The sequence below is a fragment of the Lytechinus pictus genome, chromosome 1 (assembly GCF_037042905.1).
Source record: "Lytechinus pictus isolate F3 Inbred chromosome 1, Lp3.0, whole genome shotgun sequence".
Classification (NCBI taxonomy): Eukaryota; Metazoa; Echinodermata; class Echinoidea; order Temnopleuroida; family Toxopneustidae; genus Lytechinus; species Lytechinus pictus.
The window spans coordinates 5547371-5603551 of NC_087245.1; the positions used below are offsets into that span (position 1 = coordinate 5547371).

The following is a 56181-nucleotide window of genomic DNA, read 5'->3' on the forward strand; positions in this document are numbered from 1 at the left end:
ATTTGACCATAGTCACCGGACTAGGGTGATTTATGGTCTAAATATTTCTCCAAATGAATTGTGAAAACAGAAAGTATACAATTACCACGATTATGTGGATGAAGGTCCAACGAGTGGCAGTTTCCTGAGATCTGGGCACAGACTGGAACCTCAAAAAACCGAAACGTTATCTCCTTCTACCCCCGTTTCGATCGGCCATTTTTGTTAAAAATCGTAACAAAATGGCCGATCGAGACTGGGGTAGAGGAGATAACTTTTCGTTTTTTTGAGGTTCCAGTCTGTGCCCAGATCTCAGAAAACTGCCACTCGTTAGACCTTCATCCATATAATCGTGGTAATTGTATACTTTCTGTTTTCACAATTCATTTGGAGAAATATTTAGACCATAAATCACCCTAGTCCGGTGACTATGGTCAAATACATGGTAAGCCCCTGGGCTCCTGCCCGCTGCGCGGGCGGGAGCTCCCTGGGTTAGCACAACGCATGTCATTTCATAATGAATTTTGACGTTTTCATTCATCACATGAATGTGAGAGAATACCGTATTACTGTCTATGGGTACTAGTATTCAACCCGGCATAATTCAAAGATTTTGACATATTCCCCAAAATATTTAGAAATAGGGAATTTATCTTAATTTCATACCTTTGTTATTTCCAGGGTAATCTGTTGTCGATATTTTCTTTGTCAATCTGTCGACTGTATGCGCGGAGGATCGAATTATGCGGCGATGGCCTTTTGCACTGAATGGTACTAGTATTCAACCTAGTGAGGATTGATAGCAAATCTCAAAAGGGTTTAGATTGCTAAATTAGATCTAGATCTATGTAAGTCTCTGGCTTTGATTAATTCCCTGTTTGGTCCCATCTCAAATGGTCTAGTCCATAGTCGGATGGGACAAGGGCAGATTGAGAAACAGGGCCATCTTTCATCGCCAGGTTGAATACTAGTACCGAAGGGTTCAATACTAGACTACTAGTACCAAAATCCGTCGCCGTATAATTCGATCGCCCGCGCACACAGTTAACTGGTTGAAGAAAAAAATAACGGAAAAAGAATAACCAGCATTTGCTCTTGGAAATAGACGGGTCTGAAATTCAGGTAAATTCTATATTTCTATATATTTGAGGAAACTCACCAAACGGGTTGAATACTAGTGCACTTACGGTAAGTATAGTGAGTGATTGTATTATTACCGACCGGCCTTGTATTACCGAACGCGTGCATCATACGCATCAGAAAATAATTTCATACGCTAAAAATTTTGCGACATCCTTCCAAAGAGAACTTGAATAGAAAGATGATGAAAAATGGTCAAAAACACATTTTCAAAGTCTTAATATTCTAAAAATAATAAAATATGGTCAAAATAGCTCATCATCAGTGATTTTGTAGTTTTCTCAACGTTTCCATAGAAAACACACGTTCGGTAATACGATACCTTTTTCAAGTGACCAAAATATTTCATATGCGGAGAGGGGTCCAATTGGAAGCTTATATTGTAAAAAGGAAAAACGATTTCGGCAAAATTTTCATATATTTATATTTTGTAGGTAATTGTGTATTTATGGTGAAAGTTTGGTGAATTTCATGAGAATAATGTATTTGATATGATTGAATTCATGAAAAGTGTTTGGTATTACGATCCACTACCATATAACACACGCCAAAATCTTCACAATATACTAAATTTATTCATCTAAATCTGTTCATTGAATTAATTTTTAAAATATGCTCCAAAATATTCATAAAAAGGGATTTTAAACGCTTACCTTCAAATCTCAGCCAAGATACTCCATCTGATCCTTAAATTAATACTGCGGTGGAAATTACGCAAACAACAATCAAAATGCGAATTTTTCTTATCGAACAGTCTAGATTCAAGTCGCCGGCGCATAATAGGAAATTGTACCAAAAAAATCAACAGGCATCTCACGTATAATCGCTGATGGCGCTACATCATAAAATAACGCTGAACAGCGAAAAAAATGCGGAGCGCCTAGAACGCAACCAGCAGTACAGCTGATCTGACGTAAACAAGCAAGTTTATTAAATAATATCGCGCGCCCTCTCTGTGCGTATAGAGAAAACCAGCGAATTGGCCGCATGCCTGCTTCGACATCAAGTAAAATCATCGATATAAAGTACCAGAAAGACAGAGAGGAATTGAAATTGGCTTCATATCGTTTGGTAAGTTTCATATCCAAAGCTTACTTCATGTAAAATGTAGATAAATTTCTAATTTTTACAAAAGAATAAAAAAATTATTGCAAGTGCCGTGCCAGCGGTTATCCTGTGCACGGCGACGGTAATGCACCTATGGGTGGGTTCTCGGGGACTTAATTATTTGCATCCATAAGTGAATGCTAACTTCACAAAACATATCCAGACCCTAGACCAAAAGCTTCGGTCTCTGTTATGTTGGCTGTTCCGCTGAACTCCGTTGGCTCCACTCACCAAATACAGAGACCAAAGTTCTAGCTCGATCTGTACAGGGAATCAATGCAGTCTTGAGGACGCAATGATGATGACTTTTAAAATCCTGTCATATACTTCATCAGTGACGTCTTGAACAGGCCTTCATAGACATGTAAGAGAACGAAGTAAACAAAGATGGATTTCCCTAGGAAATCAATCTTTACATAACAGAATCGCGTGAAATATGTTTATTTTATTAATTTCTACACCTTCCTACGCCTAATGCGTAGGAAGGTTTTAAAAAATGTTAGATAAAAATGTAAAAAATAAAGGTTTCTTACCTAACTGATGCTGCGTAGATCCCTCGATCCACATGTAACAACGGAAATACAATAGCGTCGACCCTTGAACCGCTTGTGTAAGACGTACTTCCGGCTAGCAATGCCGTTTTGAAGAACAATTTATAGATGAAAATTATTATTTCACAAATACTAAAATTTATTACGTAATTATAAATAATTGGTATTATAATTACGTAATAAATTTTAGTATTTGTGAAATAATAATATTTATCTATATTTCTTCAAAACAACATTGCTAGCCGGAAGCACGTCATACATAAGCGGTTCAAGGGTCGACGCTATTGTATTTCCGTTGTTTACATGTGGATCGAGGGGTCTACGCAGCATCAGTTAGGTAAGAAACCTTTATTTTTTACATTTTTATCATCTCCCCAGTACCTTATTTCACTTATCAAAAGTTATACCCTTTCAAGATCCTTACGTTCCTCCTTTTCCAATTCTCTTGTTACCCCCAAAATTTCCAAAACCTGGGGTGAAAGATCATTTGTTTACTCATCCTCTAAGCTATGGAATAGCCTCCCTCAAAACATGAAACAGTGCTTGACTTCTGAAACTTTCAAACATTACCTCAAAACATTTCTGTTCAATTCTTCTTAATTTCTTTTATAATTTTCAAAAAGCGCCTTGAGCACTCTACAGAGTGGATTTGGCGCGATATAAGTCTAATTATTATTATTATTATTATCTAACATTTTTTAAAACCTTCCTACGCATTAGGCGTAGGAAGGTGTAGAAATTAAAAATTAAAAATTAAAAAGCGCCTTGAGCACTCTACAGAGTGGATTTGGCGCGATATAAGTCTAATTATTATTATTATTATTATCTAACATTTTTTTAAACCTTCCTACGCATTAGGCGTAGGAAGGTGTAGAAATTAATAAAATAAACGTATTTCACGCGATTCTGTTATGAAAAGATGGATTTCCTAGGGAAATCCATCTTTGTTTACTTCGTTCTCTTACATGTTTATGAAGGCCTGTTCAAGACGTCAATGATGAAGAAGTATATGATATTTTAAAAGTCATCATCATTGCGTCCTCAAGACTAGAATCAATGGCCATATGTTTATGTATTAAGTTCGGATGAAACAGGGAAGTGAAGTTGCGCGACAGCCGAAGTAAGTCACTGTTTTTTCCCCTTTTATTAAAAGTTTTAGTTTATTTTTCCCCGTTCTGGTGCATTTCAGGCCAAAACGGAATAATAATCTTTATTTTGGTACAGTTCTTTTTATATATTTTATGAAATAAAGACAAAAATCGATGAGCCCCGTTGGGGGGATTTTGCATTGTTAACTCCCTAATGGTGGCTGCACGATAGCGAGCCGTCTGTGTACATGTACAAAGAGAAATTTAAAAAAAAATGTTAAAAAAACTCCTCGAAACAGACGGCTGCCAGCTGTCTAATCCAGACCCAAGTCATGCCCATTCACACAGTGGTAAATCGTCCATAGACTGTACAATGGATAGACCATCTCCGCACAGCGATTCGGAGACCGCTGATTGGTCAATCGCGCAGATCACATGACTACGTGGTCGCCAAAATAATTCCTTCGGACTGCGTGTGGAAGTATCGCAGGGCATAAATTAATCGACGGCCAGGCCGTCGATACCCCTAGCCCTATAACTGGCCGTGATGCCCATACAAAAAAATCAATTCACGGCTAAAAAGGCCGTGCCCTTTTTTCAAAACTGGTCATGACCTTACTCAGTGTAAGATTAAGGTTTACAAAGTTCTCCCATATTTCACAAGCAAAAATACAGAAGAGAGAGAGAAAAAAAAAAGTTAACAACTTTCCTCAATTCAAACTGCAAGCCATTTTCCGTGATTTTCTTGGATCTACACAGACACACACACGCAAAGTCAGCATGCAGTGTACATGTACTAGCTGCTGCACATGGCCTGGCCTGCCTGCCTGTGTGGTGTGTGGCAGGCTTGCATTATCGGAGGAGATTTGCAAACTCTGAGCAAAGTGAACAATCTCACATGATTAGCAGTTTTTCCAACAAAATAATCACAAAATCGGCAGGAAATATTTATAATTACATACAATGGATTCTCAGATTAATGATTTGGTGATGTAATCAGAGGAGCAAGTTATTGAGTTTTCATTACTAGAGCGGTCTAGTTCAGCTTTTGTTTTGAGTCTTCTTCGCGCCGATAACAAGAAGACACGGCAATGGGAAGAGAGATGCCTAGCCTGTATAGGGGTGATGCCGCGATGTTTCACCTAATTTTTAAGTTTGACAATGTTTCACTTTGAAATTTTATTCGTTTCTAATACATTTCAGTTTTCTAACAATTTTTAAATAATATATTATAAAAAAAAACAAATATCAGTAAGATTTTTGTTAGATGATTACATTTGTTTTCTTTGCTTGAAGTTTGAATTTTTTTCCCTCTAATTCTTTCTTCATTTCTTTCTTTATTGCTTTCTTTTCATTTTTCTTTCTTTTCTATCCTTTTTTCTTCATCCTTTCTTCTATCCTTCCTGCTTGCTTTTTTTTGGTTCTATCTTATTGCAAATCTTTCCTAGCTTTCTTTCCTGATCCTTTCTGTTCATTTTTTGTTCTTTCCTTCCTTTTTTTACTTTCCTTCTTTTATTTCCTTTCTTCTTTCCCTAATTTTTTTGCTCCCTTCTCCTTTTTTCTTTTCATTCTTTCTTTCACTAGCTCACTCTTTCTTCTTTCCTACTTTCATTCATTTCTTGCTTTCACTCTCTCTTCGCTTCATTCTTTCCTTCCTTTCATTCCTTTTCTTTTCCTTTCCCTTATTCTTTCTTATCTTCCTGATTTTTTCTTTTTCTCTTTCTTTTGTCCATTCCTTCTCTCTTCGTCCTATCTTTTCTGAATTCCCTTTTCCATTCCATCTATCTTTATCATTATTTCCTAGCTTTCCTTCCCTTTTTTCTGTGTTCATTTATTTTCTTCATTCTTTCCTTTACATGTCCCTCATTGTTTTTTTCTTTCTATCTTTCTTTCTTTCTTTCTTCTTTCTTTCTTTACTTTTTTCTCTTTGATACTTTCCTTCTCTTTTTAATTTCATTTTTTATAAATTTCCTTCATTCTTTTAAAATTTTCTTTGCTTCCTTTTCCCTTCCTCTCCCTTTTCTTTTTGTTCTTTCTCTCCTTCCATTCTTTTCTTCTCTTTTCATTCTCTCCTTCCTCTCTTTTATCATTTATTCTTTCTTTATTTTCTTTTTTTTCCTTTTTGCTTTTCCCTTCCTTCCTGTCTTCTTTCTTTTTCTCAAAGAATGAAGGAAACATTTTTCTTTCCTTCCTTCATTCCTTCATTCATCCTCAGTCTTTTTCTTACCTTCTTTTTTTCTTTCTCTTTATTTCTTTCAAACATTCATTCATCATCCCTTCCTTTCTTTTTCTTTTTAAGAATGAAGGAACCTTTTTTTTCCTTTCCTTTATTATTTCTTTCATCCTTCTTTTATTCTAACTTTCTTTTCACTGTTTTTTTTCCCTTCATTTTCTTTACTTCATTATTCCCCTACATTTTTTCTTTCTTCTCCATTCATCTCTTTTCTTTCTCTCCTTCATTCTTTATTTCACCCATTTGTTCACCCTCCCTTCCTTTCCTTTTCTTTCTTTATATTTTTATTTCTCTCTTCATTTCTTTTATAATTAATTTCAGTGATTCCTTTTTTATTTTGTGCCACGGTCACAAAAGTACATGAAAATATATGAGAGAGGAAATCATTCAAATGGCATATCAACACACTAATTTTGGTCATGGCCGGCAAGATAAAATCACTTTGAAAAAAAAAATATAATTTTACAAATACAAGGTACATCAGTTCATGTTAAAAACAGGAAAAAGGCAATGGTACATGTCCATAGAAGAGCAATTCTTTCCTTTAAACGGTAATATCCTGTTTTGAAATATTTTTTGGGGGGCAAGTGAAATATATATTCGGGCAAGTATTGTCCAACTATTTAGAAATAAAAAGATGTTATGTAGCACCCTGTACAAGTTTTAATACATTTGACATCTAAAAAAAAGGATACCGAAAAAAAAAGGCCTTTGATGCCCTTCTTGGAAAAAGATTTTGGCCTTGGTGCCCTTTGAAGTGGCCTTGGTGCCCTAAAAAATATGAGGTATTTCAAGGCCAAACTGGCCTTGCCCTAAAAATGACAAAATTTAAGGCCTGGTATCGATAGCGATAACGATATCCGGTCACATTGTCTACGCGGGAAATGGTCTTGGTTCGTGATCGGATCACTCCAGTATCGATTGAAAATTATCGAAACTCTGCAATTTCATGCATATTCACGCGACGCTCTGAAACCCGGAAATCCATTGACTTTGTGCACGTTGCGATAGACTGTACAGACTCCAACGAACACGATGCCATATCGACGCTGATTCGTAAGATTTTGACGGAAACGCAAGAAGTAATCGAAATTTGCTTACCTGTGCGGTATCGGTGAGAAAATAGATCCTCCGAGAATACCTTTCATAATTCATATAGAATATAGGAAAGTGAAATTCTAGGTCGATTTTGGTACGAAGTGATAGAGAATTGCACACTTGTTTTGGTGGAATACTGTGTGGGGGAATGGAAGGATTGCACTGCGCATGCTTACTATATTTTCATTCATAAATTGTCTCTCGGCAGTGGTTGGATGACGTCATTTTATTAATAAGCAAAATGTACGCGCCCGCTAGCGTTGAACGCTCCGCTATCCGTTTTACACAATTTGCCGATGTGACTCGTTAATGAACAAGGTTATAACTATGGGCTTGGCCTTGAAAAAAAATACTTGCGTCAGCTGATATCATGAGTCGTAAAATACTATGAAGTGATTTCACGATATTTATCGGCCGACGCAAGTATTCTTTTAAATCTAAGTTGGCACTGCTCATGATATTGTCACCCTCTATACGCGTCTAGTATCTTTGGCTACGATAGCAAAGATGGCAAGATGGCGACAATAACATATATGTAAGTAAACGCTCCTCTACTTTTAATATTTTGATGTATTCAAGCGTTATCTTATGACAGGCGCGTAGCCAGGGGGGCAGTGGGGGCGGTCGCCCCCCCAAAAAAAAAAAAAAAGAAGAGGAAAAGGAAAAAAAGAAAAAGCAAAAGGAGAAAAGGGAAGAAAGGTATAGCTTTTGTTGTTTTTTCCTTCTTTTTTGGTCAAAAGAATAACCTAAACGAGACGTTCTCTCTTCATGCTATAAATTTGCTTCCGCGCTCCTCGCGGGAAAAATATCAAAATTGCCATTCCCTTTTGTTTCCCACACCTTTTCTCTACTCCGTTTTCCCCCTTCCCGGCCGTGGAAATCGTATATTATTGCCAGAAATTATAAGTATACATGGGTGTAGAGTATGAAAAGTATTTTTTTTATATATTGCATTGATACAAAATTTTGGCTCTTCTGTTCGGAGCGGGTAAACATTACTGTCACTACCGAGTCCCCAAATGATTTTTTCTTCCGCTTTTCAGCAAGTAATTTTTGGCAAAGTGTCTGCTCCAAGGGAGAGGAAATAAATTCGTGCCGTGCTAGTTGCCATAGTATGAACGATATTAAGCTTTATTCTATATCGCTGCACATCCGTCTCCTGCCTTGTTTTGCGTCATTGAATTGAAATTTTGAATATCACTGAACTTTCTTAATAAAAAAAAGGAGGCGCTTAATACGAGCGAAATTTTTTTCTTCCAAAATAAATCACAGAGGTTTCCGTGCTTCGCGAGCATGGGAAAGGAAATGTCCCTCCTCTAGCTTGCATCATCCCTTTCACATTTTGAGCTCGTTTTTCTTCATAAATGAGCTATATATATAATCTAAGAAATATCAAAATTAGAACAGGTTAAAGTTTCAGATAAATTTCAAAAAATCAAAGCGTTTGCCTTTAGCAGGAAGGAATAGGGCCTATTTTCTTCTGTATATACCCATTTTCTACTCTGTTTTGCGACTTGAGTTAACAAAATTTAATGTTGATAAACCTTTTACACTCAAATCTGATGTGACCAAGATAGGCATATCATTTATGTTCTCTATTTTTATAAAACGTTTTAAGCTTCAAAGAGGAATTATTTCAAATTCTCCAATCTTTCCCCATTTTGGGGGGAGCTCATAATTTCTTTCGAAAACAATTTTTTTTAATCACAGCAACTCTATTTGAGTTGATAAGGGTACTAGAGATGCAAGAGACGCCTTCTTTTGATTTGAATTTGATGAGATATCAAAAACTTCACGCTCCGCGCGGGAGGGGGGAAACTCCCCCTCCCTGCACCCTCCCCCCTAGAGAGCGCACCACTTGGCATGCACTTACCACCCCCTCAAAATTTAAATCCTGGCTACGCGGTTGTCTTATGACAAAAACTGACAATTTTTTGTCAAAAGTTGCCAACCAATATTGTTGCCAATTTACATAAGTTGGGCTCAAACCCCTAAGGATAACTCGTATTTTGGCGCAACATTATTGTTGCCGAATTCGTCGGTGCGTGTAGAGCAATGGCATGCCGTCCCAGGCTTCATGGAGAGTAAGCCTTCGTCAGTAAAATGACTTTTGCTCTCCTGGGGCTCGTTTCTCAACACCGTCATAAGTCTAACTTCTTGACTAAATCGGAGATAGTGAGCTACTTGTCCGCTAACCGTTTCACGAAGCCCTCTTTACCAAGATCGGGTACAACAACCTCACTAAACACCTCCGAACTTGTCTTAACTTCTTTCTCAATGACGTAGTGGCATTACGTGGGTAGACTATGACATGCGAAAGTGCCTGGAAATTTTGAAATTATAATCTTACGTAATCAATCATAGTCATTGAATGCATTAACCCACTTGTTTTGTGATGTTATTTCAACCACTATGATAGTGGTTGAAATAACATCACAAAACAAGTGGGTTAATGCATTCAATGATAATTGTAATACAAAGAAACTATAAAAACTGTTGGTAAACGCCACAAAACCATTCATTTTGAAATAGTAAAACGATTTAATCGATAAAGATTCTACCACGTCAGGCCATCCATAACTGAACTCGTATTTGTTGTTTTCAGACCCCTATTAACAATTGGATGAATTCTATCTCTAATTTATGCATATAATTTGTCCAATTCATCATAATATTTGCAATTTTGTCATAATTTTTCTTTTTGAAAATTATGCTATTTTGTGACTAAGGCTACGTCTCGTCTGCTCTTTTTACCGATAGTATCGATATCAAGGTATTCTAGTTAGAAGCCTTTCGAGAAACAGGTTTAGTAAGATTGGAACTAACTCCGTGGTTGGTGGATAAAGATATGACTAACTTGTCCATGTGTTGAGAAACGGGCCCCAGAAGCCTCCAGGCTACTTACTAGCCACAAAACACGATCTCACCCCCACTTCGCTATAATCATGACAATACAAACTGCATGACTTCACTTGACTTCATTTGATCGAATCAAGAACGCCACTAGCGCAAGCTTTATTTTAGCGAAGTACCAACTAACGTAGAAGGCAGCACACGACTGTGTGTTGCTGCCCTCTACATTCGAAGATGTACAGCACGATATCAAAATGTCGGATAGGCGAAAGATGTTGACTGCTCAAAACGATGTCCAAAAAGCCCAAAACTTATCGATAAAACTTCATCCAACCCTAAAATAATGCAAATAACGTGAAAGGTGAGGATGTATTTATGCTAAATATGTTTGTGTAAAAATGTTATGTAACCATTTACATCCGAAGAATGCGGATTTTAAAGTGTTCTTGGTACAGTGGCAGATACAAATTTTGACCAACGCGAGTATGTGACATCGCTATAATGGATAAAAAATACGTATTGATTATTTTCTTTTGTCGATAGTTATCGATATCGGTAAGATATTTTTAGTGCGATATCGACAGAGAATTTTCCTAATGATAACAGCCCTAATAAGCATATTATATTTGTTTATTGTCTTATTTCAGATAAAGTGACAAGTGAATCTAATACTGCAGAGGACTGGGGACTTATTCTTGACATCTGTGACAGAATTAAGGCAAATTCTAATGCGTAAGTATTATCTAAAATCAAAGTATTAACAAATGTAATGACTGGATTGCTTATAGCACATTAATGAAATTTAAATGTTGAATTTGATATTATAGTGGCTTATTCCACCCAGGTGAAACCAAACAAACGTTATATTTATTCCTTTTCCCAAAGCTCTCCAAAGATGAAAATACCTGCAGCTGAGGTGGAAAATTGTCTTCAATGGTGTAGCGATTAAGTACTCGCGGCACACCTGGTTCAAGACATTTGTAGAAATTGATGTTAAAGGCTGAAAGTAATCCAATTTTGATTGACCTCAATGCCCCTCTTATTGGCCTTAACCCTATCTAGGCCGGGGTATTTTGGGAGTTCATATGGCCGGGGGGGCCTCCCAGGCCCCCCCTTGAGATCTTGGCTGTCGACCGCGCGATCGCACCGAAAATTGGCATGCGGGTTGTCTAGGACATAATCTACAAAATTGTATAGTAATTTATTTCATGCGAATTATTATTAATGCGTAATTAGTATGCAAAATCTTACTTTTCCCTCTAACTCCCCAAATAAAGCTCCAAATGTTCTACTTTTTGGTATAGAAACTCTATGGTGTTCTGAGCAAGTGTACTTGAAAAAAATTGCGATATCAAATCATTTTCTTATGTATTATATTGTTTTTTGCAATTTCTTATGTATTTCTCTGTTTTTTTACCTTTTGTTTTTCATTGTTTTTTCAATGAAATTTGTTGGGGACTCTTCTGAGATCATAAAAGCATAAAATAAATACATTTAGACCAGCAAAACTAATAACAATCATACATTTATGAATTTTGGTTGAAAACACAATTTGCATTGATTTTGTACACAAAACCACGTTTTTGAGCAATTTTTGGTCTGACATGCTCTTACATAATGTTGCGTAATTTCGGAACCACGTACCCGGGTGAAGCAAAATTGGTCTCAAAAGTTGCGCAAGACTTGAAAGTAAAAAGTCAGTGAGCGGCACGTGAAAAAAATATCGCGCGATTCATTGAGGGGGGGGCCTCTGAGGCCCCCCCCCCCGGCCTAGATAGGGTTAAAGATTGTTGTGTCTTTTTTTCCCCTTTTTTTCTTTCTATTGTGCTGATATGTCATACTATACTTAAGTGGCCTTGCCCCCAAAATATTGAAAATTAAGGCCTGTGAGTTCACATATGATATACATGTAAGCCACTTTATTTTTCGTAAACTACATGTAAATGCAGTTATACAGTGGTTTTACATAGACATACATTTAGGCTAGAGATCATGTCTGCAAATCCATAAAGTAGAAAAAGTTTGATAAATTGACAAGAATACAAGAAGACTGACCTTAATTTGTATTGAGCAAAGCAAAAGTCTGTGCTTCATGTGTATTCAGGAGGAACATGCATAGCATCCTGGTTTCACAGTACAGTATTTTGTTTCTGCAGAATGAGGGGAGGGGGGTGGGGGAGATAAGCAAGTGTAGGAGGGAGAGCAGTACTGGTATTTAGACTCCACTAAAGACGTATTTCAGATTGCAATAAAATAAGCATTAAATATCAGTGCATTACATGTATGAAACCATGGAGAGTATTGATTTATGTTCACGTTTATGCTGTTAAAAAGAATTTAAACATAAATCTTTTATTCTCAGGCCAAAAGACGCTTTCAAGTCGATTATGAGGAGATTAAAGACCCCTAATCCACATGTCCAGTTGCAAAGTTTAGTGGTGAGTCAGTGTTCTATTCAGCACCTTTATGATTGAAGTTGAAAATGTCAAAATTAGAAACAAACAAATATCTACTTAACAACTGAATGTGAAAATAATCTTTTGATTATAATTCCACAGGGTGAAAATATGTTCGAAAAATTTATGAAATTCATCATAATTATACATTCATGTAAATTCTTCCTCTTACATCCCCAGTTATGGTAAGCTATTTTGGTATGTGGCTAGGAAGATTCTCTCAGGTCCCCTTAGCAAAATGGGGACACAAAATTAGGCTCCCATTGGTAGAAAATATAAGTTGTTACTTTGAGCGAAAAAATGTGGAAATGGAATACATATTTATTACATAGATTGTTACGTGTTTACACAAAATATATAAAAAGGCATCAAGTTACCAGAAAATGATGGAGTAGAAAAAGAATAAAGATAAAAATAGTAAGATAAAATGAAAATGGAAAACAAACAAAAAGACAGAGAGGGGGGGGGAGGGGTCAAGGGATAAATACTAGAGAGTATAAGAAAGAAAGAATAGAAAAACATAATTATAATTTAGTGTGTATGATACTAGCATGAATACCAGGAAGCCTATTTTGAAGTCAAAATATCAAAGGTCAAGGTCACAGTGACATGTTTTCATCTTACCCTTCTGAAGTCCTTGTAAATGCGATAACTTCATTTGAACTTAACCTAGGCTCATATAATTTAGTGTGTATGATACTAGTATGGATCCCAGGAAGCCTTTTGATTTTGAGATCAAAAGGTCAAGTTCACACTGACATGTTTTCATCTTACCCTTCTGGAGTCCTTGTAAACGCGATAACTTCATTTGAACTTAACCTAGGCTCATATAATTTAGTGTGTATGATACTAGTATGGATCCCAGGAAGCCTTTTGATTTTGAGATCAAAAGGTCAAAGGTCAAGTTCACACTGACATGTTTTCATCTTACCCTTCTGCAGTCCTTGTAAACGCGATAACTTTAGTTGAACTTGACCTAGGCTCATATAATATGGTGTGTATGATACTAGCATAGATCCTCGCAAGTCTAGATTGATTTTGAGATGAGAAGGTCAAAGATGAAGTTGCCATCTTCCACTTCTCTTGCTTGACGAATGACTCCATTTTCCGTGTTACAGACAGGCGTATTATGTGCTCGCCTTAACGACACTCTTGTTTTAAATAAATTCACAACTTTTAATGTATAAGGGCCTATTTCTTGGACGTAATCAAGTATCACTGACCATCTGGTATGAGTTTTGGGTCACATGATTGAGGTCAAGGGCCATTAAGGTCAATAATCTTTGACCATGTTGTGGTATCAGTATAGACAATATAAACAAGGTTAAGATTTGAATTTTCTGGATAATTTTGCAAGTATACCGTAAGTCCCTCTTAAGTGGACATAATTTTAGGTCACTTGACAAAGATCAAAGATCATTCGCGGTGAACAAACTAAGGCTTTCATTATCAAATGAATGTTTGTTTTTTCCCTATCTTTTTAAGAAATTGGTCATCAGAAATGCGTTGTTTTCAATGTCTGCATTGCTGCTATATTTAATTGCGTAATGCAGGCAAGACTTCCTTAGGTGTTCCATTTGTTGAATGTTTATATCCCATTTCCCTTGCAGCTCCTTGGTGCTTGTGTGAGTAATTGTGGCAAGCCATTCCATCAGGAGGTAAGCTCAAGAGACTTCTGTGCCGATGCCAGGAATATTGTCAGTAAGGTGAGTGTGGCAAAAGAAACGGGTATGGGATATACATGAAAAATGGTCTAAGAGACAAATAATACTGTATATACCGGTAATGAGTTGGACATATGAAAGAAGATACATCATTTACCTGCTGATAATGGCTAATTCGGTTGATAGCCTTATCATTTTACTTGTTCAGTGCACCGGTTCTGACAAAATTAAACCCAAATCCTATAAATGGAAACAATTAGAAACTAGGATGTTTTACCAATTCAACACCTACACAAATAAATAGCGTAACAACTAATATGACCTTTCACTAAAAAACAAACAACTTTACCAGCAGAACCTGACCTTTCATAAAGAAAGAAATTGTTTGAAGTGGGCTGATGACTAACTGTACACAGTACGTGTATGGTCCACTATTGTAATTCATAAAATAAAGTAGTACCACATAAGAATATTATTTAGTATTTCATCATAGTAAATTTCTTTCCCTCATTGGTATTATGCTTATATTCCTTGGAAGATTTACCTTTTTGTCTAGCCTGAACGAAGTTTGGTAGAGACCTACATGTACATGTAGTTATCACTTTTCCTGTTGGTCCGTTGGTCTAGTGGTCTGTTACAAAAGTGTTATAGTTTTTGTTCAACATGGTCTCATTTATTTATTTCTGCATCGATTGTTTTCATACTTGGTACAAATGATTCTTGAGTAGGACCACATGTGAGCTTATGAGAATGATGGGGTCAAAGGTGATCTAGGGGTCAAAACTCAAAAGGTCAAATGATATGAGGTAGTGTCCATCTTTTTTTCAAGTTTTTGTGCAACTTGCTCTCATTTTTTATTTCTGCATCAATTATGTTTATGCAATCATTGGGTAGTACATGTACCTTGAGGATGACAAGGTCATCTAGGGGTCAAAAGATCATATTAAATATTTTATTGATAGAAAAATCAGGTGAGGCTCATTGGTCATGGACCACCTTATAATGTCAGTCCTACATGTATAATACATTACATACATTTTGGAAGTTATGTAGTGCCTTTCCATAATCAAATGCTCAAAGCACTTTGCAATAACATACGGTATTAAAGATCTATTCTGCTCTCCTAGTGCTAATAATATTCATAGAGGACTACATTTATCAGAGAAAAATAGTGTTTTGAATATACATTTTTTTATACAAAGGACTCTTTGCAGTCGTGTGGGAATTCCCAAGACTGATACATGTATGACAACATCTATTTACTCACGCGTGATGCCTTTGTAGTATGACTACATGTACGTGTACATGTAGTACCTCAGTGTGGTCTACACAGTAACATGCTGTGTGCCTCTGCAGTGTGTTCATAGTGTGAAATAATACAACATGCATGGCTTTTTTACATTCTGTGTAATGGGAAGACTACAAAGTTCATTAAACGTACAGGTATACATACGTGTACTTGTAATTTTGTATTGAATTGAATATTTTGATTTTTCTTTTCTGCCTCGACACAAATTCCCTGTAACTGGCACAAGTAAAATCTTTAAAAAAAAGATTTTTTTTTTTAATGTGATTGCACATTTTACATGGGTTATGCTGAATCTAAAAGAAGTCAAGGCAGACTTTACCTGCCAGTGTATTTAAACCTGATTAAAATAATTTATCATTCATTTTTAAGATATGCATGAATTTGTCATACTGTACTTTCTGCTAAATAATGTACAATTATGTTAAATGTACCTTGATTATTAGTGCTACTGGTAAGAAATATAAACATTTCTAAAGCCTTCCAAACTTAAATTTTCTCTCTTGCTTCATTGAACAGTTTTAATGTTAATTACCGGTAATCAGAAAAAGCTCTAGATTGATAGAGTATAGAAATTTAAAAAAAATAGCCAATTCACATGCAAATCAGCAACTTACTTACATGTAGATCATGTTTCCAATTCACTACCAAATGAGGGATTTTTTAAATCATTTATATTGTAGCGTGAAAGATTAGGCACTGATCAGATGCAATATAAAAAAAAGTGAGCACAGTACATTACATACATGTATTACACTGTACTATTGATTTTACGAACCAGTCTGAACCTACAGTAATTAAGGTCAAATTTTCAAAACTTTTTTTTACATATTCTAACAGCATGTCTTCAACTGCATTGACTCACCCAATTTCAAATGTTATTATTTAAAGAATAAAAGAAGATTAAAATTTCGTTCGAACTGGACAACCCCAGTATCCCCCTCCTTTGATTTTACAAACCATACTTTGCACACCATAGCAGTCTCCTGAATGGCAAGCAAAGGTCAAAACCATGACCTAAATATTGTGGGTATACATTGAAAAATTCTATGAACTGACATAAACTATCTGCATAATACATGTTTTTTTTTTGTAAACATAAACAATTTCTGAAATGCCTATAAACTGCACTTCATTTCAAATATTGAACAAAATAAATTTGAATTGAGAACAAATCTTGCACATGTATAAAATGATAAAATAGATGCTTTAAACTGGTATGAATAATTGATTTTCTTCAAAACATGAAGTAATGAGCGTCAGACAGAAAAACATCCAAACTATAAACAGATTATTGTAAAGTCGCGTTTTTTAGACCAGCCAAGGTTTAGGCAAACAATAAGTATACCTGTAATGCACCGTGCATTTTAATATGCCCTCTGTACATGTATATATAAAAAAAAAAGTTATTGCCCCTGAGGCCAAACCACAGAATTTGGTCAGTGACTCACTTTGTCCTGAATCATTATTGTATCCTTACTGTAACTAGCTCTTCTGACACTTTGAAACAATATGGTTCAGTGCTCAAGTTCAATTTGCAAAATTTCATCATTCCTATAATTAAAAAATTTTCATACTATATTCTTTTATTCAAATTCACCAAGATGGGTTGGCTTTATTCCGTGAGCTGAATTTATCTTTTAGGTTTTAATTTTGAATATTATGAAATTAGGTTATTTCTATGCCCAGGTACATGTACGTGTATGTTTCCCGAGATTTATTCAGATAACTGGGTTCTCAAAATTTATCAAATAGTATGGATTTTTACCAGTCTTTGGCTCTCTTATAAAAAGTCTGTCCATTCACATGACACAATTGCAACTCCTACTTTCCGGTTCGTAATCACAGATATATCTATGTTGTCTTCTATAAAGGAGGCCAGCATACTTGTATTATACACTCTTTGTTGCTTTAGAGGGTGAGATTCTTGAAAATTCACATCACGATTGAGGATTGACGGCATAGAGATTGCATGCTTGGCAACCGCCTTTCATGGAAGACATCAAATCCAGACGAGAAAATTAAAGATTACTTTATCAATTCCGCTTCCATAATTTTGTTGATTTAAGCTATGATTTTGAATGCCTTGAAAACTATCTAGATTGAAACAACATTGAAAATTACACAATTATTAGTGGGTATTCTTTGTACCTAGAGGAGGTGTTCTTGACTCATCGGCTATAGTGAAAATATATTCATTTTGATATTTTTGTAACAAGAGACATAGAGACTATTCACTGACTATATCAAGTTAAAGGAAAGATACACATTACATTGATAAGTGTACTGCATTTAGCTTGGTTTTGCATAAGATTCGGTTAAATGCTCCATCTGGGTGCTTGATTCTTTGACTCTCTAGACATAATAAATTTGTTCTTTTCAGGGCCATCCTAAGGTTTCTGAGAAGATGAGACTATTACTGAAGGACTGGTCAGAGAAAGAAATGAAGAATGATCCCTCATGCAGGTATGGTCAGGTGACTGTGTGACAAGGTCGCTTGTTTGATAAATCTATTGTTTTTTTAATATATTTATTTATGGTTCCCAAGTTGTAATACATTTTGTGGTGCATTACATGTATGTGTACATGTACATTATTTGGTTTTATAAGAAATATTATCTCCAAACCACTTTACCCTATGATTCTCATTCAAAGTCCTTGTTATATGACAGATTATGCACATCTATATAAAATGACTTTGAGAGCCCCTTCAAAAGCAGAAATGAACCACCAGCATTAACAGCGCCACCTCAAGTCCTAGTTCCTCAGATCTGGCCAACATAGGGCAGCATTCTCGGCTGTGTAGTCTTGTAATATATGCCACTTGAGTAACACAATGATTCACTTCTCAATACATTCAAATCATACTAATTAAATGTATATATCAAGTCGCAAAATAAGAACTATCCTATAAAAAAACATTTTAGTTTCTCTGTATGAAAAGATTATAGGCTAATTAATTCTCTGTATATTATTGATGGTTATCTCAAAATGTACATTTTTAAGACTAGTTATATATAACACACCGTTAGATATTACATTGCATGTTAGTCAGTTCACTCCCCCTTTAAAGGCTTGATGGGGAAGTTACATTATATTGTAAATAATTTATGGCTTTCAACCCAGTAAATGAGATTGCATATTTTGATCTGATACATTGTAAATCTTGGAACCAGCAGGATTTGAACCTCTCATCCACCGGTCAGTGACTCTACCAACATAAAATACATCAATTGAATTTACAATGTAATGTAACTTTACTCAGCAACCCTTTATCATTCAATTTCAGTGATGGCCTGGTGGTAGAGTTGTTGATTGCCAATCAGTAGATGAGAGGTTCAAATCCTGCTGGTTCCAAGAATTGTTCTGACTCATCAGATCGAAAAATATGATCTTATTTACTGGGTTGAAAGCTATGAATTGTATTTACAATATAATATCAGTTTTATCATCATATGGCCTGACTACTGATAAAGTTGTACTTTCACAATTCACTTACTATTTTCAAGTGCCCAGTTTAGTCATACATAGACTAGAACATGTGACAATTATTAATTATCAATCCTCATGTTATCACAATTTATCGTTTTTCTTTTTATTTCTTATATCTAGTCTAATTACACAGCTGTATAACAGTCTTAAAACAGAAGGGTTTGGTTTCTCTTCATCAGATGATACACCTGTGAGTATTCCTCGTGTTATTATACAAATAATGCACTGTTGTATGAAGTGTGTTATAGCAGAAACAGTGTACAATGTTTCATCATTGCAAGTGAAAGGACATGTACCAAAACAGATCAGTGCATGATTTGTTTTGTAAGAAAGATATCAGAAATGCCATCTGAACATATATACAACAATCTTATCTAGACCCAAAGCCTAATGTGCATAAAATGTTTTCAAAATACATGCTTTAAAGAAAAAGTCTGTCAAACATATTATTCCAAATATGAAAAAGATCTTGTAGTGTTGATAGATGTTTGAAAGTCTCTTCTATCAGGTGATGCACACACACACAAAAATAATTCATTCTTGAGCAAACACTTTTTAGTGTGACAAATGACCTTGCACCAAAACGAATGGTATAGGACAGTGGAAGCCACAGTCTGAATTAAGTACTTTTTCCTGCAGCAAGCTATTTTGCAGTATGCAAATATCATTCTGCATTATATAGAATACTAATTTTCTTAATTGTTTTAGGCAGAAATTAGGGGCGATTCAAGAAAATCTGGTTGCCCCAATGCATCTCATTTGGCTAATTTTAGGGGCACTTAGGGCTGTCATACAGGTGAAATAGTTGGATGCCCCCATGTGTTTCCCATGTTGCACTACAGGCACTCAAACACTCTAGAGAAATATAATAGTTTTACAATTGTACTATATGATGAATGGAAGAAACTATGATACTATGATACAAACCCGCTTGCCCGGGGCAAGTGAAGATGAAGTGCAGGCGTCAGGCGAGCATTTCTCAAAGTCAATTGCCCGATCGGGCAAGTGGTTTTTTTGGAAATGAAAAATATCAAATGACAGTAAATTTCAATAAATTTTGGATAGATCACAATTATTGACCAAATATCTCTCATATAATGTCAAACCAGTCACAATAACATGTAATCAGTAATCAGTGCCAATTTACCAAGAAATTATCGTAAGGTAACTTGTTCGAAGAACGGCTATGGGGGCTGCCATCTTACGCTCTAAAAAACACTGCGCATGCGCTACTATCTTGCGCAATTTGCTGCTGACGAAGGCTGAGGAAACCCATTATTTCGCCATGTTCTGCACTACGTTATGAGCGAGCCAGCTGATTCTCGAGCTCGCTGCAAACTTTGTGACTCGGCCTCAAGGTTTGTGATCATTCCCAACCAATTAAAGAATGAGTCATCAGACTAAAATATAGCTCCAAAGGTAGTGTGAGTGAAGCTACTAGCGAAACTTAGTAAGAATTAGCAGATCCATGTCTATGATGGCAATAAGAACTGATGTCATGAATTTGCTGAAAATAAACTTATAGACAGAGGCTACATGTATGTGTGTTTACTACATGATTTTCATTGTGTATTACCGTCATAAAAGAATAATTATATAAAAATTGAGCTAACAGTTTTTTCTATTGGGCAAGGAAATTCGGGCAAGTGATAAAAAAAAAGTTTTGAACATCCATGATCATCTAAATTGTTTGGCTTGGATTAATGCAATTTACAAATTGATGTCTTGGGAAAATTTACTGATTTATGTTTACTGTGTTTTTTGTTTTCTTTATTACAGCAAGAAATTTATTCATACAATGAACACAGTTGCAGGCCTGAAAGTGTTAGATTATTTATTTTTGTTCATTTATATTTTCATTAAGCTGTATACTTGCAATGCTTGTGTCATTATAGCAGCACATTTCATGCTTCCTAGATATATTATTTTACTAAATGCATCTACTTCTTTTCATTATTTTTGTATTTTACAGAAGCCCACACAAACATTCAGCAAAGATCCCAATGTAGTCTCTTCACAACAAGAAGAAGATGATATCGCTAAAGGTAAGAAAGGAAGGGCATTCACGCAAAACTCAAATAATACATGCTGGTGGTGTGATGACATTCTAATGTCTGTCATTCATCACATTGGATGAAGAGAAGTGGATGATCATTTCACTTAAATACAGGTCAAGTTTAAGATATAAAACTCAGTCAAAGGTCACAGCTCATAATGTTTATTTATTGGTTCTATGTGATTAGCTATGGCATTCAGATCATGTGGATACACAGAATGTCTAGATCTATCTTATTTTGATCTAAGGATTTTGTTTACCCTAATAGCTAGGAATGATGAGTTTTAGTTATTAATCCAATAATTAGTTTTTGTTTTGCAATCCAAACTCTAGCCTTTAATGCTTCTCCTTCATGATTTTAATATTCAGGATGTATTCAAAGGCCATGTCAAAGTGAAATGCAATGATTATTTCACAATTGGTTTTATACTACTCTCAAGCTCTAACTAAAGCATGGGAGGTACCATAAAAGTGAAAGTTCTGATGCACTGATTGGAAGGGTGTATACTATTACTGTCCATTATCTTTTTAACGATAAATTTTATTAGTTACACCTTGCTTCCCTTGCAGCCATTGCACTATCATTAGAGAATGATAAGAGTTCCAATCGAAGTTCCAGCGGAGGTGGAGGCAATAGTGGAGGAGGGGGAAGTAGCTACCAGTCATCTAGTAGCTTATATCCCTCTACCAACACCCTTTATGCCTCACCAATCCAGCATCAATCCAGAGAATCAAGAAAGGTCAAAGCACTTTATGATTTTGAAGCTGCAGAGGACAATGAACTTACATTCAAGGCAGGAGAGATAATCAGTGTATTGGATGACAGGTAGGATTTCTATCTTAAAGGCTCCGTTTCACAAACTCTGTACAGTTTTAATTTTGCGTGTATAACATGCATTCGTCATAGGTTGCTAATTCATGTTGTCATGGTTTGATTCCACTTTTTTTTATATTAATCAGGAGTAGTTATTATGGACTCATTAGTTAAAATCTATGGACCCATGAATGACCAAACCATAACAACACTCATAATATAGGGGTAGTTATATTGCGCACATATTCACCTTGTTAGGTGCTCAAGGCGCTCCTATATTACCCGGCTAAGCTAGGCGTTCATAGCACACACAGCTTTTTAAGGAATTACTTCCTACCGGTACCCATTTACCTCACCTGGGTTGAGTGCAGCACACTTTGGATCAGTTTCTTGCTGAAGGAAATTACGCCATGGCTGGGATTCGAACCCACGACCCTCTGTTTCAAAGTCCGAAGACTAATCCACTGGGCCACAACGCTCCACAAATCATGAATTTAGCATTATGTGACCAAACATGCTATCAGTAATGGGCCCTGCTCAAAATATTTGCCAAATTAAGTGTTTTATTTTGTGAAATATGCATAATCTAAAGATCAAACCACTTTTGTGAATTCGAGCAAAAGAGGGAGCCTGATATTTTGTGGAATTGTTTGCTTCTGTTAAGTATAATTATGTTTAAATTGTCAACTGTAGAATCATGAATATAAAAGGTGAAAGGAATGATGATGCTATCAGGATATCTATGACTGAATATTTGGGGAGAAGTTACATAAATTTTTGTCATCTAACATGCTGTCAACTCTGACTCTCCTCCAGATATTGATAACTTGTCAGTGCTGATAACTTTCATGAAACACCAATCTGCTTATATGATTATATTTACATTTTTGAAAAGCACATGATGAATATAAAACAGATTTTGTTTACTTCCTTCTGTTACTATACAGTGATAGCATATATTAGGGAAATGAAAATTTGTATTTGCAAAGTAAGTGAATCTCTTATTTGGACTAGAATTTACTCTCACTGGTAGTATATTTCTTTTGTGATTACACTTTCACTTACCCATAGTCCCTCTTCTTTTTCACCCATTGCATAGGGATGCAAACTGGTGGAAGGGTGAAAACTTCCGAGGTACAGGTCTCTTTCCATCTAACTTTGTAACAGCAGATCTCACAGCAGAAACAGAACCAGGTAATGTATTTACAATGTTTGTGGAAGCGTTTTGATGCAATTTTATTCATTCAATTAGTTTGATTGAAATACCAGAGCAACACATTCTTAGCACGTTGTTAATTGAAAATTCATACACCCCCCTGTTGTATAGAAGTAGTTAAATATTCGATTAACTCTCTCACTATATATTTTTATTCAACAAATTTTCTTTATATGAATAGATTGGTAGATCCATATATTTTTTTTAATTTTACATGTCACCTGTTTGTTTTTATAGTTTGTAGTTCTAGTTTCCCTTCCTTTAAGGTGCAAAGATTGGCGGGAATACCTCAACATAGTATTCAACTTTCAATAATATTATTAGTTTATAATTAGTTTTAATGATATCAGCAGTTCCTTTATAAAAGTAATTTTAAGTCTTAATGCAGTTTCTAGAGCATTTTGAACATTAAACATATATATGAATCAACTTACCTTTGAAGAAGACCTATTTGTTTTGGGTTTCGATGTACCTTGATTGAGAGAGATGTTGACTGTAGATATATTCAATGATCCAATGTCTGTTATTTTAGAAATCAAAGCACGAGAGAAGAAGGTATCATTTGATGAAGAAGTAGAGGTACGGACCATCGAACCACCCTCAGAGATCAAGATTAGTGCAGAGACAATGGACCAATGCTTAGACATGCTTCAGAATACTGATCCCACCATGGAAAGACCTGATAATCCTGACATGCCACTTTTAGAAGGTATTTAGTCTGTGTTGTGCCAAAATGTCTTTGCTCACAGATAATAAACAAATAATGAATGTCTATGAGTGCAATGGACAGAATACTTCATGAGGTGAAAAATGAAATGATCCATTTAACGTGGCATAGCCAAATTGAATGGATCATTCATTTCATTTTTCACCTCATAAAGTGTTCTGTCCATTGAATGAATGAAAAGAACATTATTTGTTTTATATGACACTTAAAAATAAGTCCTTGTCATTTTTTAATGCCAAAGTGCATTCAGTGTGAGTGCAGTCTGTTGTCAATTGTCGAAAAACATACAACACACGCACTACAAACACAAATGGTTTTATGTATAGCACCTGTGGTCTAGGCATGCGTGCAATGGACAAAATTGTATGGACCAAAATGGCACGAGGAATGAATCCCAAATTGCACAGATAATGACTCCATTGTAAAATGGGCAGAATGATCAATATCAAACAACCAATCAAATGACAAGGATCTATCTAGGTGTCATATAATATCCTTTAATTGGTGCTAAATGGAGTTTGGTTTCACCTCATTGGCAATGTGTCAAAGTTAAGTCCTGCACAGGCCAAGACTATAGGATTAAAATTAATTATATGACACCTAGATAGATCCTTGTCATTTGATAGGTTGTTTAATATCGATCATTCAGCCCATTTTACAATGACGTCATCAACTGCAATTTTGGATCCATACGATTTTGTCAATTGCACGCGCGCACCGAGACTGCAGGCACTACAAGTATAACCACTCGTGTTTGCAGCTCGCAAATTTTGCATCGAAATTCATAAAATTCATATGAAAAAGAATTTTTTTTAGTTGTCATATAAACCAAATCCAAATAATGAATGTTATTTCCATTCGTGCAATGGACAGAATACTTCATTTCAAAGATGAAATTAATGATCCATTCAACTCAGCTATGCCACGTTAAATGGATCATTTCATCTTTCACCTCATGAAGTATTTTGTCCATTGCACTCATGAACATTCATTATTTTTATACTAGTCCATGGTCAGGGAACAACCTTACCTTGAGATGTATGAAAGTTCAGTTTCATTTGCTTCAAGTTAAACATTCTGAATCCAATGTGAGGACTATTCCCAGTTGCATTTGTTGAGTGCCTTTCTATGTTACTGCTAGTGCTGAATGATTGGGCATGAAATGTACATGTATGCACGATCAGAGGGAATGTAGTTATTATATTCATACCAGCTTTCAGAAGTCTTCATGCATTGATTACTCAGTATCATTATTTTAATGCTTTTGACCCAATTACAGCAACGTGCAATGGAATGGCTCCTCTCATTGACCAGGAGTTGGAGTCGATTGACCGTGATCATGCAGACCTGACAGCTCTCAACCAACGGCTCATTGATGCCTTTCAGATGTACCATGATCTGATGAAAGAAGCACCCGTCTATGGCTACTCTCTGAAGGGAGTAGTTCCAGGTCAAGGCCCTTTTACAGGGCAGGGGCCTGTGCCTATCCCTGGTGGTTATGCCCCTCAGCAACCCATGCCTCCTCAACAGATGACTCAAGTAAGTCACCCTTGCCTCATTGTTCAAGAGCCTTTTAGTCAAGTGTTGCCTTTTTGATGGGCATCAGGCTTTCTGGTTACTATTCATTGTATTATGGACACAGACATTCACAGATGCTTTATGCCTTAGGGCCAGTCATCACTTATTTATCATAGGTGTGATGTGTATGTTTTTCTTGTATGATTCATGCAAAACTGGACTTATTTGGTGATCTAGATATTTTTTTTTCATTAACACCAATCTAGTATCATCTCCATGGTCCTCATTGCAGAATTGTCAACTGATAGAAAATATGACAGGAATATGAACGTATGAAAGGGTATTAAAAAAGATTTGGTGTTTAAGAGTGGCAAAGAAAAAAAGGGGATGAAATAGCACCGCATGACACCTTGTAGTTGAAAATACTTATACCTCCAAGATGCATCAGAACAGAAAAAATAGTAGTGATTTGAGAAAATAAAGCTTGATTGAACAATATACAAATGTTGATGGGAAAATACTTATTTTGAAGCTACAGAATATTAATTTACTCTTCCAAAGGTTGGCAGCTCTGTCATCACTCACTAGCCTATATCGGTCTCTGTCACTTAGATATTCATGACCTAGGTTCGCAAATGATTCATAGATTCTCTATCAACCAGATAATGTAAATTAAACAAAAATAATATCTGCATTTCCAGTGATGACAGCAGCTAAAGTTTAAATCCTTAGCCATGATTGTCCATCTTTATAACACAATGAGATGACAATCACTAGCAAGCCCAAATGCTTATCAGATATGATAACAGTGTAGCTTGAATGATGCCAAAGGAATGATCATATTATAAATAAAAAATCTTCATAGTGATATTGACCGTCTGGGGATGAGCTTATTCAATTCAAAACCATCTGTGACTTTTGCTCATACATCTACACCAATTCCTTGGGCAGAGTACCCATGTTTAATTCCCATGCAATTCCTGCCATTGGCTTTGATTACATTCATGCTCCAGAAATTAAAATACCTTAATTGAACAGTGTCATTAGAATCACAATAAATGTTGCCAAAGACATTTTGTCTTGAGTAAATGTACAGTTTTGGAGAGAGATCATCTTGAGAGATATCTGCCAGAGAGATTAACCTTAGTGTTATTTTTCATGTTGATCCTGCCTTCTTCCTTCATATATAATATATCCACTATTTAGAAAGAAAAAAAAAGTGAATTTACAAAGTTCAAGCATCATTTCAAAATAATTGTGATATCAAATTACATGAATGTGCTTAGCCGTAGTATAGTAAAATTTATGATGAAACTCCTTTGAGTATAAAAGAGGTATAATATTATAAATCATTTATTTTGGTGTTCTTCAGTACAATGCCGGAGCACCCCCTCAGCAGCAATACATGGGTATTGGTCAACCTATAATGAATCAAAGTATGAACATGCCCCCTTCCTCTCAATCTGTACCTGTATCAACTATGTCTATGAGTCAGCCAATCCCCTCTCAGTCAGCAGTAGGGCCAGCTTCACAACAAACTTATTCATCAAGGTAAGGACATGTTCACACTTATTATCCATATTTATAACAAGATAATTTGGGCGACGCGCTATTTAAAATTTGATCAGTTTTATTGACTGATATTGTCAATGTACTTTTACAAATTTGAATGTACCTCAAATATCAAATTACACACCATAATTTACTTTGCTTGTACATGTAGCCGTTTGAGCCATATTATACATGTAATTACATTGGCAGTGTTCATCCTGCTGCTCATCTGACTGGTTCTCTTCATCTTCCTTGCATTTCATTTGAAAAAAAATAATAAATAGCATTAATTTTTTTTTCATGCTGTACTTACTATTCTTCTGCCTAGAGTAACTTATCTGCAATAATTTAATAAGGATGAATTAACATAGTCGACCAGTTTACCTCGTAGACTCACAGTTTGCTGTGAACAAGCAATTGCATAAATCTTTGTTTTTATTTGTGATGAATGTTGGCTAATCTGGCCTACTGACAGTGATATTGGTCATTCCTTATATATCTAGTAGATATTGTCCTCTGGTTACTTGCTTACAAGCATTCATGCTTTCTTAGCAATCAGGTAAAAAATCCCCACCAATCAATGACAGCTGCTCTCTTGTATACTATTTTCTACCAGTTCCATAAACTGCTGTTTTCTCCAGAAATTAATGGTTATCAATTTTATACTTTATTTTGACTTAATAACAAAATATTTCATACACCCTGGTATGATAAAATATTCCTGATGATCCTGTTAAAAGACAGTTTATGGAATGCAAAGTACACAACAAAACAGAGTGCAGCACTGATTGTATGATGAGCCACAATACTGTTGAAAGAATACCTATGTTATGTGGATTTACATCAAACTCTCCTTTAAAAAGGTTTCATTTTATATCTGGAGTGATTAGAAACAAAGTTGACAGCAAGGAAGAATTCCCTCTACAACCTTATTATTTGATTGAATTATTTAGACATAACTTGATAGAAATCTTGACATGAAATGCACTTTTGCTGAAAAAAGGCATTTTTTTGCTAAATGACACAATAGAATTGTGCACTACCTATTTACTTCAACATTTAGATATTGCCCCATGCTCCCAAACAAATTACTTGTATATCAGTTTGTTTTGATTAATAGTCAAGGACCTGTCATATCGTTCCATGCAAGCGTTATGTGTGACTGGTGGGTAACTATTTTTGCTACCTACAGGTCACCCGCATTGACAGTATCTCTCACGCATCTCACATGCAGTTACCCGCAGAAGTGCATGCAACTCTGATTTGCACGCAGAAAAGTTTTGAACATGATCAAAACATTTTTTGAAGGTGAGTTGTGGGCAATCACCCGCAAAGCTTGCACGGAACGTTTTGACAGAGCCTTTAGTAACATATCTATTTACTTTACATTTTATTTTTACATAAAATTTTGCTTGTTCTCTTTTTCTACCTTTATGACCTACAGTCCAGCATCATCTACCATGTACAATAACATCCCCCAGAATTCCTTGCCAGCCGCTAGTCAGTCAAGCCCCGGATCCACTCCCTTCCAATACAACTCTGCACCCGTTGGTACCGTGGCACCCACCAACACCTCCTACAGCCAGCCAGCCCCCATGGGTAGCATGCAGCCCCAAGGGGGAGTGCCCTCTACAGGTATGGAACAGGGGTATAGCATGGCACCCCCTACAGGTGACCAGGGGGTCATGATGGGACAGGGGATTCCCCCTCAGCAACAGCTTCTTTTATAGTGTCTGCTGTCGTCAGCATCTGAGGACAATGATCTCAACATATTTATCATTTCAATCATGGATGAAGGAAGAAAAAGAATATGAAGAATAAACTTCCTGTGATACATCGGCAATTGGTGCTGCAATGGGTAACATTTCCCCCCTCTATCACCTCCGTTGATTCTGGGCTACTTTCTGGTGTTTCAAGAGGAGCTGCCATACAGATATGTATAATGTCTTAGTGAGAATGTTTACTTCTTGTTGGATCATTCTTGTGTCAGGTAAGGGAATAAAAATATTGATGGAACTCATAGTTCATGATGGACCATCATCACACGCTTCATCCGTTCTATGCTTTGTAAGAAATATATTTAGTCCTTTGTACATCATTAATTATTAATTAGTTGGCAACACAGTCGTAAGATGTTTTTTTAGAGTTTCCCCATTATTTAGAATTGTCTATTAAGTTCATTTTAGAGCTTAACTAATATTCATATATCTAGATTGTCAAATGTTCAGGTTGAAATGAACATAGTAATACAGATATAACTGCATAATAAATTGCTTGTTGAAACATTTTCTATCAATGATTTTTTCCTTACAAAATGGAATCTGAATATGCTCTAATTGCTCCATATATGCACATGGTCAGTGGGAATAATCCATAGAGGCCAAGATAAATCCGCTTTCACTCTTCAAATTGGCAAGAAATGTACATACATTCTCATTCTGTGAAGAAATTAAATATGGATATAACATGAGTCAAATGAGTAGTGTTAAAAAAAAAGTTGCCAATTTGGATTTTATACAGTGATTATGTTTTTCCCATTTTTTATATTGCCAATTTAATGTGTGCAATGCTTATCTTAATTTAAAGAACTTTTATTCCGGAATGGTGTTGCATACTGGACTGAAAATGGTATCAAGTTCCCAGTACATTATTCTCTTTCCAGTCATAATTCATGTGTGATTGCTAGGATAGAGTTTAACTTTGAACATGAGTGTCTTCTTGAAACACATCTCTATGGGTTCAAAGGGACCCTCAAATAAATGATCTTAGACACTGGAGGCATTTTTGTTTACTGATATGAAAAGAATTGTAGACCAATCAAATTCTAGAAAAATTGTGAAAAAATGAGATTGTCGCACAACTGTGGAAAAAATTTATTTGAGGTAGGATGCATATAATCGGTGTAATCTAACACTCAAGTTGTGAACACTTAACGATATTTTATGAACAATGCTTTAAGTTTATACCTTGTGAGCTTATACCCTGTATCCACAGAATACAATTTCCTTTCTAAACTAGGAGATGAAGTTCAAGAGATAATATACCACATAATAGCATTGGTTAGTTTGACACAAGCTGGGTATCAGTAATTGCTTTGGGTACCTCTTGATAAAAATTGTTATGAGAGCAAACTTTTAACTGTTTGTGGCTTTTAGATTGACCAATATTTTATCCAGATTCGAACTTGAGTTATTGTCAGTTGTCTCAATTTTATTCGTCTTTAGTTTTGTCATGGTCTAGGCATAGTCTTCAGTTTCACAAACTTCAGAGTCATATTCAGTATAAATAGTGAGACACTTAAAATGAAAAATAAAAGTAAGAGCATGAAAATCCATATTAAAAATATCACAAACTTACACAAAGCAGGCATTGGCTTTGTTCCATTACACTTCTTTTGACATTTAAATCTCAACTGCTCATATATGAGCCCATTCATGGAAAGTGACTTTGTGGAACTTATATATATACAATGTAATGTGTGAAACTGCATTTACATGTAGTTTGCACGCTGTCATTTCATAGATTCTTTATTCGAAACATTACCGCAAATAGAAACCTAGTGTTACGTTGTTAATATAAGCGCACCTAGAAAGGTGGATATGTGCGCTATACAAATCCTGTATTTATTTTTTAAATTTTCAAACTTTGATTTGTGATGTTTATATATCAGAGGTGACAGTTTATCCTTGGTTTTACCTGAATCATGCATATTATCTTCTTAAACATTTGGCAATGATTGAACAGTTTGAATTAAGATGAAATCTTTCATTTTTATTTGAAAAGTGATTTAGCGCATCTGCATAATTTACATGTACTTCCTCATGAAATCAGCAGTTTTTCATAAGATATTGCATTTGTTTTTTGTGCAATGAAATAAGACACAAGAACCCCTTAATGTCTAAGCAGAGTTCTGTTTTGACTTCATACTTATTATTGGTAGACATAGAGATGTGGATATAGTTAACCAAAACAAACACTGCTTACAGTTTAAACATGCAAAGGTTTTATGATTAATACCAATTTGCTTGATAAGCATTTTTGTTCAAAGCATATTAACTGATAAATAGATATTATTTACGAGTATTTGTGTGACATGTTACAGGTGTATGGTTTATATATAAACATTGAATGATTTGAAGCAAGTTCTGTAAAGGGATTCTTGGATTTGTCAAATAAATATCTATTATGCTTTTGTAAACTTGTATTTTGTTTATCAAACAAACCTGCTTTATATAATTCATAATATGTTGGACAATATTTGTATTTTTATCTATCAAATGGTTATCAATTTCTTTGTATCAAGCCAGCTTAATATTTTCTTTCTATTGCATAATTGCAAAATTTCATTTACTTACTTAGTACAATGTCAAGTCAAATGTTTCACTTTTATAGAGGTGTTGTGAATATATTAGACCCTTTTCGCTCCATTACGGAAACAGACTTTTACGACGCTAGTTGACTTTGGAAGAGCCTTTTAGCCCCGTCGTAAAAAACTGTCCTACAACTCAATTTGCATGACATGTAAAAATTTTGACTTTCGCAATTGCAGCGGGGGACATTAGATCTGCGGTTCGTGTGCAAAATTCTAATTGCTATTATGGTAACAAAAGACATCTCCGAATTGGGACAAGTTTTTAGAGCCACATGATAGAGAGTGCCTCTGTAATATGGAAGCAACAGTCAATTAGCGCGCCTCTAGATAAATTCTTATATTATTGCACTCTGTATAGGTAACCTATGGCCTAAAATAAATTCTTGATTTCCCCATCAAAACAAGGTTTTCATTGAAATAAAGGTCTGATGTGGATTCAGCTTTTAAAATCTCATAATCATCACCACCTCAGAATAATTTCTTCACAATGTAAAAATAATTTGAAACCTAATCCCTCATTTCGGGGGATAGTAAAACATAATGCACACTTGGCATATGTCATTAACTTTGTGCAAGATGGGGGGGGGGGGTGTTGTCGTTTGTGTAGGAGGAGCCAGCAAAAGAAAAAAAAATCCAGATGGATTTTGAGACAAATTTTGCTGTGTAGATATCAACGTTTGACTCATGGATTTACTTGCCAGCGATCCACTAATAATACACGTTAGATGCATTTAATGATATATATCCAAGCCTTAATTCAGTAAGTTTTTTTCTCCCTTAATATGTACTTGATTTATTTGAAGAACCACTTCTTATCAATGCCATGATACACCACTTCTCATGACATGTCTAGCCCAGTGGAGTGGCGGGATTGCTATGCTGATCAGTCCTACGTGAAAGCACAGGATTTTCTCATGTCACAACTTGCAAAAATGGTGTCGCATGCCGTGATCTAGACATGTCGCTGTTACCATACATATAGTATTAACAAGAATTTTGCACACGATCTATAAATGTTGTGTTGTTGATGTGAAAACACCAGATTATGTCCATTTCAGAGGCTCATACAGAAGATTGTGCAATGTTCAAACAAGTGGATCTGACTCACACATTTGAAATTGAGGGTAGTCGGTTCATATCCCAGCCATGATTAAATTTCCGTCAGCAAGAAATTGATCCACAATTTGCTGCACTCAACCCAGGTTAGGTAATTGGGTATTGGCAGGAAGTAATTCCTCTAGAAGCTTCGAGCACTGGGAACGGCAGCTAGCTAGCTGGGGTAATACAGGAGTGCCTTGAGCACCTAAAAAGGTAGATGTGTGCCCAATGTGAATATTCTATTATTGATTCTTTTGAAATTTAGTAAAAATATATTATTTATGTGAAGTAGTACTTTCTGAAGCTGCAAATGTATCAAAATTTTCAAACAAAGTGACAGCAGTCATTTCATTTGTCATTCTTATTCAGATTTTATAATTTGACATACCCTATTCTGGCATATAAAAGCAATGCCACTACATAATCAATCTTCCTTAAATCATATACAGGTGAGTCTTTTTAATTTAAGTCTCTTAAGACAATGGAAATCTGTTTGACAGGCAAATTTGACAGCTTTGCATAATCAGGGAGGTGTCTCAAAAAGATTTAAGGGTTACTGGAAGTTGCACTTATACTCCCAGCTGCATAGTATAAATCTCACTGCATTGGTCGTATCATGTGATGATACCGCATGGAGCCTTCCTCAGTGTTGTGACCTGATTTCACCTCAGTGATCAATAATTGGGCCAGAGATATAATTAGATATAATGACCATATGAGGCACTTAGACTCGTAAGTCACACTGTACTCAATGTGAAACATCCCTTGTCTGAATACTTGGTCATTAGACTTCAAGAATATCAACTTTAGGAAGACTTGACAGTTTATTTCTTCTTTTTTTAGAAGTATATTTTTTATTGTTATATCATACTTTGTGAAATATCATTAAAATTTATGTTCTTATTGAAATAGTGATACCATGTGAAAAAGTATGTGGCAACGAATTTGAGGAGGAAAATGGGTGGTGGGGGGGGGGGGTGATCAGTTCATGTGTGTTCAGTTGGTACATCTTCAGTGAAATAAATACATAATTGCAGCAATGATGTGAAAGCTATTATATTGGAATCGTTCTGACTGGGGTTATTAAAGGTTAAGACAATTTAAATTTGTAATGGAGTCTTGTAATCTATCTTGTACATAGTGAATAACAAAGAAAGTGTATCATAAGGTAGTAACTCCAGATTTTTTGTACATTGTGAAATTAAAGTATCATCTAGTGTATTTATTCAAATTTATTTTTAAAGGGTTAACATTTGTTTGGTATCCTCTCTCCTTGTCAAGAGGTGAAGGACGGCAGCCAGTTAACTAATTTGTGTATTCTGAAAACATGTGCAAAAGTTTACTCTTGAAAATCTGGCTTTGTCTTATTTTACCGAGAACAATGAATCTGAATTCCAAAGCACAAGTACATGCAGATGTAGTTTTGATGCAATGTATGCCTATATAGTTAAAAAAGATATGTCAGTTGGATTGTAATTTAATTCATATATGGAATAAATCTATAAAATGTTAAAACAAACATTTTCTCCCATTTGTGTTAATGATGCCTGCTATTTTCCATGCTATTTATACATACATACATACAAACCCTTGGGAGTGTTTTTTTTTAGGAGAAGGAGGAGGAGAGGGGGGGGGGGGGGAGAGGATCGAGGAAAAATAGAAAGATGAAGGAGAAAGGGAGGAGTATCCATTTCCTATTAATATCACCGTATCTTCTCCCATTTTGCCACCTCATCAAAGAAATTAATTGGGAACAAATATTTCACCACATCCATGTACATTTATTGCCTTTTCTTACTTTTTTGCTAATCTTTCATAAAATTCACATATATATCAACTACTCATCTTTCACCAAATATACACATAAAACGACATAAATATGTAATCAGACTGTATTTATTGCACAAAATAATGCATGCCCTCGTCTTCTTGAGAATAGTACAAGGAAATAAAAGGATTTGACCGTGTGATTTGGCACTCTTAATTTCGCGAAAACAGTTATTTATGCACAACGCGGTAATATGCATATGAAAGAGACAATGATGTCATTCACTATATCTTTTTGTATTCTATTACATGAAATGTATTTTTTATTAAACATCTTGCAGATTTGATAACACTGAAGCATCTTCATTTATATTGAATCATGTTTGTTGTAACAATGGCATACAAAAGAAATAGTGACATCACAGTCTCTCTCATTGGTATGTGTTGTACACAGTCATGTAATGAGCCAAAAATTCGGGTGGCGGGCAGGCATGGCGTATGTGGGAAAAATTTCAATTTTTTTTTTTTTTATATCACAAAGAATTAAACCGAACCCATCAAAAGGGCTGAAAGAATGACATTTACTTACGTTAACCAAAGAATTGAGGAAATTGCAATTTTAATCGTGAACTGTTATACTAATTTTGATAAACCAGAGTATGACAAATCCACATCTAAATATCCATTTTCGCGGAGTACTTTCGAAGTTGATTTCACATGCATGTCAATTATTGCTTTGTGTTTGTTCGTATAAGGGTCAAAAGTCCTATTACTTTCCACTTTCTGACGATGAAAATTTCCTTCTGGATGTGCCACCATGCAGTCTAGTCTGTGATCGTCGATGGGAACGTGTAAGAATTGGAGGATTCTCACTATCTCCTGACGGAGGTGGGATTGAAGTCGTTCGAAGTATACGACCATGACGTTGGTACGGGTAACCCAAGTTACGATGCGTTCTTCCCACGCGATGGATGCACTCTCGACAAATGCGTCCCAATCTGTTTTGGATGTGAAAGAAAGAGGGATGAAAAAATTAAGGATGGGGGGGGGGGTTGAAATGATGTAAGTTTGTGCATACGCGGATCCGGGGAGGGGTGGCGGTCCCCTATTGACTGCGCACAAAAAATAAGAACAAACTAAAACAAATTAAATGACAGGATAAAAAGAAAGAAAAAAAGATAAGAGGAATAAAATTAAGTGAATGAAATTAGGGAATTGGAATGATTGGAAAATATAAAAAACTTTAAGATAACTAAAAATATCACTCGTGCTTTTGGCTCCTATTACCCATAAAACATGTAGCCTATTCGCTGAATATATACGTGAATATATAGGCCTAACGTTTACAAGTCAAAGTACCAAAAATTGTCTGCTCGTGATTCGATATTTCATTTATCAAGCGAGATTCACATACTGTTCATGCGATTGCAGCGGTGCTGAATAAAATTATTTCAGCTCGCGCTTCGCGCTCGCATTATTTGATTAGATAGATACCTATCCTCTTCCTGATGAAATACAAGGGCGGTGCCTGAGTATTTTGACATTGGACATGATCGATGAATTATAGTGTCTCTTTTTTTATTATTGTATTTATTCTTTCTCCTAGTTTACACCGTTTTTATATATTATTTTACATAGTATTTTGATTTCATATACTTAAAACATAACGAGGTATAGTTGTCCCCTGTCACACTCTCTTCGACCCTGTTATCAAATATCAAGTTCGTTTATTGTACTCACCAGAAGAAAAGAAGTATTGATGAGATGCCAATCCCGTATGACCAGCGCTCACTAAGTTTGCGTAAGCAAGTAAAGTATCATATGGGTTTCGGACTATGAGAACTGCTCCCTCAAATAGATTCGTTGTCGGTGATGATCCCATATCATGTGTTTTAACTATGATTGTCTTCCCACTCGTATAACGCGCGTACTCTCCTTTAAAACCTAGTGATATCACAAAAAATGAAATTGAAGCATGCAGTTTATATTTGGATAAAGGATAGTTAGAATGTTCATTTTTATGAAATTCATTTTTAAAATTCAAATTCAATTAATGTATATGCAGTCAGTCACGACAAGACCTGGCAAGATCATAATTAAAGTCACATAATTATTTTGATAAAGTAGTTACACCATAAAGTTCTTTCTTCTTCTCTCGCTCAGCTCGCTTGCAAAATATACACATACATGTATGTATGTTTTTTAAGGTATGTGCATGCAGCGAGAAAGGTTAAATTATAGTATAGGCGTACACCATGTACACACTTTGTTCGTTCTATGCTCTCGCTCGTATATAATCACAGAAAAAATAAAATCCATCTAGCGAGGTGATTAAAGAGTACACGATAGTAATTCCATTTTATTTCATTGAATAATGTAGGCCTGTAGGCAGGGGTGTCGATCCATTTTTCAGATGGGGGGGGGGGGCAAAATCATGAATCAACGTTCCAAAGGTGCTCGATCACACAAAACAAACAAACCCACCCACACACACACATCTCACCAACAAATTAATGCGAGCGCGAGCTGAAAACTGGAAAAACGTACCTGTTTAGGACTGTTCGTAGTAACTCATGAGGAGGATACATATCTCACTACGCAGATAATCCGAGAGCGAGCTTAAATTTCTTTATATTCTGACCTGAAAGCTTGATATTCTAAGCATTTTTGGTACCAGTGATTAAGACGGGTATCTAAAAGAACAATAGATGCGAGCGCGAAGCGCGAGCTGAAAATTTTGATATTTCGATCTGAAAAAAATGACAGTTTAATGGACGTTTTTAATAAAAGAATAAGATATATATCCAACAAAAGATTATTGCAAATCGAAGCGGGAGATCTTTTGAGGTTTAGAACTGAAAACGGGACATTCTTTTCACCTATTTAATCATGAAAAGGTTTTTTTTTTGGTTTTTGCTCAAGAAATCATGCGAGCGCGAAGCGCGAGCTGAAAATTTTTACATTCCAATTGGAAAAGCGGACATTTTAAGCACGATTTTAAATAAAGAACGAGTTGTGTATCTCAATCTCGCTTGCTGATTTCTGTGTAACATCACAATCTTATTTAATTTTTGCACATGCGGAATTATGGGGGGGGGGGGGCAAAACGATATGTTTGCCCCCCCAGAGTTTTTAATTGGTGGGGCGATCGCCCCCCCCCCAGGATCGACGCCTCTGCCTGTAGGCCTACTTCTATTTAAAAGATGGATATATTTAAAAGATGGATATTTTTTCTCGCTCATGTATTCGCTCGTATTTCTTTCAATACAAGATGGTAATGAAACAAAAACATTTGGAAACCAATTAAAAAAAAGTTTTACGTCGATACCGTGGTATATATCACTACAGAGACTGCTTTTCTCGCTCGCTCTGTTCGTCAGTATAAAGGGAAACTAGTGTGATGTGAAGTAAATACAGGCCTACAACATGATTTTAGGGGATTTTCGAAAGCAAACAACTTCGATGATCTTGATGGACGGCTATACAAATACTTGTAATTATCTTTCTGTAAAGATAAATGGTTGTGACCAACTCTTTCTCAAAAAAATTTTCACGACCCGAAGGGAAATAAAATAAGGAAAGGAATAAGGGTGCATGAAATATGATATTATTTTCTGAATATTATGTCGAAATCTATCACAAACTTGGATTGTTGTAGTAAAAATGTCGGAATTTTTGCTCACTTGCGGCTCGCTCCTTTTTATTAATAGTAACGCGATACGCCATATAGAGCCCCGTCAAAATATTTGGCTCATTACGCCACTGATAGGTGTCAAAACAAAGGCACATTTTGCAAGATAAGTGGTCGTGACCAACTTAAGTGTTATTCTAAGAGAACATACTTTTTCTTTCTAAACACATACCCTACTCTGATAACATTAAATTTGACTATTTTGGCTTTCTTGCAAAAAAGAAAATTGCAAATTTCATGACAGCAAGTTGCCAACTTGAAATGAAGATTTGCTGGGGGATTTTTTGGTGGTTTCAAATTCGAGTTCCTGTATGCTCGAAATAAACTTCTGTAAACCCTGTTGTATTATTCGCCTCTCCATGAAAGTGCCGGGGCATGGCATCGAGGCCCGCATCGAAGCTGCCAGATCGACTAGTCATATCAGGTGCTTTGGGAGGGGGGGGGGGGGGGCTTTGGGACAGTTTCATTTCTCATTTTGCGCAAAAGAGTATATTCTTTATTCTGGAAAGAGGGATGGGAGGCTTTTAAGGACCCCCTAACCCCAACTTTACTCCAAGTTATACGATGGATTAACTTTACCCAGCTGTCCCAGTCACGGAACCGCATTTATCTCACACCCCTCCACACACACCCCCACACACACCCTAGGGTCACACATCCTCCAACGTACCCGCGCACACATACAATCTACTGACCTCCTCCAAAAAGCTTTTTGTCTAGATAAACACTGCCAGTGTAGAATCCAGAGGCTCTCTCGAGTAGATATCGTGTCCATGTATTCCCAGATCCAGGCACACCGGTAAGAGCTATCAACGGATAGGTGCGGGGATTGGCGAAATGGGCGTTCTTACACACATCAAAAGACACAGCTGGGACTAGACTCAAACAAATATATTGTATAAAAGAAAATATGAAAGATTAAAATGGTGACGAAGATCATGATTAATAATAAGAATAGTCATGATATAGTCCATGATGGTGATGGTGCTAATAATGATGATAAAATAACAATTAAGGGTAGCAATAATACTTATTATATAATAAGGGTAGTAATCACGATAATAATGATAATAATGATGATAATGATAATAATAATAATAATGATAATAATAATAATAATGATGATAATAATAATAATAATGATAATAATAATAATAATAATAGTAAAAATGATAATAATATTAATGATGATGATGATGATGATGATAATCACCATATAACCTTAACATTGTTAAGATGCAATTCTGATGATCAACTGAGGAGTCATTGCACAGCTAGGCACCTAAATTATCCTTCAAAAATCCAGTTTAAAAGTTGTATTCTTGCCAATCCATACTTTGGATATAGGCCTCATGAGAATCAGAGGTGTGCGCTTAGCTGGCGACTCTCTGTTGCTCTGTCTTTGCATTAAGATTAATTGTGTTATTTGTTTATGCTACCTTATTTTTTGTATATATATGAGTCTTTGTATGTCATAGAAGCTCATGCTAGACAAGTTTTGAGTGATTTTGATATATTGTATTGTCAGTGATTGACTTAGATTTTTTTTTGCATATACCTATGCTGTACATGTTTAGGTGAGTTTGTACTTGCTGCCATACTGTGTTTCTTTCAATGTACTTGACTATTCAATGTCAACCATCCGTGTCATTCTTTCTTTATTTGTCCTTGAATGTGATTTGGTTTAACAATGGATATTATCAGGGTTGTCACCTTTGTTATGGTTCTTACACTGGCCAGTGTACATGTTGTTGATTGTCATGTAGTATTACAGTATAGACCTTGTAGTGTAATATCACCATCTAGAGTGAAAGTTATTGGATCATATATGTTGTACTATTCCAACTCGAATGCCACTTTTAGGTTGAGAATACTTATATCTGGTGATGTCAGTCCAAATCCTGGACCTCTGTTCTCTGAGAATTGTACACAAGCACTCACAGATGACAGACATATTGTTCATGATGTAGTTGGTAAATCTTACACTAGACTTGATCTTTTCCGATGTAATGTTTTACCCATTAAACTACAACACCATTTCCTCCATCCTGATGTTTTGATAAATATTAAGAGGTAAGGAATAAATCGTAAACTAAAAAAGAAAGCTCATCGTGGGAAACGGGGAGGTTGTAGAAAGCAACGTAGAATCCCAGTACTTACTGGTATCTCTCAGTTTAGTCTGAACAACAAATCTTCTGTGCAGGGAATTAATCATCATAACTTGATTGTTGTTGATACCAATAATAAAAAGGTTCATGAGTCCTGTTTAAAGATATGTTTATGGAATGCTCACTCTGTACGTAATAAGACATTCCTACTCAATGATTATATTTCTGAACACAATATTGATGTAATGATTATAACAGAAACATGGCTTCGAGCAGAAGATCCAGTCATCATCGCAGAATGCCTACCAGCTGGATATGCGGTTGTGAATGCTCCAAGACCAACAGATCCTCATGGCGGCATCGCGGTTATTTTTAAGTCTCCACTTCAACTACAGCTGAAAATGGATGACTCTCTGACTTATTCTACATTTGAGCTAGCACACGTTGTTAGCAATGGAGGTCAATTGCATTTCTTGGTAGTCTACCGACCACCACCTTCTGTGCAGAATCAGCTCCGTACAGCAGACTTTCTTCAAGAATTTGATGATCTTACTGCTGAGATATCACGATTGGCTGGGCGAGTTCTTCTTCTTGGGGACTTTAACATTCACGTCGATAAACCTTCAAAGTCTGATGTAGCTCAGTTCCTATCCATCATAGAATCTGCTAGCTTGGTTCAACATGTCACCGGAGCTACCCATAACATGGGTCACACTTTGGACCTTGTAATGACCAGAGATGAGAGTAATCATCAAGGACAATCCTCTGCAGACATCTGTCCTACCCGTCATGGCTGCATCATTGAAGATATTGTCATTTATCATAGTCTCATGTCTGATCATCACTGCATCCGATTTGTACTCAGGTATCCTCGGCCGGTGGTGAAGAAAGTTAGGCGGACTTTTAGGAACTTCAAGGAAATGGACACAGAGGGATTTAGTGAGGCACTGATTGACAAACTTAATGACTTGTCCTCGGCTGGTGATGTTGATTCAGTTCTTACTGCGTATAACACATCTGTAGCAGCCTGCGTTAATGAGTTTGCTCCTCAGAAATCATGTCTCCGCTCCACAAGGGTTCGCAATCCTTGGTTCAACGAGGAAATCCTTACTGCGCGTCGAGAAAGAAGACGGATTGAACGGAAATGGATCAAACGTTCTTCAGACACTGATCACACATCTTTTAAGCTAGCTAACAAGCATGTTAATGACCTCATAGTTAAGGCTAAGCAAAAATACTATACGGAGTTACTCTGTAAAGCCAATGTCAAAACAGTTTTTAATGTTGTTAATAATCTGCTCCACAAGAATGTTAAATTTCTCCCTGTGTATGATAATCCTCTTGATCTAGCAAATCGTTTTTCTTTGTTCTTTGTCAAGAAGATAAGTGATATCCGCAACAATGTCACAAATACACCTGAACCAAGAAGTGTAGACAGTCAGGAAGTCAGTTCTTTTCATGAAAGTATGTTGAATTGTTTTGAGGTTGTCAGTGAGGATAATATCAAACGCATTGTGAGCAATATGTCTAATGCCACTTCTTTAACAGATTCTCAACCTACTTGGCTTTTGAAAAAATTTGTCAATAGCAATATTCCTGCTCTGACCTCTATTGTAAACAGCTCATTATTATCGGGTACATTTCCAGATGGTGTTCATCAGGCTATAGTTACACCAATAATCAAGAAAAACAATCTGAATAAAGACACATTATGTAATTATAGGCCTGTTAGTAATATTTCACATATTGCTAAAGTGATAGAAAAGGTAGTATCAATTCAACTAACAGAACACGTAAATGATAATGGTTTATACGATCCAATGCAGTCAGCATATAGATCCTATTTCAGCACTGAGACAGCCCTTTTGAAATTGCAGAATGATGTTCTGTCATATTTTGATCAGCATAAGTGTGTTTTCTTAGTCTCATTAGACCTAAGTGCAGCTTTTGACACTGTGGATCATACCATACTACTGAATCGCTTAAAATCTCGATTTCGCATATCTGGTCTAGCTCTTAAATGGTTTAAGTCTTACCTGACTGGTTGGTCATCTAGGGTAAGCATAGCCGGAGAGTTGTCTGACCCGTGGGTCACTGAGTTTGGGGTACCCCAAGGGTCAGTTCTCGGGCCGATTCTGTTTAGTTTGTATATCACTCCCATCTCTGACATTATCAATAAACATGGTCTACAGTATATTTGTTATGCATATGATGTACAACTGTATTGTTCCTTTGACCCGCGCTCTTTTGATAACATAAATAAAACACTTGAGAAAACCTCTCTTTGTATTTCAGAAATAAGTAGGTGAATGTCATCTAATTATCTCCAGCTGAATAATAGCAAAACTGAATTCATAGCTCTCTGTTCTTCTGCCCGCCATCTGCAATCAATATCACATATTCAGCTTAATGTGAATGGTCAATGCATCCCCATCTCCACTAAAACTACTGTTCTTGGAGTATGCATTGATAACATGTTCACACTGTCTGCTCAAGTAAATCAGGTTGTCCGTAATTGTAATTATCATCTCAGCAATTTGTGGAGGATTCGTAGATTCATTGATCTTAAGACATGTCACCATGCTGTGCGAGCACTTATTCTTTCTCGGTTAGATTACTGTAATAGTTTATATACTGTTTTGTCAGCTAGAGATAGACGAAAACTTGAGGTTATTTAGAATCGTGCCGCTCGATTAATTTTTGGCTTTGGATCCCGAACTCAAACTACACCCCTACTTAAGGAACTCCACTGGCTACCTCTATTCCAACGTATTCAGTTTATAGTCTGTTTATATGTATACAAAACTCTAAATCATCTAGCACCTGAATATCTTAATAATACCATCAAATTATACACACCCTCTCGTAATCTTCGTTCAATCACTGACACATGCAGACTTTGCATTCCCTTGTCAAAACTCTCCTCTGCCGAAAAACGGTTTGCTGTAGCAGCTGCCAAGACTTGGAATACTATCCCTCTTTCAATAAGAAATGCTTCCAGTGTTCTTGGCTTCAAATCTTCCCTTAAGACAAACCTTTTTCCTCAATGATTAATTTCCCTTTTTATCTTGAATATTGTAGTAATTATTGCAAATGTTAAATTGTTATTCCTACATTGTACGTGCTATGGTACTTTTTGTTTTTAGCGCCTCTAAATACCCATTATTATTATCATTATTACAATGTTCTTTAAAAGTAAAAAAAACAAAAAACATCTATAATATTCATATGAATTAGCAATTATTTTAGTTTATCGCCCGGTATTGTATTTTTTGTCATGTATAGAAGTTTAACCATCAGATCATTGAGTCATTAGACCACATCACAACAACGATTTGCGCAGGTATGGCCAATTTGAAATTTGCGCGCTGTAGGAAAAATTTTGTCAGAAATCACTAGAAACTTTGACATCCAGTGCCACATGTAATTCAACAAACAGAAAACTTTAGAAATGACAGGGGTATGAATTACTATACATAATGCACACACGCAAACCCATGTACCCGATATATGATTTATTTCTATTTATTTGTCACGTGATGTATCGTGAAACGTTTGTGTCGAGTCACGTGATGATCTCCAATCCAAGGCGTGACGTGACTGTATAGCGGTTTCTTCAACCAATCGGGTTGCACTAAACTTTTGCCATAGCTATGTGGTTAAATGCACGTCCGGGTCGCGAAATTATTTTCCCCACGATAGTTGTGGACCAAAATACGAACTAATTTGCATACAGCCAATCAGAGACGATTATTTTTTTTCCCTTGATCTTTTTTCCAACCACAGTTCCGGACCCCAATATGAATATTCATGACTTGCGTCATGAACATATTGAAGAGTGCGCGCGTGGACATAATTACACAATCACATACTAAATCATGACTGACGATAATTTGTTTTTGTCTATTTTCTTCATATTTTTATTGTCAAAATCATTTTTATCTAAAAGATTTCTATGTTGACTGTTAATGCAGTATTAGTTCAGTTTTTATAATAACAATAGCGCAGAATGCTATGACCATTAAACTTGTATGATAAAAATTTGAATATTTAAATATGTCAATTTCTTTATTCAACTTCTAACACTTATGTTACTTTATTGGTAAAAATCAGAGTTAATTTTTCTCATTCATCTTGTACAAGGACCTTCAGTCAAAATCTAAATCTTTAGATAATATTTGGTGTTTCTTCTCTATTTTTTGTTATGCCTGGTGGCTGCTCATGATAATACATGACCCGTCATTATGGACCATTAGACAGCTTCTGGAAGACTTTAGGGGTATTTACCTTTCCCCCTTCTCTTTCTCAATTTTCTTTCCCTTCCATTTAGTCGATTTGACATTTTCCGAACCTAGAAATGTTCTTTCCGATGAAGTTTTTTTCTTGATTCGTGTTCCTATGGGGTCCTAGAACAAATTCAGCTTGGTTGCCCAAAGTTGCCGTTTGGGCAATTTTGCTAATTTGCATAAATCCAAAATGGCCGCCAGATGCCATCTTAAAACTTAACTTTTGAACCCCTTGCCCTAAAATGATAAGTAATGACTCTTTTTAGGGGTTTAGGAACTTCTATTATCCTTTTTGCAATATAACGTCATCTTCAGGTCAAATCCAAGATGGCCGCCAGATGCCGTCTTGAAAAATTGACTTTTGATTCCCTTGCCCCAGAATGACGAGTAATACCTCTGTTTAGGGGTTTTGGGGTGTGTAGAATCTCTTTCTGCTATCTATTTTGCAATATACGGTCATCTTCAGGTCAAATCCAAGATGGCCGCCAGATGACGCCATCTTGAAATATTAACTTTTGAACCCTTTGCCCCAGAATCATGAATAATAACTTTATTCGTGAGTCATTTGGTATGTTGATTAAATTTCTGATGTAATTTTGCTATAAAGGATAATCTTCAGATCAAATCCAAGCTGGCCGCCAAGCGCCATCTTGAAAAATTACTTTCCGAGGCTTACAGTGTAAGAGCTTATGTAAGGGGATTTCAGTAAGAATACTAATTTCTTTTATTAATTCTTAATTTTTAGTTCAAGGGGAAGTCAGATCTGAGATGTCAGACGTTCGACATTTACTGCTCACCTAAAAGAGATCCTCTTTAGGTTTCGGCTATGATCAATTTTGTATTTGTATTTCTTTAAATGTCCATCCGTACTTTTGTACTGAAGAGGCTTTAAAGTCTTATTTGAATTTGAAAAAGTGTTTTTCCATATTTTTCATAAATCAAAGTGTCCAATGATAGGTACGCATCAGTACGTCTCAAAAGACGATGGTGTAGCGCGCTATAGGTATTACATATTCGAGAGTGGCTGTAGAGCTCCGCTCTAGAGTGGCAGTCTCTAAGCAAATTTTGTACAGATGAAGGAGGATGGCACTGAGACAGGTTCAGATAGAGATGCTGCCCTAGCCTTCCTCCTTGGTCTTTGGCCTGCCAATGTAGCATTCCGATTATTTTCTGACGTCTTGACCCCTGTACTTAGTAGCTCTCCATAGATGGCGACTATCATCTACATCTTCACAAGCATGACAAGTGTTAGTGTTTATGCCGGCAAGTTTTATGTCACGTTTGCAGGTGTGTTTATAACGGAGATGATCTATCTGGGGACTAATCACACAGCTCACCTTACATTGGCGAATCCCTTCTAGGATTTGCCAAAGTTTCATCCGGCGAACATGAGTCACCTAAGGAGCAAAAATAAGCTGGGGATGCCAGCATGCACGTACGCTGAAGGGCCTTATATTTTCACTCTGTCCTGCCATTTAATGTGTAGCATACGTCCGAGGCATCTGACATTGAAGGTGTTTAGTCGCTTTTCTTGATCGGTGTACGTTTTCCATGACTTATTTCCGTTCAGGGGCTTGGCCATGGCTGTGACAGAGTTTCCTATCCTGGTGCTTATCTCATTGTCCAGTGAAAGGGAATTAGAGACAGATAGTCAATGCAAGGTAGGTGAGGAGACCACCACAACCAAACGAGTGCGTGCTGTTGATAGAGATATCTGGAGGACAGTCAGTGTCTTGAGTCGATCAGGTTTTCTGTCTTACAGGGTCATCCAAACTCCTTACATCATGTAGGTCTTGTAGGCCTACTCCAGCTTCTTTATGAAAGGCAGGGGCGACATCTCACGAATGAGAACCATCCTGACCATTGTTTTGGCACGTAGCCGGTCGATGTTGAAGACTTTCCCATCTGCTCTGGTACGGATATGTAGATGCATTCTGTGCATTCGCCAAGAGCATACTGGGGAAGCATGGAGAATAAGATCCTGAGTGTCAGGGCCAGGTCCAGCCTAATTGCTTCACACCACTGCTCACAGGAACTGAGGGAAGCTACCAGATGTTCCAGCCAGTGGCGTACCTAGGATTTTTCACAGGGGGGGCAAAATTGGCCGCCCAAAAATTTGACAAGCAAAAAAAAAAAAAAAAAAAAAAAAAAAAAGGGTCATCAATACAAAATAAAGATTTTCGTACCAGAAAAAATTTGACAAGCAAAAAAAAAAAAAAAAAAAAAAAGGTCTTCAAAATCTCGTCAGGGGGGGGGGGGGCAGAGTGCCCCCCCTGCCCCCCCCCGTAGGTACGCTAGTGGTTCCAGCATTGTAGCAAACTGTTCACATGGAATGATATGGCCATGGATCAGTCTTGGGGAGCCTATTTTCTACAGGAGGGTAAAAAGTGTACTCGTGCTGACCAAGTCAAAGGCTTTTGTCAGGACGGAAAGTCCAATGATAATTATAAAGGAAGGTAATAAGTCAACAGATTTTCTGAAAAATATGGAGAACTCACTTTTTAGTTAAAAAATAATACTTTAAAGTCCTTTCACTAGAAAAATATGGCTGGACATAAAAAAAAATTATGAGCACTCCCGAAATAGGTCATAGCCCAAACCTTGAATTGTTTAATTCCAAGGTGAGCGGTTAATGACGAAATATATCAACCATCTGACCATCTGAGACCTTACTTGACCACTAAAAATTGAGAAATTAAAAGAAATGAATCATTCTTACTGAAATACCCTTACATGAGCTCCTACACATAATAGTAAATCTCTTCAGGACAGCGTTTACGATTTTTGGGAGAGTACTTCTTCAAGGTTCAAGGTTCAATAGTCTCGGGGGTAGTTTTTTTTTTTATATGGCGTTTACCGGCCATCTTTTGTTTTTTATCTGAATGATCCTTTATTGCAAAATTATCAACAGAAATGGAATCAACATATCAAATAACTCACGAAAAGAGGTATTATTCATGATTCTTGGACAAAGGGTTCATTTTAAGTAAATTTTTCAAAATGGTATCATCGTGGTATCATCAGGCAGCCATCTTGGATTTGACCTGAAGATGACATTATATTGCAAAATAGATAGCAGAAAGAGATTCTACACACCCTAAAACCCCTAAACAGAGGTATTACTCGTCATTCTGGGGCAAGGGGATCAAAAGTCAATTTTTCAAGATGGCATCTGGCGGCCATCTTGGATTTGACCTGAAGATGACGTTATATTGCAAAAATGATTATAGAAATGGATTCTACACACTCCTTAACCCCTAAGAAGAGTCATTACTCATCATTTTAGGGCAAGGGGTTCAAAAGTTAAGTTTTAAGATGGCATCTGGCGGCCATTTTGGATTTATGCAAATTAGCAAAATTGCCCAAACGGCAACTTTGGGCAACCAAGCTGAATTTGTTCTAGGACCCCATAGGAACACGAATCAAGAAAAAAACTTCATCGGAAAGAACATTTCTAGGTTGGTGTATTGAGCCTATGGGACTGTCAAATCGACTAATTTGCTATTAGGGCGAGACTGTTACGTAATGTCTCTACGGAGGGGGAGAATGACTTGCACCTAGACTCCAGAATTGTATATCAGATATTAAGACAGTGGATGATAGTGAATAAGCTAAAACTAAATGACAAAAAAATGAATTTTTGTTGCAGCCTCTACTTATAACTTGCGCAATCTTCCAAATGTTCAACTTGATGTTGATGGTACACTCATTAGACCATCAGAAAAATACGAAACCTTGGTGTCATATTTGATTCCCGCATGTCAATGTCGTACCATATCTCTCATATCTGTAGCACAGTCACTTTTTATTTAAGGAACATTTCTAGAATCAGAAGGTTTATTGACCAGTCTGCCTGTCACAATGCTGTTCGTTGATTGGTTCTGTCTCGTATCGATTATTGCAATTGGCTCATTTCTACAAATCCCTCTAATCAACTTATCCGTATTCAACGACTACAAAATTGGGCAGCACGATTAATTTTACAGGTTTCCCGAGATCATCCTTCCCAACCACTCTTTAATTATCTTCACTGACTTCCTTTTAAACAGAGAATTACGTTCAAATTACTCTTGATTGTCTACAAAACACTGAATAAACAGGCTCCACAGTATTTAAAGGGGAATCCAGCCTTGGCCATAAAATGTTGTGTTGGGAAGAAGAAAAATAAATTAAACAGAATGGTGAAAGTTTGAAAGAAATCGGACAAGCAATAAGAAAGTTATAGCTGCTTTAAAATTGAGATCACTATAATACTATGTAGATTTCAAATTGGCAACTGAGTAAGTAAATTATGACAAGGGGCAAGGACAACTTTCCCATAGGCCATGTACTTTATTATCAGGGATTTGTGGTTTTCTCCTAAGTACCCATTTCCCTGGGGCAGTAATCTAACTACAACCCAGATAGTATATTGTTTTATGTCCTCATGAAAGAAAAATATAATTTGAAATAAAACTTTTGGAAAAAATGACATTTTAGCCATAATGTGTATTGGAGTACATGGAAGAGTAGTCCTTGCCCATAGAGATATACATCTCTATGTCCTTGCCTTACATCACTATGACATCCCATATGCGGCCAATTTGAAGTCTTCATGGGTATAGTGATTACCAATATTTATAATTTTTAAGAATTCAAAACTTTCTTGTTGTTTGTCCAATATTGTTAAAACTTTCACCTATCAACTTGTCTGATTTTTCTTTTCCTTATAAAAACAAGTTTTTATTTGGGTTGTATTCCCCTTTAAGTAACTGCTTGAATCTGTATACACCAACTAGAGCACTTAGGTCGGCCATTGATCACCTTCGCCTCACATATTCACTACCTCCATAGAGATGTATACTAATTACGTTATTAGTATATATCTCTATGATTAACTCGTACATTAGCTGGTGACAGAACTTTTACGGTGTCGGCTTCAAAATCCTGGAACGACCTGCCACTAATAATAATAGACAGTCTCCAACATTAGCAATTTTCAAAAAGTCATTAAAAACTCATCTCTTTCGTACTTTGTAGTTTTTAAAATATTACATTTAATTAATTTATTGTAAGCGCTTTGGGCCTAATGGGAAAAGCGCAGTACAAATAATAACTAATAATAATAATAATAGACTCAGTGCATCCCCAATCTATACGCCCTTGTGATAATGGTTACAAATTGAAGTTCTGATAATGTCAAGTTTTCATATCAGAATATCAAATCTTTTCAGATTGCGCTTTGCGCTCGCATTTTTTTGGCTGATTTGATTTTTATTATTGTCATACTATCATGCTACTGCACAGAGTCCTTAACAAGTCCCTTTTTGGGTCACTATAAATTTTATTCAGCTCGCGCTTTGAGCTCGCATTAATTGTTTAATTTGATACGCATCATGCCAAAATTGTTCAGAATGTTCAAATTTTAGGTCTAAATACATGAACATCCAAAAATTTCAGCTCGCTCTTCGCGCTCGCATTATTGAAACAGTCCTTACCAACGTATACTTATAACTGCAGTCTTAAGGACGACATCGCCTTCCAAACACACACCCATCTTGAGGGGCTTGAGGCCATGAATTCCAAAAAATTTAACGATCAAGAGAGAAGAAGAAATTAAATGTCTTTTTAAATATCATGTCAAATTTCATCACAAATTTTCTGTAATGAAAAGGACAAAACTTTTACTCGCCTGCATTTTTTAACAATAAATTTTGCCCTTTACGCCACGTTTGCCCCCCCTGGGACCCTTCCCCTGAAACTCGTTACGAAAAGAATCCCCCATCAAAACACCTGTAAATGTTAGAGAACAATATTTGTGTCAGTCATCCACCAATTCCCAACTATGAACACCGATCAACACCAATAGGTACGGAACTGATAATAAACTAGATAGGTCAACCTTTAGGTCAAAATTAAGACCCCTAAAGAAACATACATGTGTATAAAAGTACGAAATAATCGTGATTTCATAACGTAAAAAAAGGAAAGTGGGAACATAACATCATTAGTCCAACTAATGCATATTCGTAACGGCTTGTGTATAACTTTTCTTAAAATATTGCTAATATTTAGAATTAATCAAATAATTCAGTAAGTTATTTGTTATCAGATTTTGATGAAATTCTCAGCGTTGTGATTAATGAGTTCTATTCTTATCTTTAGATATAATTTTCTTTTGGCCCGAATAACTCCTTTAACCTCAAAAGGGTTTAATGAAATTTACCTCCCCCCCCCCCCCGACATTTTTGGGAAACGCGAAAAGCTAGCAACGCGTCGTTCCGTGACCTTTTGAACAAATTTACGCGGTCCTAAAATTCTGTAACATTACGTAAGTGTATGTCAGGCCATAATTTGCTCAAAAACGTGAATTCATATACAATTAAATCCCATGCAAATTGTGTTTCCATAGTAATAATTCATGATATATCATTATTTCTACTTTTAATGAATAAACTCTATTGAATTTGTTTTGTATATGATCGAATTTAAAAGTCGCCGACGATTTCTATCGAGAAAAAAAACCCAGTAAAAAACAAAAGTAAAAACAAAAATGTGTTACATTTTGATGAGAATCCTACAAAAAGTCTATGAATAGGAAATTAGCAGTTTGGGGCTGTATTCAATAGAGCAAATCGTTGGATTTACGCGTAAATTATTAGCGTATTGAAATTATTGGCTATTTTAAAACAATATAACAAAATTCCGAGATTCGATAATACGTATCGCAGAGGACATCCTATACGCGATATATAAGCTTATGTCGAATTTTGTGGCTGCCAATGGCCTAGATATGAGAGAAGGGGTGGAATCTGCCGTTTGTCGGTATCTCAGACTTGTAAATTGAAAACTAACTTCAGGTGGAATTTCGTGAAAATTTGCAATGAAAAGATACTTGTATTCAAAATAAAAAATAAAAAATTGTGAGAGGATGCTCTTGTCATGTGGCCCACCCTTATCTGCCACAAGGTTATGATTAAACCTTTAGAATGGAGTCATCTTGACATCTCTAATGGGGTCACTAGATGCAACCCACGCTACTAGACGTGTTGTCATGGTAACTACAACTTCAAGCTGGATGCGTGCTGTGTTCATATTCTATTGCTATACCGACAGATTAGTCAGCGAAATTGGATAAAAAATATATATGTCTTGCCCTTGATGCCCTACAGTGTGACAACCAAGATAAAATATATACTGAAAATGCTGATAGTGCAAAATACTGTAAAGACGTTTCATTTGTAGGCCAGTTTTTATACATGTTTATTAAAACCAAATGTAAGAAGCTTTTGTTACTTCACTGCATCGGACTTACGTTTGAAATCTTGACATGCACATCTTTTAAGTTACTTAGTGACGTTGGTGTTATTCTTAATGCATCAATAAACTTAAATCTAGTTTACTAAAAACCGTTCTCATGGGGACAATCTACCCATCGAAAGTACAGTGGAGCGTTGTGGCCCAGTGGGTTAGTCTCCGGACTTTTGAAACAGAGGGTCATGGGTTCAAATCCCAGCCATGGCGTAATTTCCTTCAGCAAGAAAGTGTGCTGCACTCGACCCAGGTGAGGTAATGGGTACCGGCAGGAAGTAATTCCTCAAAAAGCTGTGTGCACCTGAATAGGTAGCCTAGCTTAGCCGGGTAATAATAATAGCAGGGCCCGCTGGGAGAACAGTTTTCGGAACTGAAGTGGCTACCCTGGGTAAATATACCGTTTTATTACTATCATTATTACATTTTCAATCAAGTCATTAGTTTTGTTATTAAAATGGCCCTCCCCATGAAATATTACTAATTTGAAATGAAAATATTGAATCATTCAAGATAGGATTGTCGACTAAAATTCACGTTTGTCTCTAGTTAAAAAGTAATCCGGGGTTGAATATAGGAAGGGGGGGGGGGTGTTCGAGGTTAATTTTTGTGATTTATGTTCATGCGTTATTGGTCGATGGCTATTGAAAATCATTCTGAATCCCCGTTCTCGGGGATGAACAGGCTTTCGAAACCCAGGTAGAATCTTCTTACATCAATCCCACAAGGAGAGATCCCGGGGGAGAGATAATGTGGTTCCTTAGTGACTTCAGGTACCAGACTGATCGAGAATGAATATCCCATCCAACATAAATTCAGTGTCATAAACCCTCACGTACGAGATAACATGTTGTAATTTATTGAATTACGTGTCCCATTGATACCGTTGCATCCTGGTCAGGTGAACAGCATGGTCACAGTCATCATGGTCTTCTATATATGTAATATGGTGAGAGTAGGAGTATCACACAAGATGGAGTCGATGGCTCTGTTATAGGATCCCAAATGAAAGTTTCATCTGTATGTGCTGCCTAATATGGCATGGACGGACGCAGATTTTTTATTCTGGGGGTGGGGGCAAGACGCTGAATTTTTTTCGAAGAAACCTGGAAGAGAGAGAGCGAAGCTACCGAGCTTGTCATGGGCGCATGTTTGCATTTTGTAAAGTGAAATCGAAAGCTTCTGCGCATACTTTTGGTAAAGTGTGTGAAAATTTTCAATAAAAATATTTGTTTTTAACTCGTAATTTGTTATTTGAATTAATATTCTGAATGTTTTCATATGATTTTAATCAGTTTCACCAAAGTAACAATTAAGCTTAGCTCTGGGCTGACTAAAATGGAAGAGGCGATTTTTTTTTTTTACGCAGCCAGAGGGGAGAGAGTAGCCCTCTCTACCTCCCTTCACACCAAAAATTAATAATCCATCCAATTCATCTCTCATTCCCAGATAAGTCCAAGAGACTGTACTTTCACCCATGTATATGGGATTTCCCACTTTCTTTGTGGAAATAATCCAGTTCACGGATAGCTCAACAACATTTAAATTCTAAAAAAGACAGGCATGGCATAAACAGGTAACTGGATAGTATGTCAGTCAAGTTTAGAAACACGTTTTGTATTGTCCACTAATGCTTAGGTCACACGGCCACTTATGGTAGCTGCGGATGCTTACGGATAAAAATCCGTAAGCATCCGCAAGGATCCTTTTTATCCGTTAGCATCCGTAACTCAATCGGCAGGATCCGCCGACATACGCAGATCCACAGCGGGAATTTAAAAATCTCAAAATTTTGCTGCGGGTGAAATATACAGTGCGTCCCAAAAAAAACTATACACTTTTGAAATGGCTGCCAAACAAAAAATATAGCACTTTGGGGGAAATAACTTATAGATATGAAAAGCCAATAAAGTCAACTTTCAAGTGACACCAAAAAGTTGGAAAACTATTCATGCTTGAGCGAGCACTGCCCACTGAAACAAAGGGTATGAAAATTAGGGTGGGCCGGAATTAGCCTTCCAATTTCTTTCAGGTTTTTTGTTTGGTACTTGCAAAGTTGAGGGTTATTTGGTGAATTAAAGATCAGTTGTGATCAGTTTGTTGTTTGTGAAAATTTATTGCGTTATTAAATTGAATTTATTACATTGAAATTTAATGCATGAGTGATCGTGAATTGCAATTTTTAGTGCAGCATTTTGTCTTTTTTCATGTGGATCTCAACAATGTGTTTATGAAAGTCAGGAGAAAAGGGGGTAATATGACTTAGGTAGGTGAAGAACGTTGATGGGAGAAAGGTCAACAGAACATTTAGCAACCCCTCCCTCCATCTCAACCCCCCCCCCCGCTTCTCTCCTCCTCAGACACTAAGCTCGGCTAGGCTGGGCAGGAATTAGCCTTACAATTTTTTGAGTGGTTAGTCCTTTGGAACTTGCTAAGCTAAATTAATGAGTGAGATAAGTTTTGGTTTCTTAGGCAAATTTCATGAGTTACTAAATTGAAATTTAATGCATGAGTGAACAGGAATTGTAATTTTAGTGTAGCATATTCATCTTGTTGACCTCAGAAATGTGTTCGTGAGAGTCAGAGTAATGTGATGGTACCTGTTACAAGCAAGAGGGCGAGATATGCTAAGACTTGGTTAAAAGGGCATTCCTCTTCTTTTTGTCCTTTTACAAATTAAAAGTCATATGTACCCTCCCCTCTCCACCTCCATTTCCCAGCCCCCCTCCCTGTCTCCCTTCCTGGATTGTAGCCTATTCAAAACTTAGCTGCCAAGTGACCGGTGGCTGATGGTCATTTTTTATTGAATTATTACCAAGAAATTTAATGATTATGATGATTAATGAAATAATTTATAGAAGAAAAAAACATGAATGTTTGATTGATCACATTGCACATTGAATGAGTTGATTTACTGATAAATTGTTGATGAAATGATTGATAGGAAAAAGTTGATGCCCCAATTCAGAATTAATCATTAAATCAACATTCCGCTCTGGACTTCACGCGTACATGACAATAGCCACCAGTCTCTCAACAGGAGGGGAGGGCAGGAAAGAGGGAGGGGGCGGGGGCTGAATGTTCTGTTGACCCTTATTCGATCAACCTACTTCTCCCACTTAAGGCCTATCTCACCCCCTATTCTCCCGACTCCTATGAACACACTGCTGAGATCCACATGATAAAGTTGAAATGCTGCCCAAAAAGAGATCCAAATGATAAAGTTGAAATGCTGCCCCAAAAGTGTAATTTGTGTTGACTCATGCATTAAAGTTCAATTTAATAATTTAGAAAATTTGCATAAGCAACCAAAACTGGTCACGGTTGATCATTAATTCATCACAACGCCCTTAACTTTGCAAGTTCGTAAGGATTTGCCTCTTAAAAACTGACATAAATTGGAAGGCTAATTCCAGCCCACCCTAATTTTCATACCCATTGTTTCAGTGGGCAGTGCTCGCTCAAGCATGAACAGTTTTCCAACTTTTGGTGTCATTTGAAAGTTGACTTTATTGGCTTTCCATATATGTAAGTCTTTTTCCCCAAACTGCTATATTTTTTATTTGGCAGCCATTTCAAAAGTGTATAGTTTTTTTTCGGGACGCACTGTATAGACTAGAGCCATTCTGGAAAAAGAGGCCTGTATAAACTTTAAGAAGCATTTTGGGGTAAAAGTTGGGAACCGAACTATTTCACACAATTCGAATATGCTGAATCTGATAGGATCGGTTCCCAAGCTAATTTCTCATGTTTTGACCACCTAATTTGCATAAACAAAATGGCTGCCAAATTGACAATTCAGAATATTATTTCGACAATGTTCTTTAATTATATTCGCTTTCACAGACATGAATACTGCAAAATCCTGCATACATACGTGTACTTTTCGGGAAAATTTGTTATTTTTGTTTCCGGCTAATTAATTGTGCAAATTTATGCTTATTTTGGATCATTATGCTTTAATTTGATAATTTCAGCTCAAATGTTTATATTTTTGGTACAAATAGCATTTGCATAATTGTACGGCCCTTAGAATATAAGATCACAGTGAATGTTAATGTATTTTATTGTTTTTGAATTTCTTATGTATTTCTTTGTATTTTTACCTTTTGTTTCGTGCATGTTTTGTTATGGGATCTGTCAAAGTATTGATTATCAATGGCAGACAATAATTAGTTTCAATGATTTTTACAGGTTTGTATTCGTATATATCCATGGGCATTAACAGATGCACCGACTCCCACACTCACATCTGCATACAAAGGTAAATTCCTGCAGGGAGGGCCTTCCCATTTAAAAGCACACTGGTGGTGATCCAACGAATTTCATGAACCTATCTGTATTCAAGCGAATGTCACTATTAATTGCTTAAATTTTCATTATAATTTTTTTTTTTTGAATTATGATATCAATCAATTCATTCATATTTACAATTTTAGATGATGGATTATTAAATTTGAATCATGACAGTACTGTAAATCTCAACTCCTAATAGTCAATCAGTTGCATTTAATATCCTTTGGAGTAGTTATGTTCCCCGACCAACAGAATTTGATCACATATAATATATATATATTTAGTCCGTTTTTCTTTATAGTCAGGCAGCATATGTCATGATTTACCGGCTACTTCGACAAATTGGCTAAGTCTGATTTTTCACTTTTATGTAATTGGTGACATCACAAGGAACAACTTCCAACTTGGTGACAAATTTCTCATG

At 36.2% G+C, this 56181-nt stretch overlaps 2 protein-coding genes across 2 annotated transcripts; one reads left to right on the plus strand and one right to left on the minus strand.

The window, feature by feature from the left end:
* The first annotated feature begins 10669 nt into the window (after window positions 1–10669).
* LOC129256388 (signal transducing adapter molecule 1-like) lies at window positions 10670–33838 on the plus strand. The gene is made up of 12 exons (XM_064111746.1): window positions 10670–10781; window positions 12412–12487; window positions 14116–14211; window positions 17859–17941; window positions 19088–19157; window positions 20940–21012; window positions 21594–21849; window positions 22937–23031; window positions 23586–23762; window positions 25060–25319; window positions 26671–26849; window positions 28294–33838. Exons 2-12 carry the CDS (start codon window positions 12437–12439, stop codon window positions 28577–28579), a joined length of 1626 nt encoding a protein of 541 aa, XP_063967816.1. The 5' UTR covers window positions 10670–10781; window positions 12412–12436; the 3' UTR covers window positions 28580–33838.
* Window positions 33839–34197: 359 nt separating this feature from the next.
* Window positions 34198–38671, minus strand: LOC129253976 (sialate:O-sulfotransferase 1-like; the record flags this gene model as incomplete). Its single annotated transcript, XM_054892456.2, has 3 exons — window positions 34198–35084; window positions 35827–36030; window positions 38473–38671. Coding segments are annotated over 3 exons (768 nt in total), but the record flags the coding sequence as incomplete, so codon positions are not given.
* Between the last annotated feature and the right edge of the window lie 17510 nt (window positions 38672–56181).

What these genes read in the sequence shown, in the direction of transcription:
- LOC129256388 (XM_064111746.1), top strand. Translation starts at nt 12,437, where the DNA reads ATGAGGAGATTAAAGACCCCTAATCCACATGTCCAGTTGCAAAGTTTA. An exon ending in CCAGGAATATTGTCAGTAAG is followed by an intron (nt 14,212 to 17,858) that starts GTGAGTGTGGCA and finishes TGTTCTTTTCAG; the next exon opens with GGCCATCCTAAGGTTTCTGA. An exon ending in AGAAGATGATATCGCTAAAG is followed by an intron (nt 21,013 to 21,593) that starts GTAAGAAAGGAA and finishes CTTCCCTTGCAG; the next exon opens with CCATTGCACTATCATTAGAG.